General features: G+C 34.8%; 3 protein-coding genes and 1 non-coding gene across 5 annotated transcripts; 3 read left to right on the forward strand and 1 right to left on the reverse strand.

Annotated features, from left to right (window-relative positions):
* Positions 1-2,836: 2,836 nt before the first annotated feature.
* Positions 2,837-5,429, forward strand: LOC133791217 (transcription factor DIVARICATA-like). The gene is made up of 2 exons (XM_062229144.1): positions 2,837-4,096; positions 4,222-5,429. Exons 1-2 carry the CDS (start codon positions 3,678-3,680, stop codon positions 4,724-4,726), a joined length of 924 nt encoding a protein of 307 aa, XP_062085128.1. The 5' UTR covers positions 2,837-3,677; the 3' UTR covers positions 4,727-5,429.
* Positions 5,430-9,706: 4,277 nt separating this feature from the next.
* LOC133791218 (uncharacterized) lies at positions 9,707-14,471 on the reverse strand. Of its 2 annotated transcripts, XM_062229145.1 has the most exons (9): positions 14,207-14,471; positions 13,907-14,111; positions 13,113-13,203; positions 12,588-12,733; positions 12,012-12,255; positions 11,686-11,790; positions 11,401-11,583; positions 10,870-11,071; positions 9,707-10,462 (listed from the first exon to the last, which is right to left on the reverse strand). In XM_062229145.1, exons 1-9 carry the CDS (start codon positions 14,364-14,366, stop codon positions 9,987-9,989), a joined length of 1,812 nt encoding a protein of 603 aa, XP_062085129.1. In that variant the 5' UTR covers positions 14,367-14,471; the 3' UTR covers positions 9,707-9,986. The 2 variants fall into 2 exon arrangements, with proteins under 2 accessions (XP_062085129.1, XP_062085130.1); XM_062229146.1 differs by lacking the exon at positions 14,207-14,471 and having other exon boundaries at positions 13,113-13,195; positions 13,907-14,038.
* Positions 14,472-16,530: 2,059 nt separating this feature from the next.
* LOC133791620 (uncharacterized) lies at positions 16,531-17,604 on the forward strand. Its single transcript, XM_062229539.1, has 2 exons — positions 16,531-17,115; positions 17,341-17,604. Exons 1-2 carry the CDS (start codon positions 16,531-16,533, stop codon positions 17,602-17,604), a joined length of 849 nt encoding a protein of 282 aa, XP_062085523.1.
* A 40,792-nt stretch (positions 17,605-58,396) lies between these two features.
* Positions 58,397-58,503, forward strand: LOC133792970 (small nucleolar RNA R71). The gene has a single exon (XR_009874432.1). It is a non-coding gene; the product is annotated as a small nucleolar RNA R71 (small nucleolar RNA).
* Positions 58,504-72,089: the final 13,586 nt, after the last annotated feature.

Below are 72,089 nucleotides of genomic sequence, written 5' to 3' on the forward strand. Positions count from 1 at the left end.
AAAAAAAAAAATTAATTCATATAAAATAATAATAATAAAGGCTACTTTGATCAAAGGAACAATACACATCCACATTATTAACTAGTCTCTTTTGTCGCTCTAGAACAAAAACAAGCTCGAACACAGCTCGAGTAACTGCAATTCTTAACTCTTAAATCCCACAATTCATTTGAGCAAAGAATTTCAGTATTCAGTGGGAACGAAGTCAAATGCAGTCCACAACAAATCCCATATAAAAAAAAATCAGACACTCAATGTTACCTTTAGCTAAAAACAGTAACTTAATTAATTAGTTAAAACAGTAACGATATTTAAATCATCTTGCTTTTTTTTAATAACAATAATCTCAGTACTTTCTTTTGTTCACTTCACTTCTAGTCTCGATAACAAGAAAAATGAACAATATTTTTCGTCAATAATGGCTTAACAATAATATTTTTATTTTAAATTATTTATACCGTATACAATTATTATATGATTAGAAAAAGTGCATTGTAATGTATAATTCAAAGAAAAAAAATTCACTCTAATCTGATTGGTTCAATTAGGTAGGTTGACTACTCGTTTTTTTTTTAGAATTTTTTTAGTTTTTCTTTAAATTTAAAAATAATAATAAATCTAACTATATAGAGATTTCTTTTCAAGATAAGATGAATAGATAATTTATATTTATACTTAATAATGTAAATGTTAATATTCTAATTTTCGTCTATTTAAAAATATATGTCAAGTTTAGTGAAGTTGGGCGAGTTTAAACCGTTGTCCAATCCGAACATACAACTCAAGTTGTTCAAATTATTTTTTTAGTGTTTGATTGCGCAAGTTGTACGAATTGGAAAAAAAATTGTTCACCCCTATTGGTCAATCAAGAGCTACACAAATACATTAGTGATAGAGTATGATTCCATCCTTGCTATAGGCCATGACTATTGACAAACTACTTAATGAGAGCACAAAGAAAATGTGCGTGGAATTTTTACTTATCACAACTCAGTGCTAATCAATCCTAAAGTATTAGGGGTCTAATACAAGATATAATAATTATATATAATGATTTTTTTTTTAAATTGAGATATTTTTGTATAAAAAAGATACTTATTTTTCTTTTAAATTTTGATTTTTTTTCACTGAAAATCTAAGACACAGACTTGATTCGACTAATCACAAGTATCAAAGTTATGTGAGAACACATTAGATAAAGAAACTAAAAAAAATCTTTGTCAACAGTAAAAATATATTAAATAATATAACAACATAATATTATAATCTTTATTTTCATTTATATCATTCGTAATGGTCAAATAATTATACTTATAGTATTGATATCAACATAGCATGAAAGTTCAGACTAATTTTATTTTTTTTAGAACAAATTAAAGACTAGTATTGATATATAATTGTACCAACTATAAATAACCTTATAGAAAGAGAGTCAAACAAGAATAGATGGGAGAAACAAACTGAACTTCTATAACCTCTCTATTTCTTTTTCTTTTCAGATAACTACTATAATCTCTTTCTTCTTCTTCTTTTTTTTTTAATGAACTACTATAATCTTTGTTATTTCTTCATTTGATTATTGTTTTCATCACTTTTACTTTGAATATTCACTTAATTCTATGAGTACTCTTCTTTTAATTAGCACGATTTTTTGAGTGCTCACAAAATAACATTTTATTAACAAAATCCTTCTCCAACATATGGTATTATTAAATTTTAAATATTACTAATTAATTTTAAAAATATAATATTTTATGGAATCTAATGCATTCCAATATAACTAATAATATTATCAAACCATGCAAGCTAAAACTAGGCAAATGTATGTAAGTTGGTCACTATTTTCTATCCCCCCCAAAAAAATTAAAAAGAATAAATTTGATTTGGGTTTTATCACGCGCGATTAGAAGAGGGTCGAATAGTGTCACACATTCCTACTCAATTCCACTTAAAAAAAACCGATGTGAGAGGCGGTAGTTGGCGGAGCTTAAAAGGTTTACAAAGGCAAAGAGAGAGCTACAATTATGTGTTCGCTGATGGCTTACACTCGGCCCCATGATTTGAACTTCTACCAACTTACGTGGATCCAGCTAATTGGAAAGTCAGTACAGTGGGCTCTACTCCAGGCTGCATACTGTGCGGGCATTTGCCTCCAATAAAAACTCGACACGTGTAGGCATCAGATCCTTTTATGATGGACCCAGCTCCTTGAGATTGTAACCCTTTACAATTATGTGGGGAGCGCGCCCAATGAGAAGAAGCCTCACTGTGAAATGGGGCCCACACAGTCAAGTTGCAAGCGGAATTTCACCGTTGATCAGGACCGTTGCTTTTGGCGGCTACCTCTTTATCTCTGATCTCTGTGATGACGATAATACCCCCACAGATCAAAATCCAGTCAAACTGTAAAAATAACTATAGCCACATCAGACGGCTTGAATTAACTTTTTTTTGAGTGATTTTGTGACCAATTATATCAGTAGAACAGGTGAGTTTCCATCATTCATCATCTCATAAGCTGCCCCCAACCCCTATTCCTCCCCAACATATTTTTGGAATTTTCTTCCGTTTTTTTTTTATTTTGAATATTATTTTCCATTGACAAATATTTATTAAAAATTAAAAAAAAATAATTGAAACAGCACAGAAATAAGTGTGTCAATTTTAATTATAATAAGAGGGAACCTTTTTTCGTAAGTTGCAGTATCCATAGCACCGTATCCACCAATCATCGCCCGCCACCTTCAGCTCTGCTTTTCATTTCTCTCTCTATCCATCTATCTTTCTTCGTTATCAACTCTCTCTCTCAAACTAGATTTTTTTTAGTATTTAGATTCATTCCTTGAAGAGTACTAGTTTGCTTTTTCGAGTAGTGTTTTCTCTTCATTCGTAGCTCGCAATACACTCTTTTTCTTTTACGTTTCTTCTTGTATTTTCTCTTTGCTGCTCTGCCTCAAAGGTAAAGCAAGAAAGCACAGATCTTTCCCAGCTTTTTTATTTTTTTTTTGTTTGTTTGGTTTTTTTTCAATCCCTTGGATTTCAGAGCCTTTTTTACTATATATTGTGTACTCGGTTTTTTATTCAATTTGCGGTCTTTTCTTTATCTTCCATTAGTTTCTGCCACTTTCCTAATTTGGACATTGGAAGCTTTTACCATTAGAGGAGAGGTTTCCGAATATATAAGGTAGAAATCGTTTCTGGGTTTTTGTTATATTCCCTCTGTTTTTGACTTTATTCTCCTGCTATAAATGATAATAGATCTATACTGTGGTTCTACTCTTTGGGTTCCATCTTGGGGCTATTAGCTTTAAAATATTTAATTCTATTTTTATTTTTTGAATTTTATTTGGGCACATTTCTTTTTGAATTTTGGAAAGTTGGGTCTTTTATAGATTCCTCAGGCTATGCGTATACATTAAAAAAAAGAAAGTGTATTCCGATTCCCTTCAAAAAATGCTTTCTTGATTTAACACTGATATTATTGTAGTGAAATCTCTAACTCCTCCATTCCCACCTAAGGTTCTTCTCTCCTTTCTATCTTTCTTTCTATTGCTCACAATCCTTGATTCTGAAATTCCCATGTTGCTGTGAAGAGTTGAAAGGTGTGAAAATTCAATATCTTAATGTTTTGAAGTGGGAAACCAATCCAAAACAAGGGAAGAAAAAACACAATAATAATGGAAATTCTCTCTTCCCCTGCTTCTTATATTTCGAACTCGAATTGGCTTCTTCAAGATGGCAAAGGCACCAAATGGACTGCGGCGGAGAACAAAGCGTTCGAAAATGCTCTTGCCGTGTTCGATAAGGAGACGCCCGAGAGGTGGCACAATGTGGCGGCCATGATCCCCGGTAAGTCGGTGGAAGACGTGATCAAGAAGTATAAAGAGTTAGAGTTTGATGTTAGCAATATTGAAGCAGGGCTTATCCCAATTCCTGGTTATACAAGCTCAACATTCACTTTGGACTGGGTTAATAATGGTCGTGGCTATGATGGGTTTAAACAATCCTATGGTTTTGGTGGGAAGAGATCTTCATCAACTAGGCCTGCTGATCAGGAAAGGAAGAAAGGGGTTCCATGGACTGAAGAGGAGCACAAGTAAGTTCCTTCGTCTTGAATTTAACACCAAGTTCTATGCTTTAGTTGCATAATTTTTAAGCAATTGAGGTGAAAAGAAACCTGTTTGCGAATATTATGATACTATTTTATTTATTGATTAATAGGTTGTTTCTAATGGGACTTAAGAAGTATGGGAAAGGTGATTGGAGGAATATCTCCCGGAATTTCGTTGTTACTCGGACGCCAACCCAAGTGGCGAGTCATGCTCAGAAGTACTTCATTAGGCAGCTATCAGGAGGGAAAGATAAACGAAGAGCTAGCATCCATGACATAACAACAGTCAATCTCAATGACATCAGAACTCCCTCGCCGGACGAGAAGCGGCGACCGCCCTCTCCCGATCACTCTAACATGGTCCCCCAGCAGCCGAATTCAGCTGCCATGTCCAGGACTCCTTTTCAGTGGAATCAACCCAGTAATGGTGGAGTAAACATGGGGTTCCATATGACAAATGGAAATATTTTTATGTCCAATCCTTATGGGGTTAACACGTATGGACTTAAAGTGCAGGGACATAATCTTCACAGAGGTGCTGTTCATGACTCTTACTTTGGACCTCAAAGTATGGCTTTTCAGATGCAATCCACACAACACTACCCACATGGATGATATAGCAGTTGAACAAAGATAAAACTATTGTTAGTGGCTTTAGTTTGCCATATTTTCTTTCAGTTTACTAGTATAGGTCTGATTTTGCTTTTTCTTTTCTTGGTTTCATGTGAATATGTCGTCCAAAACTTTAGTCGAGTAGTTTTTGAAAATTTTGAGGGGACCGGATTGAGTGTTTCCTTAGAACTTCAAATTCTGATATATGAAACTGAGTGAAAGCTTCTCAGACAGTTGAGCTTTCAATTTGACTCTTCTCTCTCTATATATATATGTATATATATATATATGCAAGTACTGTTATGTTGTTTAAGAAGTGGTGAGATTATGCTGAAGGAATTTTAAGATGCACCAACTGCCAATGTGGTGGATACCATGGTTTTGGGGTGTAGATAATGATATTGAAGCAAAAGAGATTACACTGCATTATTGACTGATCTTTTAGCTTGATACCTTAAGAATGGGTTCTGTATAGGTTATAGAGTTGAAAGAAGAAGATAAAGCATCGGCTAGCAGACGCATGGACTTACAAGTTTACATGGAGAATGTATAAAGCATCTTCAACCATTGTTGAAAAGCTTAGCATATTTAGGCATCAATTATATATTAAATAAAATGTTTATACTCCAATGTCTGGAGTTCTTGGCATGTAAAGCCACTTGTTGTGCCTAAAACTTTATTTTGAAAGAGGGATCTTTGAGCTTTATTTTCACCTTGTGATCAATTTACTTTGTCAATTTAGTCAAAGCAACTAATTTTTTTTTATCCTCTTAACACACAGAAGGTTCAACCTGCAAAATATATTAGAATAGAGCAAAAGTTGGGATTTGGGATATTAAAATGAAATTATGAGCATCTTCCAATCCCAATTTCTGTTTTGTGTTTATTTTCTTCTATTTGGATGAAAGTTTTATCAACAAAGATTGTGCACTTTAATTTTCTTTATTGGATCAAAGTTAACAACATTCACAGTCCATTCGAGCAAAAAGGCCATATCATTGGATGCTGGTTTAGCTAGCCCTCTGTCCAAGTCACAAGGCACCAGAGTCAAAATTTGATGGTTTTTCGGCTGCCTGCCTTTTTCTTTCAACTTCCAATTCCTTCACTTTATTTTGAATTGGTATATCTTTTTTAGGCTATATTTTCTCGAACCAACTTCCACAGAACCAAAATGGTCTAGTTGACTGTGCTTGACATTCAATCCTTATTGAATGCTGACTCTGCATGCACTAGTTGAAGCATCATATGCCTAATTCACTGTACTCTTCTAGCTTTTTTTTGTTTCTTTTCTTTCATTCTTATAAATAAAAATAAATTGTTAACTTCCTTTCAAGTAAGAGCTTTCCCAAACAGATATCATAAGAAAGAAAGATGATTTCATCAAGCATGACAATCATAATGTTTATTTAAAAGAATGTATCCCACAAAGCAAGATACATATCAGATTACCCTTTTAAATTATAATTAATTTGTGGCGAAGCTTTTACAATCTAATCACTAGTTAAAAGAACAAATATGTGAGTGATTTTCTAAGCTAGATTTTGGGTTTTTGCAATGATAGCTATAGACGCCAAAGTGTAATAAATTGTAACTTGGTAGAGCACGAGGGGTTCTTATTATAAGAAGTCCATAAAGATAATGGTTTTTTTAATTCTCAAGTGTACGGCACCTACCAACTTAAATTAAATTTTATATGAGGTTTTGCTCTTCTCCAAGTTTAACCTATAACATGTGACCCGAATCGTGGAGACAAAATATCAAACTTTTCATTAGGCAGAAAGATTTTCTTTTAACTTATTCTTAATCAATTGATTTAAGAGATTATAATTTCCTAGTTTTGGATGGATTTGAGATTCTCTTTTGGTGGACAATTCATTGACCTCTTACCTTTTCCTCTCTCTCTCTCTCTTCTTTTTTCTTTCCTTGGCTTCAAGAATCTTCCTCTAAATTAAGTGCTACTTTGATTATGGTATCTCAGCAAATAAGACAAGTTAACAATTATTGCTTACCGCTTAACCCCATAAAGTTGATAAGAATTGTGAACAAACATCCTTTGTATAATTATTATGTTTGGCTATGCATTCTCTCTCTACTAAACTAGGATCTTCATATGAAAGTAAGAAGTAATGATTTTGATTAATAATATTGGTCATCCTTAATATTAATTGAATAATAATTTAATAAAACTTATCTTTTTTAATAATAATAATATTAGGAGGAATATATTTTATTAGTAGGAGATTGTTATAACTTAATAGAATTATATCTATAAAATATTATAAATATATATATATTTAAATTTTAATTAAATAATAATTGATATAACACGTTAAATTAAATATAAAATATCAATAAATGAAAATAATATAAAGATAAAACTACAATATACATATCTATATAATATTAAAAAATATATAAAATTATTTTATAATTGTAAATTGATAATTAATTTTATGCATATATATACATATTATTTAATATTAAGTCCATTATTAATCTGTGAGGACATTTTTTCTAAAAAAAAGACCAACAAAAATTATAATTTATTACAATATAAAATTTATTGGTGTTAAATTTGTTTGATGGGAATATGAGAGTTATTATGGAATAACACTTTAAGGAAATTTTACTATACCACTTTTATACAACCCCCTCTCCCTCTCTCTCTCTCTCACTCAGTGAACTTATCTATCCTCTTTCTTTTTATTATTTATCTTTTGCTATGTAATGCATAGTGATTTCTTTTCTTGATTCTCTTGGCTCCAATAGGTGAGAAGAAGCTTTAACAAAATTTAAATTTCAGTCGAAATAAGAAGCTATACAAAATGACAAAGCGAAAAAAAACAAAATTGAAGCGGTGGGTTGGGTTGCTCTGTTCATCTTTTCAATCCAAAAGTTTTGCCCTTATCTTTGTGGTTTTTGCTATATGTTGTGACGGCAAATTTCCCTATGCTTTTGTCATGAAAAGGCTAATAATAATAAAAAAGAGTATGTCACTTGGAAATGGTATTTTCATTGCCCAGTGAAGTAAGCAAAGAATTCAACGAAGACCCTTTGCTTCTACAAGTTGCAAGGGAAAGCACCTATTGCCTGCTTTATTCTTGGTTTGGTAAACACCCTAACTAGGTTTCAACCACATAAATAAAATCACAATTTATAACTTTCGGCCACATATTAATTGACTTTTCCTCTAATAATTTATTTTTGAACTATATTCTGATTCTTCTTCCTCTCAAGATGCTTATATATAATGAGTAGTAATATTTAAAGGTCTAATCTTTCTTACATAAAAAATGAAAGCAAGAAAAAAAAAGGTGTGTAATCTCTACCTCTTACTCTTAGCCACACCGAAAAAGAATTTTGAAAGGAACTTCACTAAGGTAATTAAGGGCTATTTATAGAAGTGGGTTGGATTCTCTACGCTGCTTTAGTGGCCCAGGGAGAGATCTGGGAATAATCTGTTGTGGGGTTTAATGTTAGTTAGATAGGAAGAATTTTCAAGGTCGGAAAGTAAAGATGCACCATATTCTAACCTCTCTAATCGCTAATTACAATTACTTTAATGCTTAAATATTGTGCTGAGAGACCCTTAATATTATTCGAATTTTTAGACCCTACAACCTTCCTAGTAAAAAAGAGAACCTCGAAGAATTTTTTTTATTTTCGTTTTTGACTGATAGATTTTGACCATTCATTGATTTGGACTATCCACCACAATAAACAGCCAGAATAGTTATAGCATTTTTTTTCAACTCCGAATACATCACTAGCATCAAGTCCAAGTCCAAGTTACGTGATATTTAAGACTCTCAACCAAGTCCTTGGCTTCCCATTCACATGAGAACAAATAAGATATACTTACCTATTGATGTCATAATATAAGAAAACAAAGTAAAATATAATAGAGAGCACTATCTCACATAGTTGACATAATCTCATTTAGCTAAGCTTATTTTAAACTCTTTTTAGCTTCAAAGATTAAAAAAATACTTGAAAGTGTTTAGGTAAAAAATAAAGTGTTTTTTTTTTAAATTAAATGATCTTTTTGGAGAAGGTAGGATTCTAATATTTTTTAAAAGACCATTTTGAGAATTTGCTTTTTAAATTATAATAATTTTGCCATTCATAATTTACTCATTAAGATCTTTTTTAATTAATATCACGACACTTAAAAAAAATTCATTATAAAAATAAGTTACAGCTTCTAATTATCTCATGTTTTTAGCTATAAGCAAAAATAGAAGTTTTGCCAAAGGGCCTATAGTAGCCAGATTTTATTGGGGGTATGGTGCAAAATGATCCTTAATGGTGTGAGAGAGTAAGTAAATGTCCATGTTTTTAATTTTGTAGTAAAATAGCCTAATCATATCTTTAATATCACATATTACCAAATATGACAAATTACTATTTTAATCTAAATATTTTAATATTATGGTATATGTATATTATATTTGTTTAATTAGTTTTTATTTTAAAGTTATTTTGATTTTTTCGTTTTTTATGAGTTGTTGAATGATATACCATTCCACAAAATATATATACTAAGTTGAAAAATAATATATCATCAAAACTTGCAAAATTATTACTAAAAAATATATATACTATGCTAACAAAATTATATACTACCATTAAAATGTATATACTATGATACAAAATTATATACTACTACTATGTATATAATAAAATAGAAACTAAATATCACAAAAAAAAAAATTATATACCATACCACAAAAAATATATACACTAATTGGAAAATAATATATCAACAACCTATAAAAAACTTAAAAAATCAATATAACTTTAAAATAAAAACTAATTAAACAAAACTAATATACATATACCACTATATTAAAGTCATACAGACCTAAATAAATAAATAAATTATAAAAAGGGCAATTTAAGTAATCAATAATGTAGAAGGGTCATTTCTCTACAATTTTAAAAATGAGGACATTAGCTTCTTTATGCCTTTATTTTGGGCCATTTTGTATAATTTCTCATTTTATTGCTCTGATCCAGTAAGCCATACGTCCCATATAGACTGCCATACGGAAAACAATAAATAAGTAATTACTAGGAAATAAGGGATAGGGAGGGAGATGGGGGAGGTAAGAAGAAAGGGGTAATTTTACATATCAATACAACAAAGCATGGTTTAATTTGATACTAGTAAGATAGTTCAGGCATCTGTTTCCAGTACCACAAATTCAAGAAACCAATAGGCATTTTTGTCCTTGGTTCTGAGCTAGTGCAGATATGTATGCTAAGCATAAGTCAGCCCATAGCCAAAAGGATATAGATGGTCATGTGAATTATCTTTGGTGAGCACTGGTAGGTGTTCAACCGTTTTGAACCATGTCACTGGTAGTTTGCCCATGAAGTCAAAATCACCAAAGATGACATCTGCAATGCCGCCTCCTTCACTGCCGGGCAACCAAGCAGCAACAATAGCATCTGTCTTCTCCAAGAGCTCTGGCTCTAACACTAAAGGCCTTCCAGATATGATAATTGCCAAAGTGGGAATTTTTTCAGCAACTGAGCATACGGCTTCAGTTCCGTTGAAGGGAATTTTAAGCTCTGAATTGTCACCAGTACATTCTGCATATGGTTCTTCCCCAACAACAACTATAGCAAAAGAGATATCTTGCCGTGATAATGTTTCTGTTGACGGCTTTGGCTCGTAGATTACTTCTGTATTGTCTCCCACTGCTTCTTTAATAGCTTCCAAGATGGTCGTACCTGAAATGTACATAACCCAGTTCAATGAATAAAATGAATTCTGGTCAAACACAAAAATGTAAAACGCAGATTAGTCTGAAAAGTATTCTCTCTAAAGACAGTTAATTATATGAATAAACATTACTGTAATTGTGTTTCACTGCAGACAAATAAACGAAAATTTTCATTGCTTCAAATAACATGCAACGACCAGAAGTTTTATTCAAATATCAATGTCTATATATAATACTAAAGTGAATGTTACTAGCACGGATTAGCTATATCCAAGCTTTTAATATATTACCATATGCTAAGGCGACCAAACATGCTGAAGAGGCAATATGAATGAAACTAAAATACAATTGGTAAATACAATGTAAGTGAAGCATAATTTTGATTTTTCATGATATAAAATAGAAAAAGCATACCAATTGTTATCCTGCCACTGCATCCGTCCCAAGTAATAGTCCACCCTCCACATTGATATCCAAGATCATCAGCATGACTTCCTGTTACAAAAATTCTTTTAGCTTTACTGTCTAATGGAAGTAAGGGTTTCCCTGGATTCTTCCCATTCTTCAGCAGAACCAAGGATTTGCGAACTGCTTCTCTTGCTAGATCTCTGTGTGCCTGCAAAATAACTACAAACAATCAATATGACATACTCTAGCTAGAGTTACAAACCAATTGGAATCAGATGCAAATGAGGGGTGGTAATCTAAGTGAAGATAAAATCAAATAGGCCGTTTAGTGTTTCGAACAAGTAATAATAAGAAACAAGTATGTATCAATTTTATTAAGATATTTCTTACTCTTATCAAATGCTTATCAGCATAAACACTAAATTGTTACACCATCTTACAATGTAAATTTACAAAAGGAAATTAAATAGCTCATATGAAAACAAATCAGAAACAATTTTTGTGGGATGCATGGTATGGCAAGATGCATAGATTTACCTTGCAACCCACAGTATCTAACAAAGATCTATCACTGAAGGGGTGTTCAAATAGACCAGCAACAAACTTCACTCTTAGTATTCGTTCAACGGCATCATCAATTCTGGCCATTGGTATAATCCCAGATACCACCAGGAATTTCAAAATCTCTACAAATTTTTTGTAATCAAAAGGCACCATCACCTGCATACTCAATCGATGAGACTCACAAAACCTAAAATAAAAAACATTTAAAAAAATTACATAAAGGGGTTAAGGCTTTTAAAACTTGGAATTTATCTCTACCATGTCAATTCCTGCATTAATGGCAAGGGAAACACAACCTAGATAGTCTGAGCCACGAGGATGGATAAGTCTGTCAAGTCCTTCCCAGTCAGAAATCACAAAACCCTGCAGCAATTTGTAAGAGATTTATACATCAGAGTATTCTAGTGTTACAATGTATATGATAGATAGCCAATCAAATCATAATATTTCTAATATCAGCCTTCCATGGATCCACCTATTAAGAAAAGGACAGAAACTAGGAGACTCTGGTGGAGAGAAGAGAAAACATAGTAGAAGGTCATCTTAATCATTATTATCATTACTTTTTGAGCAGGGATGTTTACCTTGAAACCTAGCTTATCCTTCAAAATATCAGTCAGGAGATAACGATCACCATGCAATTTACTTCCGTTCCAGCTGGAATAGGATGCCATAACAGTGGAAACTCCCTGAGAAATACAGTCCAAATAAGGTTCCATGTGAATCCTCTCTAACTCGTCATATGGTACCAAAGTGTTCCCCTCATTTACACCTTTGTCAGTACCCCCATCTCCAACAAAATGTTTGGCACACGCAATAACATTGTTTCTGAAGCCAAGTATGTAATGTTAGGAGATATATCCAGTATATCGTAGGTGTATGAATAGGGACTTGGAATCCAAACGAAAAATGAAAAGGAGACCACAGAAGCTGATATTTGAATTCAAACATGAATAATGGAATTATTAAGGGAATAAAAAAAGGAAATGAAAGCCTTGATGAAATAGTTCTGAGAATCAACATGACAAAAAAGGGAGACGAATGAAGAAGTACCTTTCCAAAAAGTACAGTCAACTCGAATGATTGAAACTAGGATGACTAAAGGAATACGAATAACTTAATACTATAAATTAAAACAAGGAGCCATTGTGTTATGCCACCTTCCAGCCACAAAGGGGTAGCCTTTCGGGTGTCCTTGGGGTGGCTGTCCTTGCAAACCTGTGATAATTGATGTCATCTTCCGAACAATTGCGGTGTCTTCACTGTAACTCTCATAGCATCTTCCCCATCGAGGGTCTCTGCATACCTGTCATAATAATATCCACAAGAGAAAAGTGACCCATCAAAAATAACCAGGAGAATAGTCATCTGATCCTCAATTCTCATCAGTCATCATTCTTTTACTATGAACTATATCAATTTGACACTAGAAGATTAAAAAAATCAAAATCAATATAAGAAACGTACAAGTTTGCCATAAACAGCAGCAGATAAGTAAAACCACATTGTTCTTCCGTGATAATTATATGAAATAATCTTTAAAAATTGAACCAGCCATGCATCTAACGCTATACTTGTCAAAAAAAATTCCTTAAAAAAAGATTCTTTGAAGTAAATCGTGCTCCTTCTACTCTAACGAAATAAGTTGGATAACAGTGATTATTATGTCTATAATAAAAACTTACAGCCACACAAGGAGCAAAAGTATAGTGGATGCCACTTGCTCTGACTTCCAGTGCTGTTGCGGTACCAATCTTTAATGCCAAATCTGCTTCTCTATCACCCAGTTTAAACATAAGACACAGGAAATCTAATAAAGGCTCATACTCATCATTGTATATGGTTATATACATACACACATATATATGCCCGAATGTTTAATCATATAAATAAGATAAAGTTTACTTGCGTACTTATTTTTAGTATTAGCACATAAATTTGACCTCCAATGTGGTTAATATTTATATATTCTAACTCAAAATCAATTGAGTGGAGTAATGTGTCTGGTACACTTTTTATAAATAATATGCCAGCTGTTAAAGTTTAATATATTGTCAGCGTCTTTGATGTAAATGCACAAAATTTCATAAATATTTATGTACAAAATCAGTAGTATCACTGTTATCATTTCTTTTTTCATTTATAAAAGATAGGGGAGAAAGTAACTAAAATTAAAAACTCACTTTTTCAAATTTTGTTCTCATCTTCTTCAGTGGGAGAAACATGTTTTCTTTCCCTGTAATCTAATCCTCGAAATTTGTATCATGGTTTTCTCTACTCATCCAACTATTTATAGTAAAAAAGTTTAATTCGTACAATTCTATTATATCATTAGTAGTCCGAGGAATTTGCTTTATAGAATCCCTCAATCTTCTTTTTCAGGGGGCTCAACATACCAATCATGACTAATCAGCAATCAATATAGTATAGAACAAGTAATTAAGATCAAAAGGGGACCAAAATGGAGTGTTAAACCAACCTGGTAGCTCCAAGACCAACATTATGAGGGAACACAGTGGCGCCATAAACGTTGTTGTTCCCATGAATCGCATCCGACCCATATACAATCGGCACCCCAAGCTCAGATTCCAGTGCCAACTTCTGGAACCCATCAATCATATCGGCCCAGTCCGACGATAATGCCTTTTCAAAAGGCGCACTGCCACCGGCATTAAGTATACTCCCTGAAAAAATAGTTATCCAATCACTTATTATGTACATATATTTTGTCGTAATCATTATTTCACTCAATTTCAAACACGAGGAGATGGAGATTTACCAATGGCGTAGTCTCTAATGGCCTCTGGGGTTGCCACGCTACGCTCGATCTGGGTCATCTGGCCAATTTTCTGATCCAGAGTCATCCTGGATAGAATGTCTTTGACTCGAGCTTCAATGTGTGCGCTCGGATTCTTGTATAAGCAATTCACTTCCTCCATTTTGCTAAAGTTTCTGACACAGAGTGATTCACTTGTCAAATTAGAACTTCTCCGCTATAGTTTTTTTTTTTTTTGAAACTTCCGCTACCGGTCTTTAAATTAAACGTAGCAGACTTTTCTCGTGACTTTATTTATCCGGGCCTGATTGGCTCAGTATTCAAATTTAATTTTATGTTTTTAGAATTATAATATAGTAGGACCACATAATTTTTTTTGGGAAATTTTTATATATACGGAACCTAACAAAAAAAATTTGATATGTATGGTATTCCAATTTCTTACAAATTTATCATAAAATCTAGGCCCAAGCCCAAAACTCAATACCACATATACGGTAAATCCTAACCCACAAACCTAACCCATTACAACCCAGCTCATTTTTGTAACATGTTGTCTTAATCCTTGTTTCAGAGATCTTCAAAGAATCCAAAACATCCGAAAACCAGATATTTGAGCTTACAAATTCAAGAAGTCTGGGTAAAATCATAAATTTTCTTCTGCAATCTACTGCGAAATTTTCGAATTGATGGGTCTACAAAAACAACTACACGACATCTATTATGTGGTAAATTTCTTTGTTCTTCTATTTTGTTCTTGGAACATGTTGCATCTAGAATAGATAATTAGTTGGAGTTTATAACTTTCGAAACTCACTAAGACAATCTAGCAAAAATATATATTTTAACACAGATATCCACAGAATCATAGACAAAATTTCCCATAGAAACAATTGTAAAACATGAAAACCTTTTATAAAAAAAAAATTGTTACAATATTATAATGATGTTTCTTAGAATGTCTCCAATTTATTGTAAACATTTATTAATCTTTAAGTTATTTGCTCTTGCTTGTGCGGAATTTGGTAGTTTATAACCCATAAAGTGAGGAGTTTATATGTTAAATTATCATTTTACTGGTGGATGTGTTAATGAATAGCTTGTGCAGAATTTTGTAGTTTATAACCCATAAGGTATTTGTCTTTGCTAAATCTTTGATGCTCCTATTTGGTTTTGTAATGAAAATATAAAAAATCTTTACATATTAATCTAATTTTTTCTTTTTATTCATTTGCAGACATGAATTGAATAACATCTTTGGTATATTATGATGGTCATTGGAATGAAAATAATGTGTATGAGGATTTCAAAATACTTGGAGTGTTAATACCATTAGATTGCTCATTTACAACACTAATGAATATCTTGTCTACAGAGTCGTCTACCATTCTGTCAGTAGAAAATGCAACAATTGAGTACCAGATTGTAGAAACATTGCCTCCATTGAAGATCAATAGTGATAGCTCTATACAATTCTACTTGGAGTGCAAAAGAAATGACAGAACACTCACAAAATACCCTTTGATAGTTTCTGTAACAAAGAACAATCAAACAATCACCTGTGAAGCACTTCAAAAGATGAGTTCTACTGTTGCTTCAAGTGGTAATAATATAGTGAATGATATTTCAAACACATCAACATTCTCTATAGATGAACCTCAAGAACTACCAAATTTCATTCAATTGGCAGATCAAGTTACAGATTTGATTTTGAAGAAGGAACAACATGAATCAATTCCTGAACACATCGAAACAGAAACTACAGTTATAATTCATGCAATTTCTGATGGAATAAGAGAAAAACAGGTATACAAAAACAAAGAGGTTCTTACAACAACAATTGGTCTTTATGCCATAAAAAACAATTTCCAGTTCAAGGTCCACAAATCTTGCAAAAAAGAATATCAGTTGAAGTGCCTTGATTCAGAATGTACGTGGTCATTTCGTGCTACAAGATATGGAAAGACAGATATGTTCCAAGTTAGGAAGTTCAATTGTGCCTACACATGTTCCTTGGACATTATTCTTGGAGGTCACCGCCAAGTTTCAAGTAGTATGGTTGGGAATGTTGTGAAGAGCAAGTTCACAAATCCAAAAACAAATTATAGACCTAAAGATATAGCTAATGCATGTTGGACAGATATGGAGTTTCCATGAGTTACCAAAAAGCATGGCGATCTAAGGAAAAAGCAGTTAATTTTGTACATGGTTCAAGTCAAGATTCCTACCGAGACATTCCACGATATCTGCACATTTTGAAGCACAAAAATCCAGGAACAGATTTAGAAATTGATAGTCTAAACAGATTCAAATATATTTTTATGGCTATGGGACAATCAATTCTAGGTTGGAAACATTGCATTCTAGTAATTGTTGTTGATGGAACATTCCTAAAAGCTGCATTTGGCGGTACACTTCTCACAGCTTTAACACAAGATGCAAATAGAAACATCTTCCCATTGGCTTTTGCTATAACAGATTCTGAAAACAATAATTCATGGGAGTGGTTCTTCAGAAAAATAAAACAATGTTATGGAGAAAGAGAAGAGTTGTGTATAGTTTCAGATAGACATGAAAGCATAGAGAATGCTATCAAAAATGTCTATACAAATGTAACTCATGGAGTGTGCTCCTACCATCTTTTCTGCAACATAAAGACTAAGTTTAGAACAGATGCAGAAGCAACCAATATCGCATTTCATGCTGCTGCAAAAGCTTATAACATGGAAGATTTTGAAAAATACATGAAGGACTTGGACAGTTTACATAAAGGAATCCGCAATTTTCTGCCCAATGAGGTTAAATATGAAAAGTGGGCAAGAATCTACTCCAAAAGTCGTAGATATGCAGCTATGACTTCAAACATAGCTGAATCCATTAATGTGGCACTAAAAGAAATGAGAGAGCTTCCAGTAACAACATTACTTGAGTGCCTTAGAAACCTAATTAAAAAATGGAGCTACAACAACAAAAAAGAAGCAAAAGCAACATTTACAGACTTGCCGAAGTAACAAGAGGAATACTTAAGAAAGAACTTTGTCAAGTCATTAAGAATGACTGTAAGTACAACTATTTTTATTTATAAATACTACTATATTAATATACTTCCTTGTTCATTATTTATTATTTAATTGTAGGTAGAACCAGCTAGTACACTCATTTATAGTGTACAGAGTGGTTTAACAACAAACATTGTAAACATTGCAAAGAAATCATGCACTTGTAACAAGTTTGATTTGGATGAATTACCTTGTGAACATGCCATGGCAGTCATTAGAAAGATGAACCTTCAGTATAAAAAATATTGCTCATATTATTTCACAAAACAAGCCATGTTGAACACCTATAATGCATCAATACATCCATTGGGAGATCAAAAACACATGGAGAGTTCCACCTAATGTTGAGGAAATAGAAGTACTACCTCCAAAGGGAAACAGAAAAAGTGGAAGGGCAAGGAAAAAATGTTTGTTTCAGCAAGAGAATGGTCTTATCAGCTTAAATGTGGAAGGTGTGGAGAGCTTGGGCACAACCGAAAAACTTGCACAAACTAGCCTCTATTGAGAACAAAAAAACAAAAAAATACTTAAAGCTTATAGATTGAAAATACTTATTATTTGAATTTTAAAATTTGTATGTTTCAGTACAGTGATTGGAACATTACTTATCACTATTACTTGTGATAAAGCTTTATGGAATTTTATTGAATATATGGAATATTATAAAAACTTAGTAAAAAATTTGCATCAATATATCAAAATTAATGTTCAGGGTGTTATCTGTAAATTTTTATTACATATTTGTTACAGATATGTTACAAGTTTCTAACAGACACTTCCAATATCAAATTCATGGGAAATAAGTTTTTTTATTAACTTATGTTACATGTTTGAAACATAAATATTTGATTTTCATTTATAAGTTTTCAGTCTATTCAAAATGATTAACTTTAAAAGTTTGTAATGATTTGATACACATTTGAAACTTAAGTTATCGTGACTATTAATAGACGTTAAGTAATGCTAAGCAAAAATTATTGCATAAACTTAGGTTACAAACTTTTAACAGGCGTTACCTAACCCATGAAATATAAAAAATAAAGTTGTGAACTCAAGTTACAAACTTGAGACACCTCTATACAATATTCCTAAAAAAGAGCTAATAGCAAAATTCATTGATATGCCACAATGTTCAACATATTCAAACATGATACTTGCTGAAAAGTTTACAAAACAAAAACACAAAAGTTATCTTTCCATAAGTGTGTATCATCTTTACAAGATAAAAGTCAAATGTTAACTACTTTGATCCTCTCATACTTCCTTTGCATTAATATTCAACATCTTCTTGCTCATTCTTCCTCTGAACTCCCTATCAGATACATAGCCTTCATCTTCCTTTCTTTTAGCATGGACATATAGCTCAACTGCAATTTTGTTTCTCTGAAAACTAACATTCAGAGGATTAGAGATATTTTCAATAAGTCCATGCATAAGAAACTCAACATACTTTATGAAAAATATCCCACAATCGCTACAAAAATAAAAATAAAACTAAAAAATCAGTAATACATAAATGCAAATAAACAAAATCATGCAATAAAAAAATAACAATAACAAATAAAAACCACTTACTTGTTACTCTGTTGTGGAACCTCATCATCAAACACAATGTCCAACGGGTGACACATATCAATGCCCTTGAATTCTTGTGCATTTAGATCAATATCTTCCCTTGACTCATAAAAATTATTTAAAGAAAGAAACAAGGGCAAATGCTTCAACAACTTTCAACACTTTCTTATCCATAACTCTACTCCTCATTGAGTTGTAGACTTTAAAAATCTCTGCTTGACTTTGAACTCACCAAGAATCCAATGATTACAGTCAACATTAGTTATATTAATAGGGAATAAAACAAAATCTATTAGCGACCAAGGAGTGTTACAAAGCATTTTATAACCACAAATATACTAAAAAATTGCATTGTTCTTCGATATAACAAATTAATCATAGCCACTTGACAGATACACATCATACAGAGCAGTGATAACTTGATCAAAAGAGTTATCTGTAGTAGTAACTAAACTTTATCGACTCACAATACTTGGCTTTTTTTCTAAGGTAATAAAAAGCCACATTAAGATGCTGAAAAAACAAGAAGCAAACCATAATAAGAATAATGAAAACAGTACAACTAAAACAACTTAATATTATTAAGGGAAAAAAATACATCATTGTCCAAATCCCTCCCATCTTTAACTAAATCATAAAACCATATTTTTCTCTCAATCCCAGTTACACAAAACTGAAATGACTCCTTAATAATACTATTATTATCATCAAATTTCTTATACCTATAACAAATATAAACATTAAAAAGTGAATTATGTTGTAACAGAAATTGAAATACAAAATAAATAAAAAAGAGAAGCATACTTATTATTTTTTCTCAGTCCCAGAGAAAATCACTTGTTAAAAGAGTCTTGGTCATTTTGATTAGGCATATCAAAAAGATTGTCTCCAAATGCATATCGTCCCACAATCTTCCTTTTAGACTTCACAACATTCAAATGTTTCATATCCTCAGAAGAAGATGATCCAAATTAGTTCACAAAAGGAGATTGCAAAACTGTAGTAGGCTTTGGCTTTCTTTTGCCAACAACAGGAGTAGAGACAACTACTGGATTCATCAAAGAACCAGCAATGGGTGTTGCCATAACAACTTCCTAAAAACAAAAATAATATAAAAAAACTCAATAAAATAACTACTGGATACATATTGCAAAAAGAAAAAAAAAATACAAAATTTGCCTTGTTTAGTTACATTTTTCTTTGCCAAATCATCAACAGCTGCATGAACAACTTTATCAAAAATCTCCACATTCATGTTTAAACATATGAGCCTCTTCTTCTAGATCTTTAACAACATCAGCTACATCATCATGAAGTTTGGCAACATTCTATGGAAAAGCATAATTTAAAAAATTAATAAAGAAATACACGAATACATTAACTTGAAAAAATTCATACGATGAAACAAAAATAACCTGGTCATTGTTGTCTTCATCAAATAGCATCACATGCAACATCCTAAAATTTTTAACAAATATACAAATTAAAAAATATATATAAACATAACTAACCAATGACAAACACCATAATAAAAAAAAGACAAACGGTAAAAAAAAGTTATAGATATAATAAAGAAGAATAATTGTCAAAAAAAAATTCCAAAATACATAAGTTTACAAAAACATCATAGAGTTTATAGATGCTCAGGAAAAGTCTTGTATAAAACTAACTTAGAAATTTAAAGTTTACAAATTAATAACAAAAGGTTTACAAAACAAGCATTCTAAACTTTCTCTTCCACTTCTCATAGTCCAATAGAAACAAAATTAGATTTCTATCAAAAAGGGAAAACAAAAATTAATAAAAAGAAAACATTAATTATATATATTAACAAAAATATAAACATTTATAAAATATAAAATAAAAATAACAAAACAACCAAACAATAAAATTAATATTTAGATAAGTATACATACCTTTGTTTCTTCAATATTATTCCCAATAGTCTTCTCATTCTTATTTACTGTATCATTCTTGTCATCTACAATTACCATATCTCCAGCAGCATCTTCTTGTATTGCTTGAATGTATTCATCAAAAACTTAGGTAAAACTTTCATTCTAAAAAAACTTATCATTTTCCTTTAAAACACCACCACCACCAAAAGTATCACCAACATCACCCTTCCTCCCAAAAAAACCCTTCACACCAGCCTCAATGCCACTTATTCCACCAGAACAGTCAGCTCCCACAAAACCACCATCAACATGATCAATATCATCATTAATACCACATGATTTTGGCCTCAACTCACCTAATATTTCCATGACTGCCTTGTGCCTTAAATCTTGATCATTTTTCAAATTAACCAACATCTCCATCAATGCCCCATGTCTAGATTCACTAGCAGACTTTAACATTGAAATTTCCTTAGACATATTGTTACACTTCTTTTGACAGTCATCCACAATAATTTTTAGATCAGAAAAGCCAAATGTCACACAAGGAACATAAGATGATGAAGGAGCCTCACTTGTTGGTTTCTTTGGAAGAGCAACAAAATCATCATCCTCAAATTCAGCAACATTCAAATCCTTGTTGCACTGGAAAAAACCTTCAAGCTTGAAGGCATTGTTCTCTTCATCAGTGGGCAAAACTTTAATAATTTTGGTCTGCAAATAACAAATCAGAAAAATCAGTTTATAAAATTAAAAAAATCAAATAAATTCATAAATAAAGAAAAACAAAAAAATAAAAAATTACCTTATGTAATGAAGACACATTCCTCTCAAGCTCCTTATGAGATGAGATTGTAACAGATGACCAATTTATAATCCTAGGCAGACCATAACTAACATTCTCACAATAAGTTCCCTCTAAACTAGGAATTAATTCGTAAATGAAAACTTGGAAAACAAATGACAATCCATTCAACTTACAGGTTGGGTAAGAACCTTGTCTAGTAATAACAACTTCATTTTGCCTTACAGCATCTCTCAATGATGAGAGAGTCACATTAAAAATATCCTTACCCCATGAAAAATGATTAAAACCACCACTATCACAAAGATACAAGTCAGTTTTTTCAATGTTCTTCTCTTTTTTCCAAGCATACAAAAAGTTAGTGATGGGATAAAGTACAACCATCCTAACAGCCTCATCATCATTATCAAATTTGGCAGCCTTAAACCTTTCTTCAACAATAATTCTTGAAATACCCCTTGTATGGTCACCAAAAAATTTAGAATACAATCCAATAGGATTACTATTCTTAATTCCACCTCTATCAATGTCACCAAACACATTTAACCCAGTCAATAACCCAAATTCACCCAATGAAAACCTAATCAACTTTCCACAAACTTTAAACCACATTTCATTTAAGTTTGGCTGGTTAACTTCCCTCAACAATACATGGTGAGCCACTTTAGCTTGATTAGCATAGAGTTTAATGTTTAGAAAATGACCAAAACAAGTCTTACTAAATAAATCCTTTTGAGACTCAGTCAATTTTTCAGAGATCACATTGATCTTCTCAAAACCACAGTGAAAATTGACTCTTGCTCTATAATGATCTTCATGTTTGATAAAACATTCCATAAGCTGTATAGAATAATAGACAACCAAGATTAATAAACTTGTAACCTAAATTTACAAAATAATAAAATATATCACCAAACTTGAAAAATATAATCCACATCTACATAGAATCAGATTAGAACATTAACAATGTAACATATCTTTATAAAAACATAACACAGGTTAACAAAATCAAAACAAATATAACATTCAATGAATAGAACATAACTATTATCTTACTACTTAAATAAACAAAAATTGTAACAGTTATTAAAAGAGCAATAAAACATGTAAAAATATGAAACATATTGAACCTATATTGTACATAACTCAAATCAGAGCATTAACAAAATTGAAAACATATTTCAAGAATATAGAACCTATTATCTATAAATACATAAACTACCAAATTAGGACCTGTAACATATGTTTACAAAAAATAAAAACAAGTTTACAACACGGTAATAACATTAATAACCCTGTAACATATCGTTACAAAAACTTAACAAATGCTAACAAAATTGAAAACATAACTCAGATAAGAGCATTAACAAAATTGAAAACATATTTCAAGAATATAGAACCTATTCTCTATAAATACATAAACTACCAAATTAGGACCTGTAACATATGTTTAGAAAAAATAAAAACATGTTTACAACATCGGTAATTACATTAACAACCCTGTAACATTTTGTTACAAAAACTTAACAAATGCTAAAAAAATTGAAAGCTTAACTCAGATCAGAGCATTAACAAAATTGAAAACATATTTCAAGAATATAGAACCTATTATCTATAAATACATAAACTACCAAATTAGGACCTGTAACATATGTTTACAAAAAATAAAAACATGTTTACAACATCGGTAATAACATTAACAACCCTGTAACATATCGTTACAAAAACTTAACAAATGCTAACAAAATTGAAAACATAACTCAGATCAGAGCATTAACAAAATTGAAAACATATTTCAAGAATATAGAACATATTATCTATAAATACATAAATAAATAAAATATTTACAACATCGGTAATAACATTAACAACCCTGTAACATATCGTTACAAAAACTTAACAAAATTGAAAAAATATTTCAAGAAGATATAACTTAATATCTATACCCTAAAACATATCGTTACATAAACTTAACAAATATTAACAGCATCAAAACAAACAGACCCATTATATTCCAACTAGAGAAATTAAATTAACAAAAAAAATTGAAACAGTTTTAAACAAATCAACAAAACAAGTAAATAACTCTGAAACACAATATTGCTATATTATATAAAACAATAACAATCAAAATTTGGGAAAATAATTAAAAAAAATTATAATATATATTTACATACCCATAAAAAACAGATTCAAAACAGATAAAAGATCAAAAAAAATTTAAATGAAACAACAAAAAATACCTTCGGTTTATCTAGTAAACTATCATTCGTCTTAAAAAAAATTCTATTAGCCTTGCACTTTACTTGACTAGAGCCTCCAATCGATAGTTTCTTTGCACTAACTTTGCTCTTTGACAATGGAATATGTTTTCTCTTCAACTGTTGCCCAATTAACTCAACACTCACATGCATGTCGGTCTCTTTCAACTCATCTGAACCACCAACATCACCCTCGATCACATTAGGAAGGGAAGAATCCGAGGAATACTTCAAAACAACTTTGCCTTTAGACAACAGAGAAATATTACTCTTCAAAACTTTCCCCTTCGACTCGGCAAACTCTTGATCCTCGGATTCCTTCGAGGCACCTGGGCCAGAAAACGCACCACCCTTCCGAGCAGGAGATGCAGACCCCGAGTGACAGCCATTATTTCAATAATCAATGGCAAACGATTTTGAAAAATAAAATAAGAAACCCACTTAGGTTTTCTGATGAAGAGAATGAAAAATGAGAAACAAGGGAGGATGAAAAAGATGAGAGAGAAAGAAAAATCGAGAAAAGCTTCAGGGGTTTAAATTTTGTAAAAAAAGGCTTGAATACCGTAAAGTTGGTATAAAAAAACAGTATAAAAGTAGGAAACCGTATATTTCAATTTTTTTTTGCTTTATACAGTGTATTCCGTAATTTTCTCTTCTTTTTTTTTTTCAGCAGAACCACATAAAAATCTTGATTGGTTAATTGTTTTGAAAAACTCATTCCTAAAACACACTCAAATTTATCAAAGGGTTTGGAAAACTTTTCTATTCTACTGAATACATTTGTGTTATTTTATTTATCATTTAAAAAATATATAACCAATCAAATTTTAAAAAATGCATTTTTAATACATAATTTCAGATTATATATTCCAATACAACTTTTTAAAAACATAATTTTCTAATCATAAACCAAGCAGCCTTATTACCTAAAGCAAACAATAAAGAGCGGGAAGATTTGGTAATCTTTATCTTTTTTTTTTTCCTTCTTCACATATGCCTCCATTTTCATAAAGTATAGTCCATCATTTTAATATAAGGTGTGAGATCACTCACATAGACAAAAAAAATTCAAAATAGCTTTAGGTTACTTTTTATTATTTGACCTTCCACAACTAGTTTGGTAAGTGGTTTATACACTATTATATGGAAAAAAATAGTATTGTATCAATAATAAAGAGAATTGTATTCAATAGTTTTTTTTTTTTGGTAACTTTCCCTTCATTTTTGTTTCACAGGCTTTTTTCTTTTTAAGAATAAATAATATTTTTTTCCCTGAATCATGATTGATTTAGATCATGCCTCCAAATAATTCGCGATGTTAAAAATTTCTTACAAATTATACACGTTACTAAAATGTGAGACTTTTGTTAGATTTCATCATAGGTAACTAATAGAATATAACATGATGTTTTGGCCACTGAAATGACATTGTCACATCATGCCACGTGGAGAACAATTAGTGATTTTGCCATCTGAATTTTGACAACTACCAAATCATACATATTTTATTAAAAAATTATTTTTTTCTTAAAAAAGATTATTAAAACCTTAAAAAAATCGTTTTGAAAGATTAAGAAAATTAAAAAAATAATATTAAAACATTCAATCATTTAATTCATGTTATTTGTTTCTTCTTCTCCATATGTTCTTGTAGTTCATCAAATACAAACTCATATTATAAATAATTATTTTTTTAGTAATTTCATATATAAAATTGAACAAAGGGGTGTCTTCAACTACCACAAATCTATGCATTGAGAATGAAAAATATGCACTGAAAATAAAATTGAACAAATGGATGTATTCAAAAAAATTATTTAATATTAGAAAAGAAAAGAAAAGGTAAAAAAATAGTTATTTTTCATTAGTTAGATTTTGAATTTTTTAATATTTGAAAATTTTAGTATTTTTTTTATTTTCTTAATCTTTTAAAATTTTTTTTTTTTTATTTTTTAAGATTTTAATTCTTTTTTTGAGAAAAAAATTAGATTTTTTTATAAACGGGGCACAATTTGGCCGTGATCAAAGTTTAGGGACAAAATTGCTTATTATTCTATACATGGTATTGTCACATTATTGGCCAAAATATTACGTCATCATTTTGTTATCCACTTAGGATGAAATCTAGTAGAAGACAGAAGTCTCACATTTCAGTAACGTGTATTATTCAGGGAGAATTTTTAATATCGCTAGTTATTCGGGAGGCATGATCTGAATCGGTCATAATCCAATAAGCAAAAATACTATTTATTTATTTTTTATTATCATGTGTTGAGGTTTAATCAATTTTATTTAATTTTCTTTCATATATCTTCACAAGAAAGCATGTTGAATCTAGGACAAAAAATTAAAAATAAGCATTAACAACATAACTATAATAAATGTAATATTAACCTATAAAATACAACATATTCAAAACAAAATAAGTCACAATGATTGTACATAATTGTCCATCATTTCATAGTTATGTTATACATGATATGATTTGTGAATGGTGATGATTGGCCTAAAGTAAAATTTTAAAAAATACAAATAATTTGTGCTCATTTAACCGGTTATACAGCCTTGATTAGAGGTAAAAAGTGCAACTTTATTGATCTTAAATGTCAAAATAAATTAAGTTTTGATTATTATTTTCATTTAATTAATATGATATATTTTATGAATGAAAATATTTGATAATAATTTAAGTTATTGTTATTTTGTAGGAATTAAAGATGCATTTTGTCATAAAGAAAAGAAAGAAGAAAGAAATAAATAAAGTTGAAGAAAGGAGGAAAAGTTGCCATTTTTGCAAAAATTGAAGCCCAGAAATTCGGCCCAAAGCACCCTAGGCCCGCAGCTTTCCCTTCTCTCCAGCGTGCCACTTGTCGCGCTCCTCGCATGCCACGCGTCCCAGCAGCCATCTTTGACCCACCTTTGACCCAGCCTTTGACCCATGTTAGCCTCCTTGCTTCCTTCAACGTGACCTCCAATCTGGACGCCCATCAGCCTTACACCTCACCAAACACCCCAGCGGGCCTGGCTTCCCTCCAACAGGCCCAGCTCCCCCAAGCAATCCAGCAGTCAAGCTCCCTTCAGCCAAGCCTCATCCTCCAACCTCACAGCCAGCCCAAATGGCCCATCTCCATCAGTTGACCCGTGAGCCCAGTTTACTTAGCATCCCCTGTTGACGTGGCGTGCCCTCATTGGTTGGCTGGGTCAATGGACCAGCTCCCAACCATCCACCTTTGGCCCAACCTTTCATGCACCTTGGGCCATGCACATTGCCATTTTGAGCTTTAAAGCTCATCTTTTTTGGTGTTTTTGAAAAAGAGCATTTTGACCATACACCAAAATAACTAGGTTAATATTTATAATAAGATTTGATTTTTCAAAATAATATTTTATTATTAATATTTCAGATTTATTTTGTAAACCCCAAATTGTTGTTTAATTTCTTTCTAGTCATTTTCTCCTTCTATAAATAAGGACTCTTCTTTCATATTTACCATGTAATTTTTAGGTAACAAAACTCTACCAAATTTTAGTCTCAATTCTCATATTTTCTTAAAAAAATTTCATGAGAATGTCTAGCATAATTGGCTAACCTTCTTAGGAAGGTTAGGATGATCCTATATGCACTAAGACTTTGTTTGGTATTTTTGATTCAACATGTGCTTAAAGTATATATATTTTAGTGATTTATTTTCTTTCATCTCTGCTTCTTCATCTTATTATCTATATTTATGTTTATTAATAGTATATAGATTTTGTCATGCACTTTCCATGTATTATCAAATTAGTAAAAATAATATAGATAATATCTTTATCATTTTCTCCATCTCACTCATATATATGTACTTTTGCTAAAATCTATATACAATTAGCCATGCTCTTTCTATGTATTTTATAAATAGTAAAAGTAATATTTGTGTTAGGTTTTATGTAACGCCCTACTCCCTTAGAGCTGTCACCTAGTGTGTTTAAAATTGTGCCTCAACTCGCTAATCGAGGTTTTAAATCAAAAACGTGTAGTTAAGCCATAATTAAAAGAAAACATTAGAGAAAGTAGATTTCACTGCTAATCATAAAGGTTTACACTTGGGATCCCAAAACAAAGCTTAGAAAATATTTACAACACAAAAATGATCAGAGTCGACTAGACGACAAAACCTAAGTTCCCTTACAAACATCTCCCAAAATCCCCTAGCTGTGGCAGCCAGGCTGGCCGGACATGTACACGCCGCCTCACGCCAGCTGTGCTCATGGTTGGTTGATCTTCTCTTTACCCTTACCTGCACCACAGAGCATCTGTGAGCCGAAGCCCAGCAAGAAAACCCAAAACAGATAACATATGCAAAATACAAGTCATACATATAAATAGGCCACCAATGGCTAAACACATACGGCCTAGCCACCAGGCATTTACCAAGCCCTAGGTTCGCAAACCACGCCGTGAGGATATCCCAGGTATCCTTTTAGGGACTCGCCCTGGCAACTCGCACCCCTCGTGCTCAACGCTGCTCCCGGCCCTTTGCCGTTCTCGGCCTTGCACTCAACGTGTCTGACGCGGTTCCCGGTCTACACCGTTCCCGGCTCTTGCCGAACACACATATAATATCAAACACCATATAGCAACAAGCACAAAATTCAAACATAAACAAATAAAGAGCCATGCTCTGCAATACCAACATATATATAGGGCTCGGCCCTGCATATCACTTCCGTTCAATACAATGGGCTTAGCCTTGCACACGAACTCTATGGAAACAGGGGTTTCCTTACCTGAGTTCCGAGCTTCCTGAGCACCGATGCCCCGAGCACAGTCCGCTAACGTGAGCCTTGCCGAAACCCTAGTCACAACACATAACAATATCCGACCATCAAATTCCAACCCAACAAATAACCTCGAACCGTAACCCTAACCTCCGGGATCTTGAATTCTATCACTCCGAGTGATAAAATCCATCCCGAGCCTTCCCCTTAAAGTTCCCAAGTCAAAAATATCATTAAATTTCTCACTGACGCTAAGGGCCGCGACCCCACCCCCTAGAGCCGCGGCTAGCCTCAAAACAGAGGCTAGCTCTCCACTGCCTCCCACGGCTGTGCGCTCATGCGGGCCGCGGCACACCCTTCCTAGGGCCGCGGCACTAACAGCAAACCCAGAATTTCCATCCACTTTTCATCCCTTCTTCAAGCCAATTATCACCAAAACCAAACTAAAACTCCTAAATATTCAACAAAGTTACTCCAGCACAGAAACAACATCAAAACCTCATCAAAGCATGCTCCAAAACTTAGCTAAAACACCCAAAGATTAAGCAAGCTTAACTACATGCAAACCTCTAAACCAGCATAAAATTAAAGACTAGACCTTAGTGTTTAAAGCTTACCTTGCTGAGCTTAATTCCAAAATTTTGATCCTCAATCCCAAAGCTTCAAGCCCCTAGATTTTCCCAGCAGAACCCCTTCAATTTTCCAAGCAATTCCTTTAAGTTTCTTCAAGTTTAGCCTTAGAGAGAGTGAAGGAGAGAGACAAAAAGCTATTTCTCAGTTCCAAGGAAGATATGAGTCGGTTTCCCTCAGTTTCTGTACAGTTCCATTTCATTTACTTGTTTTATATGACTTAAGTCTAAAGGTTACCTCAAGGCTCGGGGTACCAAAACGTCCCTGAGGGCAAAAATGGTAAATTCCCCAAATATTCCCGCCTAGACACTCTATCCTCAAATATATCTCCAAATATTTATTTCTATGTCCCGATAACCCCATAACTCAGCTAATACCAGAATTACCCCTCGACTCGCCCCGAGTCCGAATCTCAACCCCGTTGTGACTCCCTGGCTAACTGCTCCCCAGGATTGTCTCGGATCGTGCTGTACAGACATATCACACATATACAACATATATTTCATTTATCACATTTAACTCAATTAACATGCATCATAATCATATATACACATAGATTCACATATAAGCATATCTAAACCACTTATTGCCCTCCAGGCACACTAATCAAGGCCCTAAGCCTGATTAGCAAATCCGGGTCGTTACAACTATCCCCTCCTTACAGAAATTTTGTCCTCAAAATTACCTGAACAATTCGGGGTACCGTTCCCTCATCTCTGACTTAAGTTCCCACGTCGCCTCCTCAACTTTGCTGTTCCTCCACAGCACTTTCACTAAGGCGATGGTCTTGTTCCTCAAAACCTTATCTTTTCGGTCAAGAATCTGAACCGGCTTCTCTTCGTAGGATAAATCCTGATCAAGCTCCAAATTCTCAAAACTCAAGACATGCGTTGAATCCGACATATACTTCTGGAGCATAGATATGTGAAATACATCATGAACCCCCGATAGAGCTGGAGGCATCGCTAATCTGTAAGCTACCTCACCAACTCGTTCCAGTATCTCGAAGGGGCCAACAAACCTGGGGCTCAACTTACCCCGAACACCAAATCGTTTCACACCCCTCATGGGTGAAACCCTAAGGAACACATGATCACCCACCTGAAACTCCACGCTCCTGCGTCTTAGGTCTGAATAACTTTTCTGTTGACTCTGGGAGGCGAGCATACGTGCTCTAATCTTCTCAACTGTCTCATTGGTCCTTTGAACCATCTTTGGACCCAAATACTTTCTCTCACCTGTCTCATCCCAATGAATAGGTGATCGACACTTTCTTCCATAAAGCATCTCGTACGGAGCCACACCAATAGTCGCTTGATAACTATTGTTGTACGAGAATTCGATTAAGGGAAGATACCTACTCCACGTTCCCCCAAAGTCAAGCACACAGGCCCGCAACAGATCCTCCAATATCTGGATCGTCCTCTCAGACTGCCCATCCGTCTGAGGATGATAAGCGGTACTAAATCGTAATCGCGTGCCCATGGCCTTCTGCAAACTCTCCCAGAACTTGGAAGTGAAGGTGGGGTCTCTGTCCGATACTATTGACCTCGGAGCCCCATGAAGTCGAACAATCTCCTTTACATACAACTCAGCATACTGCTCCACAGTATAAGTTGTCCTAACAGGCAAGAAGTGGGCGGATTTGGTATACCTATCCACAATCACCCACACAGAGTCATGCTGTCCCACAGTTCTCGGTAAACCAACCACAAAATCCATAGTAATATCTTCCCACTTCCACTCCAGGACCCCTAAAGGCTGCAATAACCCCGCTGGCCTCTGGTGCTCAGTCTTAACCTGCTGACAAGTTAAGCACTTAGCCACATAATCTACCAGGTCCCTCTTCATACCCGACCACCAATATAAAACTTTCAAGTCCTAGTACATCTTCGTCGTACCCGGGTGCAAAGAATAGGGAGTGGTATGAGATTCATCCAAGATCTCTCGCCGGAGATCAGAATCCATCGGAACACAGATCTGACCCTTATACTTCAGTAATCCCGTCACTGAAATGGAGAAGTCCTTTGTCGCTCCGACTAAAGCACTCTCTCTATGACCACGCAACAGAGAATCCTTCTTCTGCGCTTCCTTGATTCTTTCAAGGAGTGTAGACTGAAGAGTGATGTTGGCTAACTGACCAACCACCAACTATATACCTGCTCTAGTCATCTCCTCAGCTAACTTACTAGATATCTTTCTCAAGTTAAACAACTGTCCTGGGCCTCTCCGACTCAAAGCATCTGCCACAACATTAGCCTTCCCAGGATGGTAAAGGATATCACAATAATAATCCTTAACTAACTCCAGCCACCGCCTCTGACGCATATTCAAGTCCTTCTAAGTAAAGAAATACTTTAGGCTCTTATGGTCAGTGTAAATCTCACACTTCTCACCATAAAGATAGTGCCTCCAAATCTTAAGTGCAAACACCACTGCTGCTAACTCTAGGTCATGTGTAGGATACCTCTGCTCATACTCCTTTAACTGCCTTGATGCATAGGCTATCACCTTGCCAGCCTGCATCAACACACACCCCAAACCCTGCCTAGACGCATCACAATAAACCACAAACTTTTCATTCTCTTTCGGCAAGCTAAGTACTGGCGCAGTGATTAATCGCCGCTTAAGTTCCTTAAAACTGTTCTCACATCTGTCCGTCCAGACATACCTGGTCTTCTTCTTTGTCAACTCTGTCAATGGTGTAGCTATTCTGGAGAACCCCTCAACAAATCGTCGGTAGTACCCTGCCAAACCCAAAAAGCTTCTCACCTCAGGAACATTACTCGGTCTAGGCCAATCTCTGACCGCCTCAATCTTGCTTGGGTCAACCAGAATCCCCTCCTTACTAACGATATGACCCAGGAATGTAACTTGTGGCAACCAAAATTCACACTTGCTGAACTTAGCGTACAACTTATGTTCCCTCAACCGTTGTAGTACCAATCGCAAATGTTGCTAATGTTCCATCTCTGTCTGAGAGTACACCAAGATATCGTCGATGAACACAATCACAAACTTGTCCAGATAGTCCTAGAAAACCCTATTCATCATGTCCATAAAAACTGCTGGGGCATTGGTTAATCCAAAGGACATAACCAGAAATTCATAGTGTCCATACCTCGTTCGGAAAGCGGTCTTTGGTATGTCCTCCTCTTTAATCCTTAGCTGATGATAACCTGATCGGAGATCTATCTTGGAGAACACTGTTCTACCTTGTAGCTGATCAAACAAATCGTCGATCCTAGGCAATGGATTCTTATTCTTGATGGTTAACTTATTCAGTTCTCTGTAATCAATACACATCCTGAGGGACCCATCCTTCTTCTTAACGAACAACACTGGAGCACCCCACGGCGAGAAACTTGGTCTAATGAATCCTAAATCACGTAACTCCTGCAACTGAATCTTCAACTCCTTTAACTCCGCTGGAGCCATTCTATAAGGTGTCCTGGATACTGGCTCCGCTCCTGGTATCAATTCTATAACAAAGTCAATCTCCCTCTGAGGCGGCAACCCTGGAAAATCAGCTGGAAACAACTCCGGAAACTCACACACCACCCTTGTCTCACCTGGTCCAACTGGCACCACCCTAGAAGTATCCACAACGCTCGCCAGGAATCCTATGCAACCTTCCTGCATCAGGTCCCTGGCCCTCAAGGCTGAAATCATTGGTACACACGGTTCACTAACTGTCCCCACAAACACAAAGGGTACCTCCCCTTCCGGTTCAAAAGTCACCATCCTGCGCCTGCAGTCTATCGTTGCCCCATACTTGGATAGCCAATCCATTCCCAAGATTATGTCAAAATCATCCATCTCCAACTCAATCAAATCGACAAACAATTCCCTACCATCTACCTCCACAGGTAATGCCCTAATCCACTTCCTAGAGACTACCAACTCCCCTGTTGGCAACAAAGTCTGGAATCCTCTAGCATACACGCCACTAGGTCTACAAAGCTGATCTATCACCCTAGCAGATACAAATGAATGGGTAGCCCCAGAATCAAACAATGTAGAATACAAAGAACCAGCACTAGAGATCTGACCTGTCACCACTGAGGGGCTAGCCTCCGCCTCAGTCTGTGTCAAAGTGAACACCCTGGCAGGAGCTAGACTATCACTCTGCTTCTGCTCCTCCTTCTTTACTTGAGGGCAATCCCTCTTCAAATGGCTGGCGCTTCCACAAACAAAGCATGCCCTGATCCTGCACTCACCCTGGTGTCGACGCCTGCACCGTGGACACATAGGAAAACTCCTCCAACTATCACTGCCACCCTGACAGCCGGTGGTTGCACCCCGCACTCTCCTATCAGAACCAGGAGAAGTAAATGAATCTGGAACTCTCCTTTTCTGCTCACTGGGGCCACTGCCCCGACTGGTCCCAACAAAAGGAGGCACTGTCCTCCTGGCATCGCGCCTAACAGCGCTGTCCTTCCATATTTGATCCTCAGCCCTCTCAGCAGTAAGGGCCTTATCCACCGCTTGGCCATAAGTGGTAGTCGCTGGATCCAAGGTAATGTTCACATCACGGGCAATCATAACATACAACCCCCGCACAAACCTATCACTCCTAGCCGCATCTGTCGGCACTAGATCTGGCGCAAACTTCGCCAATCTATCAAACTTGATTGCATACTCTGTTACTGTCAATCGATTCTGAGTTAGGTTGACAAACTCATCAACCTTCGCAGCTCGCACTGCCACACTGTAATATTTCTCATTAAAAACACTTTTAAACTCCTCCCATGTCATAACCGCAACATCCCTCCGTTGGCTCACCACATCTCACCAGATGCGAGCATCAGCCCTGAGCATATAGCTTGCACAGTCAACCCTGTCATGTCCTTCGACCCTCATAAAATCCAAGACCACAGAGATCAGGTTCATCCACTGCTCTGCCAGCAATGGGTCCGAACCACCCTCAAAAGTAGGAGGTTGCTGCTTCCTGAACCTTTCATACAATGGTTCCAACCTATTCTCCAGAGTAGACTGAACAGGCACTGGCACTGCAGCCTGCTGCATTGGCAGCCCAGTAACCTGAGGCGGGGCCTGCTGCCTCATCTCTCGCAGCTCTTCCTCTGTTCTCTGTAGTCTGGCCTCCATTTCGGCCATAATCTGTTGCCAGTTCTGTGGGGTAGGCGGAGGGTCCTGACCCTGGTTGTAATCCTCGGCCCTACTGCCGCGGAGTCTAGCTGATTGACGAGGTATCTCAACAAATATGCCGGCAACCATTGACGCCGCTCATTAGGCAAGACAACAACATCCAAAACCACCTCCCAGGCACATCAGAAATCCACACAAAGCAGCTCATAAAGCATATAACACACAACGGGCCATGCCCTAACATCATGCATATGCTAACTAATTCATCATGCTCTATACAAAACATACAGGCATACAGGGCATTTAAACACGTATTCAAGCATACCAACCAATCTTACCAACCAACCCTGAGTTAAGCCTGTCACTGACTGCTTGTGTACATGTTCGGTCAATCTCCAGAACCAATAACCTTGGCTCGCTCTGATACCAAGTTGTAATGCCCTACTCCCTTAGAGCTGTCACCTTGTGTGTTTAAAATTGTGCCTCAACTCGCTAATCGAGGTTTTAAATAAAAAACGTGTAGCTAAGCCATAATTAAAAGAAAACATTAGAGAAAGTAGATTTCACTGCTAATCATAAAGGTTTACACTTGGGATCCCAAAACAAAGTTTAGAAAATATTTACAACACAAAAATGATCAGAGTCGACTAGACGACAAAACCTAAGTTCCCTTACAAACATCTCCCAAAATCCCCTAGCTGTGGCAGCCAGGCTGGCCGGACATGTACACGTCGCCTCACGCCAGCTGTGCTCATGGTTGGTTGATCTTCTCTTTACCCTTACCTGCACCACAGAGCATCTGTGAGCCGAAGCCCAGCAAGAAAACCCAAAACAGATAACATATGCAAAATACAAGTCATACATATAAATAGGCCACCAATGGCTAAACACATACGGCCTAGCCGCCAGGCGTTTACCAAGCCCTAGGTTCGCGGACCACGCCATGAAGATATCCCAGGTATCCTTTTAGGGACTCGCCCTGACAACTCGCACCCCTCGTGCTCAACGCTGCTCCCGGCCCTTTGCCGTTCTCGGCCTTGCACTCAACGTGTCTGATGCCGTTCCCAGCCCCACGCCGTTCCCGGTCTACACCGTTCCCGGCTCTTGCCGAACACACATATAATATCCAACACCATATAGCAACAAGCACAGAATTCAAACATAAACAAATAAAGAGCCATGCTCTGCAATACCAACATATATATAGGACTCGGCCTTGCATATCACTTCCGTTCAATACAATGGGCTCAGCCCTGAACACGAACTCTATGGAAACAGGGGTTTCCTTACCTGAGTTTCGAGCTTCCTGAGCACCGATGCCCCGAGCACAGTCCGCTAACGTGAGCCTTGTCGAAACCCCAGTCACAACACATAACAATATCCAACCATCAAATTCCAACCCAACAAATAACCTCGAACCGTAACCCTAACCTCCGAGATCTTGAATTCTATCACTCCGGATGATAAAATCCATCCCAAGCCTTCCCCTTAAAGTTCCTAAGTCAAAGATATCATTAAATTCCTCACTGACGCTAAGGGCCGCGACCCCACCCCGTAGAGCCGCGGCTAGCCTCAAAACAGAGGCTACCTCTCCACTGACCAACACGCGGGCCGCGACGCGCCCTGCAAGCGCCGCGGTGCGCCCGAATTCCTTCAGCCTCCCACGACTGTGCGCGCATGCGGGCCGCGGCACACCCCTCCTAGGGCCGCGACACTAACAGCAAACCCAGAATTTCCATCAACTTTTCATCCCTTCTTCATGCCAATTATCACCAAAACCAAACTAAAACTCCTAAATATTCAACACAGTTACTCCAGCACAGAAACAACATCAAAACCTCATCAAAGCATGCTCCAAAACTTAGCTAAAACACCCAAAGATTAAGCAAGCTTAACTACATGCAAACCTCTAAACCAGCAGAAAATTAAAGACTAGACCTTAGTGTTTAAAGCTTACCTTGCTGAGCTTAATTCCAGAATTTTGATCCTCAATCCCAAAGCTTCAAGCCCCTAGAGTTTCCCAGCAGAACCCCTTCAATTTTCCAAGCAATTCCTTTAAGTTTCTTCAAGTTTAGCCTTAGAGAGAGTGAAGGAGAGAGACAAAAAGCTATTTCTCAGTTCCAAGGAAGATATGAGTCGGTTTCCCTCAGTTTCTGTATAGTTCCATTTCATTTACTTGTTTTATATGACTTAAGTCTAAAGGTTACCTCAAGGCTCGGGGTACCAAAACGTCCCCGAGGGCAAAAATGGTAAATTCCCCAAATATTCCCGCCTAGACACTCTATCCTCAAATATATCTCCAATTATTTATTTCTATGTCCCAATAACCCCATAACTCAGCTAATACCAGAATTACCCCTCGACTCGCCCCGAGTCCGAATCTCAACCCCGTTGTGACTCCCTAGCTAACTGCTCCTCAGGACTGTCTCGGATCGTGCTGTACAGACATATCACACATATACAACATATATTTCATTTATCACATTTAACTCAATTAACATGCATCATAATCATATATACACATAGATTCACATATAAGCATATCTAAACCACTTATTGCCCTCTAGGCACACTAATCAAGGCCCTAAGCCTGATTAGCAAATCCGGGTTGTTACATTTTATGTCCAATCTTTTATTGCATTATTGACAATGGTATAATGTCATTTTTATATTTCTCATAAGATTTATCTCATCTTTCCATGGTAAAGAATAATAATCACTTGAATACATTTTTGTAAAATATATTTGTGCAACAATGTTAAATCTTCCAAATAGATAGTTGGGATGTGAACTTCTCATTTGTGTAACTTTTGTGAATCAAAGATCCAAATAAATAAGTATGCATATTGGTGACTCTTGATCCTTCCTACTTGTTACCTATTGTTACATCACACTTTATTCTATCTTTATTTCTAATCATTAAATCTCCAAAAAAAAAAAAAAAATATCACTTGTTCTATTTGCCTCATATTATTTATCTCTAACATTTATTTATTGATTAACTTTATTTATTTGCCTCCTTATGGAATCGACCGTCCGATCTATACTACGACAACTGCTAAGTGGAAGTCACGTTTGGGCGTTAAACAAATTTTGGCGCCGTTGCCGGGGCAGTAATAGTGAAAAAAAAAGTTTTTCAATAAATTTTGCAAAAAGGTAAGTAATTCTATCCTTTTCTTTTTGTGTATATTTCTCTAGGATTTTTTTTTAGATTTATCTTATTTACTCTAAAAAAAAGTAAAAAAAAAAAAATCACTATCATTTTTTTTATTGTTCATTTTTATTTAGTATTTCATTTTTTTTGTCATTGTTATTTTAAAAAACAAAAAAAATTTGTTATCCTTTCTTTTTCTTAGTTTATTTTGGTGTTAGTTTGTTAGTTTTCTTGTCTCTCTTTCTATTTATTCTTGTTGCAAAAAAAAAAAAAAAATCAAAAGCTTGTTGTGTGTGTATTTAGTTTGTTAATTTATTTTTGGTAGCTTATTTTATTTTATTTATTTTTTTTAGTAGAAAAAAAAAACTTAAAAAAAAATGGTTGCTCATCTTTTGTTAGTTTAGTTTTCATTTTTTTTATTTGTGTTTAGGAGTTGTTACATTTTTTTTTTACTCTTGTGCTTTTTTTTTTGTGGTTGTATGATTAATTTAGTTTTGTTGTTTACTTAGTTTTTTCACTTTGAAAAAAAATATATTACTTTCTTATATTTTTTTTAGCCCTTTTATTCATTTGTTTTATTTTTTTTTCTATAATATTTTCTTTTAGACTTTGTGAGTATCTTATTTCTTGTGTTTAGATCATTTTATTTATTTATTATTTCTAGGTTTGTCTCTTTATTATTATTTCTAGCCCTTTATTTATTTATTTTGTTATTAGTTTTTATTTTTATTTTTTAGGTTTTAAATCTAAAAAAAAATCATAAAATACAAAATATATATATATAATAATAAAAACAAAGCTTGTTTTGTCAACATAAACAATTTTTGCTTAAAGACCAATTTGACTAAAGTTCATTCCATACTTACTTAGTAACCTCGGGGAGTTCTAGTAAGTGTTGGTTGTAAGATGACCGTTTTTATGAATTCTGACCCCTCCACAATTATCTAGTAACCTCAGAGAGTTCTAGATAAAGTGTGGGTTTTAAGTGAGACCGTTCTAAAAATCTCAAATCGACCTGGAAACAAGTAAAACAAAACAAAAATAAAAAAATTAAACAAAAAGAAAAAAAATGAATGATAAAGAGAAGAAACGTTTCGAGCTGTATTTTCCAATGTATTATCCTTCAGTTAGAAACAACCATAATTCTAGTGCTACTGAGGGTACTAGCCATTTTAGAGGTGCAAACTTAGTGTAAGAGAATACCGAGAACTTGAGATTTTAGAAACTAAGTTTGAAAGAGAAAATTATGAGGTTCCCGAGGTAGATTATGATGAACGTTATTGTGACTTTGAAAGAGTCGACCATTGGAATCATAATTCTAGATGGACCAACCCCGTAGATTTTAGTTGGAAGCCTGAGTACAACTACCATGCACCGCCTCCCATGAATTTTGAGCAAATTTTTTCTAACTTCCCACATGCACCTCCATATAATATCTGCACTAATACGACTTCTTTAGAGGACATTTTACACACATTTATAGAGGAGCAAAGAGAATTCAATAAACAATTTGTGGAAGATTTTAGGGAAACTAGTACTCAACTTTCAGAATTGACCAACACTATTATTTCACATAATTTAAGTCAATTGCCGTCCCAACCTGATGCCATAACACCATCCCCTACTCTCAGTTCTAAACCTGATAAGGATGATGCTATTACCATTTAGAGTGAAACTCTTTCCCATACCGAAATTCTTCCGACCACTCCAAAGAACAATGGAAGCTATCATACTGATGTGATAGACTTAATCGTTGAGGAAATCATAAACATATTTGCAATGAAACATTCACCTAATTTCCTCAGTGATTTTGAACCCAACCATTTTATTTATCCTGAAAATGTTACTAACGCTTCTATTTTTTAGACGCAGGATAAAAGAAAATTCATTTTTGATACAGGATAGTACGCAAATATGCAGTTGGTAGACTTACCTGAGAGCGATGCTTTTATCTACCAAAGACTGATAAGGTTTTATCTTTCTTTTTAGTATGCTTTATTTTAACTTGTGTCTTTATTTTATGTTGCGAATTTTACTTTTTGGGGTTTTGTTGTTAATTATCATATTCCCTTTTTTCTCGTACAATGAGCTTAACATTAGACATTAATGACAATGTCTCATTTAAAGTTGGGGGTAGTATGCATATTCATGCGTTGAAATATATTTTCATTACCATTTTGAAATTTTGAGTTAAATTTTTGCAAAATTCATGACAACAAAATCTTGGTGAGATAGTTTTTGCTATTTTTACTATTAGGAAGTAATTTTTTTAGAGTAATTTCATGCACAACCAAACATTAAAAAAAAATACACACATTCCATTGAGAAAAATCATAAAGTTTAAAGCTTTTAATTTTTGTGAGATATGAGAATGAGAAAACAACTTTGAAAACTTCTATTGATCATTTGAGTTGGTAAAATTAATTTTTGGGATTTAAAACATGACAATTACTAGAGGGATAAATTTTTATTTTAAAGAGCTTTTGTTGTATTTTAATTTTCCTTTTAATTTCTTGTATTTTTAGGTTGTCTCTTGTCAAAAAAAATTATAAAAAAAAAGAAAAAGAAGAAATATAAAAAAAAATGAATGAAAAAAAGAAGAAGAAAAAAAAGAACAAGAGCAACATTTTTTTGTAGTTTTGTTGAAAAAAAATGTCAAATAAAAAAAATCAACATTACCACATTTGTTTTCAATTTATATCATCAAAAACAAAACAAAAAAAACAAAAAAAAAGTTTGTGTATTCTATTTTTGTTGTTGTTTTGTTCTTTATTTTTGCTCTTAATATTATTTTGTAAAATCCCTAAGGATCTTATGTCATTTAGATTCCAATTAATTGATTATCATATCTTTTGATTAATATTTGTTAACATTGTTTGTCATAGAATGATAACATCCATTTTTGAGTGTTAATTGATAAATTTCCAACTCCAAGAGTGTCAACAATCTCTCATAAAAATACTTTCAATACCTTTGTGAGGATTTGGAGTTGAGACTTTATTCTTTGGTGATTTTTCAATATTGTTTGTGTGGTAAATTTTGGAAAGAACGATATGGTTTGTGCACACACAAAACTCTTGAATTACAACTTTGATAGTTTTAAATAACATTTTCTAAATTCTCACTAAATATTTTGTTAAATAATTTTGCATAATTTAGCTCACTAATTCATCTAGGTAAAAGAAAAGAAACAAGAAAGAAATAAATAAAGTTGAAGAAATGAGGAAAATTTGGCATTTTTGCAAAAATTGAAGCCCATAAATTCGACCCAAAGCACCCTAGGTCCGCAACTTTCCCTTCTCTCCAGCGCGCCACTTGTCGCGCTCCTCGCATGCCACGCGTCCCAGCAGCCATCTTTGACCCACCTTTGACCCATGTTAGCCTCCTTGCTTCCTTCAACGTGACCTCCAATCTGAACGCTATCAGCCTCACGCCTCACCAAACACTCCAGCGGGCCTGGCTTCCCTCCAACAGGCCCAACGAAGGTCCAGCTCCCCCAAGCAATCCAGCAGCCAAGCTCCCTTCAGCCAAGCCTCATCCTTCAACTTCACAGCCAGCCCAAATGGCCCATCTCCATCAGTTGACCCGTGAGCCTAGTTTACTTAGCATCCCCTGTTGACGTGGCGTGCCCTCATTGGTCGACTGGGTCAATGGACCAGCTCCCAACCAGCCACCTTTGGCCCAACCTTTCATGCACCTTGGGCCATGCACATTGCCATTTTGAGCTTTAAAGCTCATCTTTTTTGGTGTTTTTGAAAAAGAACATTTTGACCATACACCAAAATAACTAGGTTAATATTTATAATAAGATTTGATTTTTCAAAATCATATTTTATTATTAATATTTCAGATTTATTTTGTAAACCCCAAATTGTTGTTTAATTTCTTTTTAGTCATTTTCTCCCTCAATAAATAGGGACTCTTCTTTCATATTTACCATGTACTTTTTAGGTAGCAAAACTCTACCAAATTTTAGTCTCAATTCTCATATTTTCTCTCTAGAATTTAATGAGAATGTCTAGCATAATAAGCTAACCTTCTTAGGAAGGTTAGGATGATTCTATATACACTATGACTTTGTTTGATATTTTTAATTCACCATGTGCTTAAAGTTTATATATTTTAGTGATTTATTTTCTTTCATCTCTACTTCTTCATCTTATTATCTATATTTATGTTTACTAATAGTATATAGATTTTTTCATGCATTTTCCATGTATTATTAAATTAGTAAAAATAATATAGATAATATCTTTATCATTTTCTCCATCTCACTCATATATATGTACTTTTGCTAAAATCTATATAGAATTAGTCATGCTCTTTCTATGTATTTTATAAATAGTAAAAGTAATATTTGTGTTAGGTTTTATGTCCAATCTTTTATTGCATTATTGCCAATGGTATAATGTCATTTTTAGATTTCTCATAAGATTTATCTCATCCTTCCACGGTAAAGAATAATAATCACTTGAATACATTTTTGTAAAATATATTTGTGCATCAATGTTAAATCTTCCAAATGAATAGTTGGGATGTGAACTTCTTATTTGTGTAACTTTTGTGAATCAAAGATCCAAATAAATAAGTATGCATATTGGTGACTCTTGATCATTCCTACTTGTTACCTATTGTTACATCACACTTTATTCTATCTTTATTTCTAATATTTAAATCTCCAAAACAAAAAAAAAAATATCACTTGTTTTATTTGCCTCATATTATTTATCTCTAACATTTATTTATTGATTAAATTTATTTATTTGTCTCCTTGTGGAATCGACCGCGCGATCTATACTACGACAACCGCTAAGTGGAAGTCACGTTTGAGCGTTAAACAAGCCTACATCTCTTCAATCAGCTCAATCAATTATATTTTTATTTTAATAATCACTTTTTTCATTGACCCAATTACCTTAATTCATTATTATTATTATTATTATTTTCAGATTTTGAATTAAATCTTATAAACTCAAACATAACATACATAACTCAAATTTAGTTAAATATATATGTACAAATCTTTTTATACTATTGGTATTGGTATGTTTATTTGTGAAATTATCATTAAATAATTAAAACTTTAATTAAAATTTAGCAACAAAAAAATATCAAAATTTGTTTCATATCAATTGTTTCGGCCAATTTACTAAATATCTAAATTAAGATCATTTACTAAAAAATAGTAGTCATAAAAAATTTCGATCTTTAACTCAAAACCAAAAATAATAATTTCAACAAAAAATTATAGCTAAAATCCAAAATCCAAAAGAACCAACTAATAAAGTTCAAATATAATATGAAAAACATATGTATAATTTTTAAGAAAGCTAATAAAATCTATTATTATTATTTTATTTAAGAAATTTGTTATTTGATATTGATTAATTCTCTTACGAGTATTATTTTCTTGGTAATTTTTCATTTGACAATATAGTTAATAATTATTTATTTTAATATTATTTTGATATTAATTTAATATTAATAGTATAAAAATTATTATTTGGAGAGAGAATATCCTTTAAGTTTCAATTTCGGTAAAATAGCCAAAAAGATTTAAAAATTCAATTTAATTATAATGAGTTAATTTTTTAGGAAAATCGTTTTATTAATCGTGTAAAACTTTTCAATTTTTTTAGGAGCATCGACCATATAATTAAGACATTGTGGAGAAATTATCAGCAAAATTAAGAAGATTCAAGTTTCTGCAGAAAAAAACTTAAGTACCGTAATTTAAATTCTATTAATACACGATGCACGATGAAAAGACATGAAATAATCATCTTAGATTTAGAAAGTCTCTCTAACAACTTTATAAGACTATGGACAACTTTTTTATGGGACCATATTATAAATTCTATTAATACAACGTTTAATTATTTAAAAATTACATGAACATTATATTACAATTTAATTTGTTGACCAGCAGATCTGATCAACAATATAGAGTCAATTAAACGTCGTAAAATGAAAACTTAACTTTAATAATAAATAATACAAAAAGTTATAGTGGTTCGACAGTAATAACCTACATCCATTTTAGTACCTTTATTTATGTAGAATTCTCAAAACCCTCGATCAGATGAATTGGATAAACTGAGTTTCGTGAGTCTGAGAGAGTACAAAAACTGTGTATAAAAATACTTAGAAATGTAAATTCTCTAGAAGTTTAAGAATTGCAACATAAGAAATAATGATTCACTAAGACATATATTTATAGGCTTAGGAAGTTACATGAATAGGTCGTGGGCCTTACACAATTTTGTAATAAATGTTTATAAAATAATACAAGATAACTGAACATTACATAAATATCTTGTCTTAACTAATTGCGAGGTTTCTTCGCGTATTATCCGACTGGCTCTGGTCGTTTGCACCGACCAGCCTAGTTAGCAATTATCCAAAGTACCTTTAAATCCCAGTAGCGATAAAAACAACTATTCCATTCTTGTCGAGGGTTGACGAGGTGTTTGTGGATTAGCCTGTTGTTTGACCACCACGTGTCAGAATTTCGCACCATGTCATCGTGCTACTTTTAAGGTAAAATATTTGCCCCCAAGTTTATTATGATGCGGCCAACATCAAATAAATGTATTCTATCAATAATGTCTAACATGTCCTTTCAACTATATTTTTATTACCTTGGAAAAGTAAATAATCATGATTTCACAGTTTTCAAGAGGAAAACTGACGGCTTGACACTTCTCAATGCTTCAAAAATCACCTTTTTGATCATGCATTTTTACCTACTTTACTCGAGTATATAAAGCCTTCCATTCTTCTTTTTTACTTCGCCCTTGCTTTCTCTCTCTTCAAGAACACTAAATTTTTCAGAGCAGAAACTCAACCAGTTCATGATCAACCCAAGGCTTTGCCAAGTAGTTTTCAAAGAATCCTTCTGCCAATCTTTTCTTCAAGAAAGTTCTCATACTCAAACCTTCTATTTGTTGCCATTATTATGCTCATTTTGGTGTGATTGCTTGAAAAGGTAAAAATTGTCAAAAGACCGTGGTATGTTCTTAAAGCATTTTAAGAAATTTTGTTGAATGGAATAGGTAATCCGAGGATTAGGTAAGCCAAGATAGTTTATAAACCATATAAAAACATTAGGCAAGCTTGAATATGGTGTCATAAAGGTTTTTAGGCCTAAAATTGAAATAAAATTTTTATTTTGGAGTATTTTGAAAAATCAGGGTTTTTCTCGCCTGTTATGAAGATAAAAATTTTTCTTGAAAAAACTTTTCATTTTCACCTTTTGATCTGAAATCTTTGCTGCTCGCATATTGAGATTTGTTTGCCTTTAAATGTTGCTAGCTGGATAAACTCTTGAGTTTATCTATGAGCAACCTTTATTTTCTCCTTTGTTTAATTCTTTTGATTGGTCATAGATTCTCACTTCCTCTTCTTCTTCTCAGAAATTCATGTATGCTTGCTGGGGAAGTGAGAGACCAATAGATGAAGTCCTCTTAGCATTGTTGTTCAAGGATACCACGCATTCTATGCTTCCTATTTCCCAAGTTCCTCTTCCTACACCAAACCCTTCGACCACTCCACTTAAGCGCAAAACAAAAAAGTGCAAGACATCAATGGCCTGAGTAAAACAAGTGGTCCAGAAAAAGTAGAAGACTCAAGATCCTCACGTTGGTTAGCATGTGGCCAACATTGAAGCCTCAACAACTAATCCTCAACTAGGAACCACAAAACAGGCTTTCGGGTTGCTTCTTACCCACACCATCTCCAAGGTCGGCGTTCACAAAGAAACTGTACCTTGGTATATTGCCCCACCAAGTTTGATATTGAACAAGATGGTGGCAAAATATCCCAAGAAGTATGGGCTTCATGGGATAACCTTATACAAGCCCTCAACTGATCAAAGGGCTAATGTGCCTAGAGGTGCTTATAGTGCCTAGTCAAGGTACAACATCGAGGATGGGGCAACCTTGCCTTTTCATGATTACTTTAGGGGGGTCGGCAACTACTTTGACATCGCCCCTTTTCAAATAACTCTGAACGAGTATATATTATTATCATCACTCTATATCCTTTATTACCACATGCGATGGCCCGAACCTACACCTCATGAGATCAACTATAATGGACCCAAGATGAGTATGTTTTAAATATTTATATCGCAAGCGCACAAATTGTTCGTATAGAATAGTGATCATGTAAGCAAGGATGTCGAACTCAAAGGAGTTGTTTAAAATAAAAAAGAAAATTATTTTAAACCAAAATTAATAAATTCTAACCTAGCTCCAAAGATTGATGAGATTTAATGTCATGAACATAAATTAAAAGATTTAAAATAAAGCTATTTAAGAGAATAAAAATAAACCAATTATGATTTGAAAATAAGTTGTAAAAGAAAGATTATTAAGATACTTGAATCCACAAAATGTAAGTTTAATAATACTTATTAGTATATTGATTCCCAAGTTTTAGTGATAGTAAAAATAAGTCAAACTATCATTTTTCAAATAGATTTATAATTTTAAGCACAAATTATTTCTAAAAAGATAGGATTTTTCTTCACTTTTAAAAAAAATATAATTTCAAAGTATTTAATGTGAATTAACCTAATGAAACAAAAAAAAAAAAAAATCAAATAACATTATTTATAAGGCAAAACATAATATTTTTGTTATAAGCATTGGATGTGTACAATTTAATGACACATCTTACACAAAGAATATTATGTTTTACAAAATGAAGAACAAAGTGCAATATTATCTAACAATCCAAAATATAAGATATTAAAGATGAAAGACATGTATGAAAAAGAAAAATCCATAAACTTTGTTGCATTATAAGGGAAATCAACATACATCATAAATACTATCTAGTTACAAGTTGCTTCATCATGATCTTAATAATCTCATGAAAAAGATTAGAAGCACATAACTAGAATAGAAATTACAAACTAAAAAGAAGACATACTTGAAAAATGCTCTTGAAAAATACTAAAATGGAAGAGAGAATGGTAGAGAGAAATTGTAGAAAAGAAGATGGTAACAAAAAATTAAGCACCCAAAAATGGTCTTGAAATTACATATTTATAGCCAAAATGAGATTATTAAAATAATCAATTTAAATGAATTAAATTGATTAAATTAACTAAATAAAGTAAATATGGCATGTAGAAGTAAATTCTGGGGGTAATGATGATTTTGGGGTAAAATTTGTAGAAAAGTTTGGTAAAAAAATTGACATTTTTGGACAAAGGGACAAGGGGACAATTGATGGGCTCAAGGAAGGGGCAAGGAAACATGGTGGCTGCTGGCAGGGAAATTGACTCAGGCTGGTGCAATTGGGCGCATGCCCAAGTGGCTGGGGCAGGCGTGTGGGCCGAATGGGGCAAGCTGCCCAGGAGGCTGCTGGTGGCTGGGCAAGTGCGTGGTGGGCCAGGCGGGCCTGGGCTGGTGTGGAGGTAGCTGGGCAGACAGGCCCAGGTGGAGAGCAGTTGGTTTGGTGGGCGGGTTGGCAGGTGTGGGCCTGGGCAGCTTCTTTTCCCTCTCAAAAATACCATATTTTGCTTTATTTGTTCTAGTTTTACTTCTTTTTCTTTTCCTTCATTGCTCTTGTTTTTCAAGAGCCAAAACATACAAAATATTCCCTATAAAATAAACATAAATTAAATTAAAACTAAACATTTTCAATGATAAAATATACAACATAAGTTCCATGAAAATACTAATTAAAACTTAATTTACTTTAACATTTAAGCTCAATAAAAGTGCAATTTTTTTTACTTCTAACTTAACAATACTAATTTCAAATAATTAAACTACAACATATTACAATAAAGTATCTATAAAAACATATAAAAATCTAAAAAATTACAATAAGACTAATAAATTCAAAATTACTTAAAAACTTAATAAATCAATTAAAAACTCAAGAACTAAGCAACGATTGGCTTACAAAATGTGATAAAATAACTCTATTTTGTAGAGTTATCAAACTACTTATTTGATCTTAAGTCAAACTCTAACTAGAATAACACAGGGTTCTTCCACTTATACCACCAAGAAAACTCTCACACCTTCCACACTGATACCGCCTATAAATCCAATGTAGGGAAATACTATTAAGAGTATTTTCTTACAACTGATCTAGTCGAGGATAATTTATCCTTTACCTAGGAAGGTAATTTCTTCTTATCCTAATCCTTGTTTTTGCTGGTCATTTCTTTCTTTCTATGTCTTAATTTTCTTCTTTAATTTAGGCCCATGGTACTGACTTGAGCCTACTAAGGCTATGGTGGAGAGGGTCGACCTCTTGGCTAGTTAGACACATGAGGAGAAAAGTGTCAAGCATCTGGTCATGTTGTCGAACCTAAGGCTGGTCAAACTTTTGCAACCTTACCAGGATGCAAAAGAATCTATTGCTGGGAGTACCATAAGCAAGGGCACGGAAGAACAAACTCCCACGAACCAGCCCCAAGATGTCTCCCAGCCCCCCAGGCCTCGGACTACTAGGGTCAACATCAGGGATCCCGGTGAGATTCCCAGACCAGCTCCAATTCCTCCCACTCATGGCAAGGGAAAACAAAAATTGCCTGAAGTAGAGTATTCCTCATCAGAGGATGAGAATGGTAGGAATTTTTCTTTACTTCTTGCATCGTTGCCCATTCCAAATAACTTGTTCGATAGGGATGGAAACTTTATTTCTTCGACTAGTAGCTTTGATTCAGACTTCTTCAAGACAGAAAATGCCTATTTTAGCAGTAACAGTAGTTTAGATAATGTCACAACCGGTATTCATAGTTCAGGTATTCATACTAGAATTTTTCTTCTCTATATTCCTAATTTCGTTTGCATATTCCTGACTAACTTGTTTAATTGTAGTCATGCAACCCTCAAAGGCCTTCGACATCTATGCTTCAGGTGGTGCTGCTGCTGGCACCAAAAAGTCAAGTAGAAGAGAGGCTGGTGGCACTAGTAAGGATCCTCCAGCCAAGAGACCTAAATTAGCAGATGTCACCCCAACAAAGGAAACTACTCCTCTGGCATCCAAGACAACTACTCCTCCACCATCTCCTCATCCAGAGTATGCATCCGAGCAAACTGATTTACCCTTAGTGGCCGAATTGTTGAATAATGCAACCAGCTCCACCATCGACAAGCTCAACAAAATAGCCAGACATCAGTTGAACAAATAGGTGTTTGCCTCACTCTTAACTCTAAGGTCCGACCATGTCCTTAGCCAGAGCTTTGACGAGTTTCTTGGTGTAAGTTTCTGCTATCATTTTTTTTCACTTACAATTTTTTATACATATGATTTTATCTAAACGCCTACTTTGATTTTGTGCTGATTGCATGCGCTTCTGACCTTTAACAATGGTTGGAGGTGTGTTGAGGAGGAGAACAACCAATGTGCTGAGGAGCAGAAATGACAGGCCACTGAAAAGAAAACTGCGACTGACATCATTAAAGCTTTGATTGAGGAGCTAAAGAAGTCGAAGGAGGAGGCGAAAAAGGCCAAGGAGGATCTGGAAAAGGGGGCTAAGTTGGTGGAGAAACACAAAGATGCTGCTCAGGCCAATCCCGATGAGGTTGTAAAGCTAGAGAAAGATCTGATTGAGAGCAGGAAATAGTCGAATGACCTCAAGGAGAAGGTGAAACAACTCAAGCAGACAAACCAAAGCAACTTGGAGCGGTTCCAAGATGCAATGTTTAACTGTTTTCATATGTTTGGAAGAATAATCGAAACACAAACTTTGATTATCTTCCTGAGCAGATAAAGTCGAAAGAGCTTGAGAAGTGTGATGTTCGATTAACTGAAGAGAATAATCCGACTACTTCTCAAGATATTTATTTGGCCATCGGCATCGATGGAGAGGAAGATGCTGGAACTACCGTCGACCAGCAACCCTAGTAAACCCCTTTTGCCCAGTAGTTTTTGTGTAATAACTTAGTTTCAGTTTTCTTTTGTAACACCTGAAATACCAGCTCGCAATGTTAAGACAATATACTGCCTAAGGCATTTTTTTGACCCTCAAATTAGCCAACGACATGGAGTCAAATATACGACAGGAAATAGAACGACGCTTGAAAAGATAATCTAATGGAAAGGAAAAAACACCAAGAATTATAGTGGTTCGGCCCTAGTGATTGGTGATGACCTACGTCCACTTTGTGATATTGTTATTATAGAATCCTAAAGTTGTGATAAAAGAAATAGGGTTCTTGAGTTGCTCAAACCTTAGGCGTAATACAATTAGATGGTAACAACTCACCTTAGCTCGTTTTCTCTCAATCTTAAGCAAAAAAGCTAAATCAATCAAAAAGTCCTTTCCTTGAGCTATTTCATGTGTATTTATAGGCTCAAGGAGGGTCACATATGATAATGTGTCATATCTTATCTTTAATGACCGCGTATCTAGAATAATTATGAAGAGATAATAAAATGCAGTTAATATTAGATTACAACCTAAGAAGGAAATAAATCGGGCTTCACGACCAGCCTGGTCGTGACAAACATTAACACCGACAAGGAGGCACGCCTCTGGTCGATAGTCGAACAACACCTCTGCCTTTTAATTCTGCCACATGTCAATATATGACCTTTTTTGGGTAAACACATTTCATCTCTTATTTTTCTAATTACATCTGAGCTGTACTGCTTGCAGTGTTACAAAAATCTATTAGTATTATATCTTTTATGATTATAACACTAGCTCGTTTGAACGAACCTAACATAACTCTTTATATTTTCTTACAAAATGCGTAAACTTTTGAAAAATATTCTAAGTGTTTTTGCATGGTTTCTCTTATTTTTCTCATGTGTTTACATATTTTCATATGCTTTGCTTAACCTTAGTGTCTTATGTGCCCCCCAAGTGATCGAGGGGCTTAAGATGCTCGGTCGCTTGCTATAGACCGTACATGTTCGAACAAAACTGCTTGTGTAACTTATAAATTCTTATAAATACAGCAAAACAACACATTAAAGAGTAAATACATGTAAAGAATACAATAATTGGCCAGAATAGTTAGTTTCGCACAGTTCCTCTAATTTCTCATAAAAAATGGACAAAATTCGTGTTTATATGAGTGACCATAATGGCCATACACTTATAAGCGACCAGACAAAATATGACTAGCCCTTGTTCCAAACTTGTAAAAAAATGCCTAAATACAAGCCACCCCTTGAAAAAGGGATATTTTACAGATAATACTTGTGTAGGTGTTCTTTATTCCAATAGCGAGGAATGAGATCTCTGTTTAATCGAGCAAGTTTGTATGTTCCTGGCTGGAGGATTTCTTCGACTTGATAAGGGCCTTCTCAATTTGGTCCAAGAAACCCAACAACTTGGTCACGAGTGTTGATGAAAACTCTTCTAAGTACTAAGTTTTCCACAACAAATTTCCTTTCGTGTACTTTAGAGTTAAAGTATCAAGTGACTTTTTGTTGATATGCTGCCACTCGTAGTTGGGCTTTCTCTTGATGTTCTTAGATCAAGTCCAACGATTCCATAACCAATTGTTGATTTGCATTCTATTTGTATGTTAACCTCCCATATGATGGTGAGTCTGATTCAACTGGTAGCATGGTTGATATCGCCCAATAACTCGTAAGCGGTCGCAGTAGTAATCGGGCTATGTCGTATCCACAGAGATGTAAAATACAAATAAAAAGAAAGATTATTAAATTAGAAATAGTAAACTTTGAAATAATGTAACTTTGAAAAAGAATATATATATATTTTTAATATTAAATAAACAAAATCGAGGAATTAGAATCAGAAAGAAAATATGGAAGGCATAAGTTTCATTCATGCAAACATATATATATTTTAATAAAATTCATTCATTATACTCAACTATAATTCTACACCATTAATTATAGTTGGAAAATATATATAATAAAACTCACCTCAAAATATGTTCTTTAATTAAATTATACTAACTTTTAATTTTAAAAACCTATCATATTATATACCTTAGAGCGACAAAATACCAATGGCAGAATGCAGTAAAAATCATATAATATAACAAATATCCTAAATTAAATTAAGATCCTAAATTACATAAGAAGAGCATGACTAGACTTATGTAAAAGACACTAATAAATTTAGAATAAAAATTAGAAGAAAATAAATTTAATTGTAACAAAGATATAGAAATGAAGAACAAAATAAAGAATCAATATATTAAAAAGATAATGTAAAACATGAACTTCACTCTAGTCTTTTCACAAGAGAATTTAGCCTAAAACAGGGATTGTTTTCACTCAAAGTAATGTAAAAGAAAAATAGGAAAATTCAGAAATAAGTGTTTTTCTCTCCAACAATACTCTCTACACTTCCTTCCAAAATCTGATACTTTTTTTACTCCATTTGGTCCTCTATTTATAGTGAAAAAATGACCCAAAATATGTTAAAATCGTGTACTAAAGAGTGGGAAAAATGGATGCAAAATAGGTGCAAAGTGAGACAAGTGGGGACAAGTGCAGCAGACACGTTGGCCATGTGTCAAGCACCGATTGGCTCAGCTTGGAGTATGTCAGGTGCGTGGGAGATAGAGGCTGACGTGTGGGACAGGTGGCGGGCTTGGGTTGGCTCGGTAGCTGGCGCGTCAGGCGTGGCAGCGTGTCAGGCGGCTCCGGCTTGGCTTTTCGGCGTGGCTCTGCTTCGACGGTGCGGCTGGAGGCTGGAAGGACACGTGGGCACAGCTGAAACTTGGGTCTGGGTTCCATTTTGGGCCTAATCTTGTCAAAAATACCACTTTATCATCATTCTTTTCAATTATATTTCTTTCTTTCTTCTTTCTTTTTGTTTGCGCCAAAAGTACATTTTATTTCCTGAAAATTAAACACAAATTAAATCAAAATTAATATTTTAAAATATAAAACATATGTCAATAATTCCATGAAAATATTAATTAAAACTCAATTAATTTTAAACTTTTAAGACTAATAAAATGATACTTTTGAACACTAATCACAACCCCCAACCAGCTTATTGCTAGTCTCTAGCAATTCAAGCGAAATAATAAATGTCAACATGATATATTTCAGGTAAAAAATTATAAAAGAACTTAAGTATTAACACAAAATGTTAGTAACAAGTCAACAAGAGTTATCAAAATTACTTTGAATAAATCTAGAGTTGTGAGTGTGTGCACCAAACTTGAACCTTCTTACTGCAGACCATAGCACATAAAGCCTTCAAAATTATGCCAAGTGAAAGTCTCAACTCCATTAACCTCTCATGTAATTGAAAATATTTAAAGTTAAGGGTTTCGCTCATGGAGTTGGAAATAAAAAGTAAGCACTAATCAAATGGATATATATTTAGGACAAACTCTTAAATAATTATTGAAACGAAGATAGGAAATAAACTATTTGGACAACCACCATAAAGAGTACCACAAAACAAGTTTTTCGGGAATTCTAAGTTAAATAGACAATCTTTACATTTATTCTAAGAGCCATAAAATAAAACATGAAATTAATAAACACATTCCTTTTTTTTTAACACAAGAGACAACATAATTGAAAATGATAGAACTATTGCTATTGTGTTTTTTTTTTCTTCTTTTTTTTTCTTTTTTTTTTCTTTTTTTTTTTCATGAAGAACATAATAAAAGGCTCTCTAATAAGATTTGTCTATAGAAAATATTATCCCTAAAATGTCATCCATTCATACCACAATACCTTGTCCAAATAATTATAACCATTTCTAAGAATCAGTAAAAATTTTAAAGTTGTTTTCTCAAGTCTCACCTCTCACAGAAAATAATGAATTCTTAAACAAGGAAAATTTCTAAGCAAATTTGGAACCATCTTACCACAATGTTTGGCATGTGCATTAGGCAACTCTAGAGAAACTCTTAGTAATACAGATAACAAAAATTGACTCAAAAGTAACATTTTGCAAAAATAAATAAGTAATTTTTAAAAAATTTGACCGTGAAAATATTAATATGACAAAAATCAACATGAACGTGCATGAATATGCTCACCACCCCCAACCAAAATCTGACAGTGTCCACAATGTCTCAAAAGATAATAAATGTAAAAGAGCAGGGAAAGAGAACACCTGGATAGCGAGCGTCGAGTGATAGAGTGAATATTGATTCTCTAAAACATGAAAAACTGAAAACACAAAATGATAACAAATAAAATAAAATGACAAAAGGGAAATAAACAGAAAACAAACCTATGTACAAACAATTTGGAACACTACTCAGACTTGGTAAACCGGTTCCACGAGAGTGACTTCTTCAGGCTGGGTCACCCTCTCTATGTTGTGTTTCAGTCGTTGGCCATTTACTTTGAATTCTCTCCCATCAGTTGGGTCTATGACCTCAACAGCACCGTTGGGAAAGACAAATTTCACAACATATGGGCCAGTCCACCTTGATCTCAGATTGCCAGGGTGGATATGCAGACCAGAGTCATAAAGATGCACTCGTTGGTTTGGCTCAAATTCTTTTCTTAGGATCTGCTTGTCATGGGCCGCTTTCATTTTAGCCTTGTAGATCCTAGAGTTTTCATAAGCATCGTTTCTTAACTCTTCAATTTCTGACAACTGAAGCTTACGATTGAGTCCTGCTGTCTTGAGATCAAAATTTAGGCTTTTAACTGCCCAATAAGCTTTGTGTTCTAGTTCAACAGGAAGGAGGCAGGCTTTTCCATAGACTAGCCTATAAGGAGACATACTAAGCTGAGTTTTGTAAACAGTGCAGTATGCCCAGAGAGCATCGAGAAGTCGTGAGGACCAATCTTTGCAGTTAGGATTAACCGTCTTTTCTAAGATTTGCTTAATTTCTCGGTTGGCTAACTCAGCTTGGCCATTTGTCTGTGGGTGATAAGGCAATGCAACCTTATGAATTACACCATATTTTTGCATTAAGGTCTTGAAAGAATAGTTGCAAAAATGGGTGCCTTGATCACTTATGATAGCTCGTGGTGTGCCAAACCTAGATAACACATTTTCCTTTAAGAATTTCACAACAGTTGTGTTATCATTATTTCGACAAGGCACAGCTTCCACCCATTTTGAGACATAGTCTATGGCGAGGAGAATGTAAAGGTAGCCAGAAGAAGGTGGAAATGGTCCCATAAAGTCTATCCCTCAACAATCGAATATTTCTATTACAAGAATTGGGTTTAATGGCATCATATGTCGCCAAGACAAAGCACCTAATTTCTGACACCTTTCACATGATCGACAGAAATTGTTAGTGTCTTTGAATAAAGTGGGCCAATAAAGACCACATTGTAAGATTTTTGCAGCAGTCTTTTTCATAGAAAAATGACCACCACAAGCTTCATTATGACAAAATTTCAGAACACTAAAAATTTCATCATCTGGAATGCAACGTCTCATAATTTGGTTGGGGCAACACTTAAATAGATATGGATCGTCCCAATAGAAGTTACGAACCTCGGCCAAAAATTTACGTTTATCTTGTGCACTCCATGTAGTTGGAAGTTTGCCAGTCACTAAGTAATTAACAATATGAGCGTACCATGGCAACTTAGTGACTGCGAAGAGATGTTCATCAAGGAAGTCATCTCGAATGGCTGGGCAATCAGCGGAATCAGAAAATTCAAGACGAGATAAGTGGTTCGCTACCACGTTTTCAACTCCTTTCTTGTCTTTTATGGTCAGATCAAATTCCTGTAGCAGAAGGATCCACCTAATTAAACGCGCCTTAGCATCCTTTTTGGAAATGAGGTATTTTAAGGCGGAATGATCCGTAAAGACTGTGATAGGTGAACCAATCAGGTAGGGACGAAACTTGTCAAGTGCAAATACTACAACAAGTAACTCTTTTTCAGTAGTAGAATAGTTCATCTGAGCACTGTTAAGAGTTCTACTTGCGTAATAAACAACGAAGGGCTTCCCTTCCCTTCTTTGACCTAAGACGGCCCCTATAGCATAGTTTCTAGCATCACACATGACTTCGAACGGTAAGTTCCAATCTGGTGGCTGAATGATAGGGGCGGAAGTGAGTTTTGCAACGAGCGTTCGGAAAGATTCCTCACACTCAGGTGTCCAATTGAACACAACATCTTTTGCTAGGAGGTTTGACAAAGGGCGAGTAATTGTCGAGAAATTTTGTATGAACCTCCTATAGAATCCTGCATGCCCAAGAAAAGATCGAATGTCTTTAACAATCTTGGGGGTGGGCAGCTTTGATATGAGTTCAATCTTTGATTGATCAACCTCAATTCCTCGTTTCGACACGACATGCCCCAAGACTATGCCTGATGGCACCATGAAATGACACTTTTCCCAGTTGAGTACCATGCCCTTCTCATTGCAAAGTTTAAGCACAAACTCTAAATTGAGAAGGCTTGACTCAAAGGAATCTCCAAAGACTGTCAAATCATCCATGAATACTTCCATACATTTCTCGATCATATCACTAAATATTCTCATCATGCATCGCTGGAAAGTGGCTAGAGCATTGCACAGGACAAATGGCATGCGCTGAAAGGCAAAAGTACCAAAAGGACAAGTGAATGTGGTCTTATCCTGATCTTCTAAGGCAATCTCGATTTGGTAGTACCCTGAATAACCATCGAGAAAACTATAGAAAGGATGACCTGCCACGCGTTCCAATATTTGATCGATGAATGGAAGTGGAAAATGGTCTTTGCGGGTGGATGCATTTAATTTTCTATAATCAATGCACATGCGCCATCCAGTTGTGACCTTGGTAGGAACAAGTTCCCCTTTTTCATTTTGTACCACTGTTACCCCAAATTTCTTGGGAACAACCTGAGTTGGGCTGACCCATTTACTGTCAGCAACAGGATAGATTATGCCAGAATCAAGAAGTCTTAAGACTTCAGCCTTTACTACTTCCTTCATCGTTGGGTTCAATCTTCTTTGAGGGTCACGACGTGGTATAGACCCGTCTTCCAATTGAATGTGATGGGAGCAAATTAAAGGACTAATACCTTTGATGTCAGCTATCGTCCATCCTAATGCATCTCTTTGTTCTTGCAACACATTGATTAGTTGGCGCTCTTGTGTGGCATTGATCTTAGAGGATATTATGACAAGAAAAGTGTTGTCAGCTCCCAGGAAAACATGCTTAAGACCATCGGGAAGTTGTGACAACTTTGGTTGAGGAGCTTGTTCAATGGATGGTTTTGGTGTTTCTCGATCTTGAGGGAGTTCCTCAAAGATTGGATTCCAAAACATGGTTCTTCTAGCCTGTGAGTGTTTGACGATTTCAGGGTTAATTTTAGACTCATCGGGCTTAGAAATTTCTGAAAGTTGGAAGAGGTGATTAAAATGATTAGACGTGTATTTCACTTCGACCTCTTTCGAAATAAGTGTATCGATCAGATATGATTGGAAACACTCATCGTTATCAGGTGGTTGTTTGCTGATATGGAAAACATTCACTTCTAGAGTCATGTTCCCGAAAGAGATTTTTATGAGACCATTCCTACAGTTAATGAGTGCATTTGCTGTTGCGAGGAAAGGTCTACCGAGAATGATGGGAATTTTGGACTCTATACTCACTTCAGATTAAGTGTCGAAGATGAGAAAATCAACAGGGTAAAAGAATTTTTCAATTTGAATCAGAATGTCTTCTACTATTCCCCGAGGTTTCTTAATTGATCGATCGACCAATTTTAGCACCACAGATGTGGGCTTGAGTTCTAGACCTAATTGCAAGTATATTGAATATGGCATGAGATTTACACTTGCTCCTAAGTCTAGAAGGGCTTGACCAAATTCCTGCTCCCCAATTTGGCATGAGATGGTGGGACAACCATGATCTTTGTACTTAGGCGGTGTCTTGCAGTCAATTACCGCACTAGCTTGTTCTACCAAGAATGCAGTTTTCTTGACATGGTGCTTTCTTTTAATGGTACACAAATCCTTGATAACCTTGGCATAAGCCGGCACTTGTTTGATCACATGCAACAATGGCAAGTTGATCTTCACTTGTGTTAAAAGGTCTAGGATTTCACCATGATTTTCCAGTATCTTTCTAGTGGATTTCAAAGCTTGAGGAAAGGGTGCCTTTACTGGAATGCTTATTGGCACATCATCATCTGGAGTGGGCATTGACGTACTCGTTTTCTTAGTTAACGGTGAAACCGTACTTTGACCACTTCGAGTAAAGATGGCATTAACCTCTTTGAAATTTGTATCTGGAGAGGAGGAGGTTTGTGCCGTGTGTTGCCCCTTTTGATAAATTAGAGGTTGAGCGGGAAGTCTACCATGCTCTTGAATTTCCAAAGTAGTGTTTAGCTTTGTCATTTGGATTTTCATGTCTTTCATTTCCTCGACATTTGTGTGAAACAAGATTTGAGCTCTTGAGTTGAGGCTATTTGAGTTTGCGCAAGCATCTGCAAAGTATTCTCTAGAGAATTACTTGACTGCATGTTATTTTGAGGAGCAATGTATGGTTTTGGTGGTTGTTGCTGCTTAGGCCTCCATTGGCTCCAAAATGCTTGGTTTGAATCCTTCCAGCTGAAATTTGGATGGTTGCGCCAACCGGGATTGTAAGTGTTTGAGAAAGGGTTATAAGGCTTCTTGTAATCCCTTAAAGCATTGCAGTGTTCCTCATTTCCTTCTCTTAACTCACCAAGAGTTGGACACTCTTGCGGTTGATGTTCCACCCCTCCACAGATGAAGCATGGATCTCGTGTCTCTACCTTTGCAGCCATATGGATTCCTCTACCTTCTTGAGATTTGAAAGCCTCGAATTGTTGTCTCAATGATTCAATTTGGCTTTTGACGTTGTCCTCTTCCCTCAATTGGTAGATTCCAGTTGATCGTGGCTTGTCCATAAGACTCGGTCCATTCCATGTGTAGGATTTTTCAGCAAGATCGTCGAGGTACTCGAAAGCATCATCGGGATCTTTTTGAAGGAATTCGCCATTGCACATCATTTGTACGAATTGTCTTTATCCAGTTGTGAGACTGTCATAGAAATAGTTGATCAGATGCCAGCTTTCGTATCCATGATGTGGGCATTGATTTATCAAATCTCTAAACCTCTCCCATACCTGATGGAAAGTTTCATGGTCTTTCTGGATGAAGGTAGAGATTTGCCTCTTAAGGCTGCTAGTCTTATGGGGCAGGAAATATTTGGCAACGAATGCTTTTGTCATTTCGTCCCATGTTCCGATAGATCTAGGCCTTAAGGAATACAACCAGCTTTTTGCTTTGTCTTTGAGAGAGAAAGGAAAAAATTTCAATCTCACAATATTGGTGACATTAGCTCGGTTGTTGAATGTAGCCACCACCTCTTCGAATTCCCGTATATGCACGTATGGACTCTCATTTTCCAACCCATGGAAGGTTGGTAAGAGGTTAATCATGCCGGGTTTGAAATCAAAATTTGGCATATTTTTGGGATACATTATGCATGAAGGTGTGGCTGTACGCGTAGGATGTAAATAATCCTGTAGCGTTCTTGGTTGGACTTCATCTTGATGAGCCATCGTGGGTGGTTCAGGAAGTCTCGGTGAATCGGGAGTGTTTGAACGAATGGAAGAAAACAACGAACTAGGAGAGTTTTCTAAAGTTTCTACTTTTTGTCTCACGAATCTCCTTAGTGCGTCTCTGTTTTGTGGCATAAATATTTTTTTTATTTTGTAAGTATTATAAGTGCAAGTGTGTAATAGTGTAATAAGTATACACCAAAATGTTCCTAGGCCAATTGGGAAGGCTGCCAAGGTACCACTTTATGCCCAAGAGCTTTTCTAGAACTCCCCGAGGATCTTAGAAAAAGTTGGAGGGTAACGCTAACACAGACCTTATTTAAGAACCAATTTTTCTAAGACAGAACAAGTTTGGTTTTTACTAATTTCCACAATTACACAAATGTTCTCAATACTTTTATTTTTATTTTTATTTATGCTTTAAAATTTTATGTTTTTTTTTTGAAAAAAAAACGTAAATCTAGAAAATAAATTCTAAACCTAAAAGTAAAATAAATAAAAGAAATGAATAAATAAAAAAAAAGAAAAAGAAAAATTACTAAGGAAAAATAAAATAAAAGAGAAATTAAAAATTATACTACTTTTTTTAAATAGAAAAAAAAATAATTTACTATGCAAACCTTTAATTGTAGAATTACCTCCTCAACAACGGTGCCAAAAACTGATATCGCCCAATAACTCGTAAGCGATCGCAGTAGTAATCGAACTATGTCGTATCCACAGAGAGGTAAAATACAAATAAAAAGAAAGATTAGTAAATTAGAAATAGTAAACTTTGAAATAATGTAACTTTGAAAAAGAATATATATATATATGTTAATATTAAATAAACAAAATCGAGAAATTATAATCAGAAAGAAAATATGGAAGGCATAAGTTTCATTCATTCAAACATATATATATATTTTAATAATATTGATTCATTATACTCAACTATAATTCTACACCATTAATTATAGTTGGAAAATACATATAATAAAGCTCACCTTAAAATATGTTCTTTAATTAAATTATACTAACTTCTAATTTTAAAAACCTATCATATTATATACTTTAGAGCAACAAAATACCAATGGTAGAATGCAGTAAAAAGCATATAATATAACAAGTATCCTAAACTAAATTAAGAGCCTAAATTACATAAGAAGAGCATGACTAGACTTATGTAAAAGACACTAATAAATTTAGAATAAAAATTAGAAGAAAATAAATTTAATTGTAACAGAGATAAGAAATGAAGAACAAAATAAAGAATCAATATATTAAAAAGATAATGTAAAACATGAACTTCACTCTAGCCTTTCCACAAGAGAATTTAGCCTAAAATAGGCATTGTTTTTACTCAAAGTAATGTAAAAGAAAAATAGGAAAATTAAGAAATAAGTGTTTTTCTCTCCAACAATACTCTCTACACTTCCTTCCAAAATCAGATACTTTTTTTACTCCATTTGGTCCTCTATTTAAAGTGAAAAAAATGACCCAAAATATGTTAAAATTGTGTACTAAAGAGTTGGAAAAATGGCTGCAAAATAGGTGCAAAGTGGGACAAGTGGGGACAAGTGCAGCAGACACGTTGGCCACGTGTCAAGCCCCGATTGGCTCAGCTTGGAGTACGTCAGGCACATGGGAGACAGTAGTCAGATCGTGGCAGCTGACTGGTCGGGCGCATGGGAGACAGAGGCTGACGTGTGGGACAGGTGGCAGGCTCGGGTTGGCTCGGCAGCTGGCGCATCAGGCATGGCAGATGTGGCAGCGTGTCAGGCGGCTCTGGCTCGGCTTTTCGCTGCGACTCGACTTCGGCGGCGCAGCTGGAGGCTGGAAGGACACGTGGGTACAGCTGAAACTTGGGTCTGGGCTCCATTTTGGGCCTAATCTTGTCAAAAATACCACTTTATCATCATTATTTTCAATTATATTTCTTTCCTTCTTCTTTCTTTTTGTTTGTGCCAAAAGTACATTTTATTTCTTGAAAATTAAACAAAAATTAATATTTTTAAATATAAAACATATGGCAATAAATCCATGAAAATATTAATTAAAACTCAATTAATTTTAAACTTTTAAGACTAATAAAATGATACTTTTGAACACTAATCAATGGCCCATACGCATATGCTAGGGAAAATGGTCTGTGGCCAGTTGTTGTTCAGTGTGTTGTTCTATACGACCAGAGTACTTTGCGTAGTTATTCTGGCCAAGCTCCTTTTGCTAGCTCGAGTCTTTTATTTAGGGTGTCTTTCAATATTTTGTTTACAACTTCGACTTTCCCATTCGACTACGAATGAGCAACGAATGAGATGCTTTTTGTGATTCCATGTCGCTCGTAGAAGTCAGTAAAAAGGTCGCTATCAAATTGTGTGTCGTTATCTGACACTATTTTCTTCGGTAATCCATAAAGACAAATAATGTTTTTGAACACAAAGTCAAAAACTTTCTTTGATGTAATTGCTGGGAGTGGTTCATCTCAATCCATTTAGTGAAATAGTCGACAACTACAACCGCATAATTTACAATACCTTTTCCAGTAGGTAAAGACCCGATCAAGTCTATTCCCCAGAGTGTGAACGACCAAGGGCTATGCATATGTTTTTGCTCATTAGGAGCTGCTCAAGGTATTTTGGAGAATCGTTAGCATTTATCACATTTTCATACATACTCCATGGCATCCTCATTCATGGTTGGCCAGAAGTACCCTTGTCATAGTATCTTTTTTGAAAGACTTTTCCCTAATGTGATCACCACAAAACCCTTCGTGTACTTCTTGCAAAAGTTCTTTGCATTTTTCTCTCGTGATACACCATAATAATGGTAGTGAGTACCCTCATCGGTATAAGATTCCATCGATTAGTATAAACTGAGCAGATTACCTTTATAGTCTTTTTGATTCGTTTCGTTCAGTAGGCAATATCCCTTGCCCAAGATATCGTATGATTGAAGTCATCCAGGTATTGACTGTGTTAATAACCATGGTAGAGTCTTTTTCTTGTATACTAGGAGCTGCTAGATGTTCGACTGGAACAATGTTTAGTGTATCAGCATCCTTTGCACTAGCCAACTTTGCTAGTGTATCAGCACTGGAATTCCGCCAGAGAGGTACTTGTTGTAAAGTATATTTTTCAAACTGTCCCAACAAGTCTTTATCTTTGTTCAAATAGTCAACCATATTCAATCCTCGAGCTTGATATTCTCCTAGTATTTGATTCACCACCAGTTGATAATCACTATAGACTTCTAGTGATTGTGAATTGACGTCCTTTGCTAGCCTTAATCCTGCGAGCAATGCTTCGTATTTAGCTTCATTGTTTGATGCATTAAAGCCAAATCTAAGCGTACAATGAAAATGATGCCCTTTTGGTGTGATAAGAATTAATCCTGCTCTACAGTTGTCTTTGTTAGAGGAACCAATAATGAACAACTTCCAGAATGGGATTTCTTCTTCGTACTCTCGTGTTATGGACATCTGCTCGGTAACTGAAAGTCCAGTAAACTCGACTACAAATTTTTTCAATGCTTGCCCTTTTATCACTGCTTAAGGTTGGTAGGTAATCTTGAATTGCCCTAATTCTATGACCCACTTAAGTAGTCGATCAACAACTTTTGGCTTTTATAGCACTTATCGCAAAGGCTAGTCGGTGAGTACTGTTATTTGTTGAGCTTTAAAATAGGGTCGTAGTTTTCGTGATGCGAAAACTAGGCAATAAGATAGCTTCTCGATAGTAGGATACCTTGATTATGATCCTACCAACTATTTACTTATGAGTAATGATATGTGTAACGTCTCAATTTTGCTAATAAGGCTTAGTGCCTTGATTACTGGGCCAGGAGGGCATAATTGGATGTTTACGTGTTAATATGATCAAATTGTGATTATATATGTGAATTATATGAGTTATATCATACTATGGCTGATTATGCATGTTTAAGTGTATAAAATGTGCTTATAGGCCCGATTCTGTTAAAAATAATATTTTTCGTAATTTTGACCCGCTGAGGGTATATTTGTAATTATACATGTTATGTGATTGAGACCACAGTATTATATGGATATATTTGAGTTTTTTGGCAGGAAACGACCCTTTTGAGCAATTTAGCAGAAATGTCACAATGGGGTCTAATACCCAGCTCGGGGTAAGCCTAGAGATATTTTAGTAACTTAGTACAATACCGGGGTTTACCGAGGATTTGGAATTTATTTGGTGATTATTTGGGTATTTCAGGGTTAATTGGGAATTTGTAGTGTTATTTGAGGCTTAGTGGGAAAATAGTGGCAAAAGACGATTTTACCCTTGGGGGCATTAGAGAACCAAGGTAAAGGCTAGGGGTATTTCGTCTTTTCCCTAGCCTTGGATTACCTTAGTACTAGAATTCTGTAGAAGCTAAGGAAACAAAATCAGAACAAAACACCTCACTCAATCCATACTCTCTCTCTCGTTAGCTCTTTCTCTCTCTCATAACTTTGGATTGAAACTCTTGAATCTTTGAGTTTTGGAGCAAGGTTTGTTAGGGATTGAAGTTTAGTGGGAAATTGGAAGCATAAAACTTAAAGAGGCAGCTAGGAAACAACTTAATCAAAGGTAAACTCAAGTTTTAAAGTTGCGAGTTTTAGTTTCTTTTGAGTTTTAGAGTTTGCTTGGAATTTTGAGTTTGGGTGATATTTTGTTAGGTTTATGGGCTAGGTTTGGTTGATTATGAGATGGTGAGACCACTTTTCTGGTCTAATTGTATTAAAATAATGTTTGGGACGATTTTTGGGGAGTTTAGAAATCTGAAAATGTTGGAAGTTTTGGGTTCGTGGGGTTGCGCCACTACGCTATTCTTGGTGCATCGCGGCCCACATGAACTCAGAGGCCAGGGTGGTTCCTTGAATCGTCTTGGTGCTACGACGCCTGGTGGGCTGCGCAGCGGTGCGTGTGTCCAGAGAGATATCTTGGGGGCTCTCTGACCTGTAGAGTGCCGCGACCCTTAGTGAGGGGCGTCCAATCTCAAATGGGGAAAAGTGGCCAAATAGGGTTTTTGAGTATGGGAATGATGGTCCAAAAACGGGTATGTTTAAAAATTTATAAATCGCAAGTGCACGAATCGTTCATATAGAATAGTGATCGTGTAAGCAAGGATGTCGAACCCAAAGGAGGTGTCTAAAATCGAAAAGAGAAAACTATTTTAAATCAAAAGTAATAAATTCTAATCTAGCTCCAAAGATTGATGAGTTTTAATATTATGAACATAAAATAAAAGATTGAAAAATAAAGCTATTTAAGAGAATAAAAATAAAGCAATAATGAGTTGAAAATAAGTGTTAAAAGAAAAGATTATTAAGATACTAGAATCCACAAAATGTAAGTTTAATAATATTTATTAGTATATTGATTCCCAAGTTTTAGTGATAGTTAAAATAATTTAAACTATCATTTTCTCAATAGATTTATAATTTTAAGCACAAATTACTTCTAAAAAGATAGGATTTTTCTTCACTTTTCAAAATTATAATCTCAAAGCATTTAGTGTAAATCAATCTAATGAAATAACAAATAAATCAATAAACATTATTTATAAGGCAAAACATAATATTTTTGTTCTAAGCATGGATGTGTACAATTTACTGACACATCTTACACAAAGAATATTATGTTTTTGCAAAATGAAGGACAAAGTGCATATTATCTAACAATCCAAAATATGAGATATTAAAGATGAAAGACATATATGAAGAAGAAAAATCCATAAACTTGTTGCATTACAAGGGAAATCAACATACAACATAAATATTACCTAGTTACAAGTTGCTTCATCATGATCTTAATAATCTTATGAAAAAGATTAGAAGCACATAACTAGAGTAGAAATTACAAAATAAATGACATACATACTTGCAAAATGCTCTTGACAAACCCAAAATGGAAGAGAGAATGGTAGAGAGAAAATGGGAGAAAAGAAGATAGTAACCAAAAATTAAGCACCACTAAATGGTCTTGAAATACCATATTTATAGCCAAAATGAGATTGTTAAAATAATCAATTTAAATTAATTAAATTGATTAGATTAATTAAATAAAATAAATATGGTAAGTAGAGGTAAATTATAGGGTGTAATGATGATGTTGTGGTGAAAATTTGTAGGAAAAAGGGTAAAAAGTTGGCATTTTGGACATAGGGGACAAATGGTACACTTGAGCTATTTATGGGCTCAAGAAAAATGGCAGCTGGCTGCTGCTTTGGGCGTGAGGTGATGATGAGAAGCTGGGCCGTACGGATGGGCTGGGCAGGAGGCCCATGGTGAGGAGAAGAGATGCTGAAGTACTGAAGTGATGAGGAGAAAATGGATGTAGCTGGGCGTATGCTGGCCGAACAAGAGCTGTGTGGAGACTTGCTGCTGGGTCACGTGGAAAGTAGCTGGAACATTGTTGAAGGCAGCAGGCGTGAGGGGCAAACTGGGCCAGGCGGGTGGGCCGAATGGGTTACAAAAATGCCACAATTTTCTTCACCTTTTCAGTTTTAATTCTTTTTATTTATCTTCTTTTCAAGCACAAAAATGCAACAAATTACCTACACAAAATAATATAAATTAAGTCATGATAAAATATTTTCAATTATAAGATAAACCATATTAATTATTTGAAAATATTAATTACAACTTAATTTAATTTAACATTTAGTTTCAATAAAACACACATTTTTTTACTTCCCTAAACACAACAACTTAAATAATTAACTAAAACATTTTACAACAAAATAACTATAAAAACACACAAAAATATATAAAATCAAAATAAACCTAATAAATTCAAAATTACTTAAAAAATTAATAAATCAATTAAAAACTCAAGAATTAAGCAACAATTAGCACATAAAAAATGGTAAAATAACTCTATTTTGTAGAGTTATCAAGGAATTCAAACCTAAAGGCTCGGGAAGGATTCTACTGCCCGGTTTAGTAGAATCGAGGTCCTGGAGGCTAGGAATTAATCTTGAAGCTTTTAAGTTGGTTTATTTATTGATGATTATTCGTTAATATGTTGTGACTAGGTTATACCGTTAGGCTCGGGAGTATGGATCGCGCTCGGGGCCGCCATACACTATCTCCTCAGGATGTGAGGTAAGAAAACTAGCACATGCACTGAGTGTAGGGCTTGAACCTTTGATTATAGGCCATGAGAAGGACCATGTCATGAATTCATTTATAGTTGAATGTCTGTTGTGTTTGAATCTATGTTGATATAGTTTATTGTACTGATTGTTTGATCGAGAGACCGTTATCGGCCTGGAGGTCGTTATCGGCACTACATGTGTAATGTAGGCCGTAGTGGTGGGGCCATGCCATAGTGGTGGGATCATTACGTGGATGCAATGTGCATCTATTAGGCATGAGTCGTTATACTTGTTGAATTATCCACGTATATATGGTTATGATTTATAAAGCATGTATTTGATTAGAGTGCGTATCTGAATTATTGTCTTGATTAAGTTTTCTTGTTGGGCCTTGACTCACGAATGATTTGTGGTGCAGGTAAGGGCAAAGGGTAACTGACCACCCATGAGTTGGAGAGTTTCAGGGGCGGCACGTTCATACTAAGCCTGCTCGGCCACCACGGTCCAGATATTTTTTAGGAACGTAGGATAATAGCTTGATTTTGCCGCTTAGGTCGGCTAATTCTGTAGCATCTCGAAATTTTACTTAGCTAGATAGTAGTAGTATAGTAGTAGCTTAGTATGTTAGTTTTCATGGTTACTGGTTCATGCCGAGAGTTATTTGGAAACTCATAGAAATAGTTATGGATTTTACAAGTTTAACCTATAGTTTAGAAACATTAATTTTAACATAAGGTTTGATTAATATAGCTGGTCCTAGAAATGATATTTATTATAGCCTAAGGATTAGATAGAATAATTAAGAACGTGACACTTGTCACATGAATGTTTATTAAGGATTTTGGATGAATAATTTAATAAAGGATAAATCTAGAAGCATTAGAACCTTCCAGTAGCTGTTAGGATCACGTTTTACTCAGTCAAACTGTTTAACAAATTCAAAATATGCTGAAAGAGTGCAAAAATGTGTTTGATATATCAGCGTATGGCGATATATTGCAGCTATAGGGGTCGATATATCGCCTATGGATGATACAGAAAACAAGTCGACTTTGCACGAACGAAACTACGGAGGCTCGGGAATATATGGGAGGCGATATATCGCCTATAGGGGCGATATATCGGCTCCACACACATATTTTGAAACTTTGTGGAATCCGAATTAGAAATAGCCCTCAACAACTTAGATTTGCTCCTGAACACTTTTGACCAAGTTCTAGGCATCTATTGAACCAAAAATTCAAAATTATTCATTTATTTATTCTTTTTAAAAGGGGTTAGTTTCACTCCTTGAACTCTATAAAGAGGACCTTGCACTCAGCCATTTCACTCATCATTCAAGCATTCTTTAGAGCCTCCAAGCTGCTAAGTTTATTCTAGAGAGAAAACACCAGTGTTTTGGGATTAAACACTTTTCAATCTAAGCTTTTCTAAACACTTGGGAAGTGAGATAGAGTGACATTTTGGTATTGAGGTGTAGATTAAAGTTATAGTCTATCCAAGGTATTCTTATCCCCAGGTTTAGTTCATTATAGTTCTTTTATTTTCTTTCAGATCCTAACTTGTTATTTTGGCTTTTGGTAAGGTGATTAAGTTTCTTGAAACTTAAGGTTTTTCAGTAAGTTTCTATCTTGATGGTTTATAGCTCTTTTTCATCTCCATTTCTTTAGAAACTCAGGATTCTTATTGTTGATTTTAGGAGTTTTCCAGTCCCGTTCTTGTCTCCAATATCCCAGTTTTCGGTAAGGAAAATAGGTTAGCTTGTATGTGTTATGATATGTTATATGTATATGTATATGTATATGTATATGTATATGTTTTATGTTATAGTTGCTTGGGAATTATAGTTGCCTAGATAGCAAATCAATCCCAAGATTTTTTATCATTATTGTAGATTAGACATATGATTAAACCTACCTCGATTAGTAGACAGAGGACCTAGATGGTTTATCATATACTATTTTTGTGATCTAACCTACCTTGATTAGTAGACAGAGGACCTAGATGGTTTTATCACATGCTACAATAATGAGTTAATGGCCAGCCGCTTATCTCTTGTCCCCGTGGCATGATACCACCTCATGACATTTATACAATTATAGGGAACTCTTAGTCCCAACATATTCACATAACAATACATTCAAATATAGGGAATACATAGTCCCATCCTATCCACCTACATAGGTGCAGTTTTCTTACCTTGATTCCAAGTGCTTTAATTAGAAAGGATGACCCCCGAGCACGATCCATTTCCCGAGCCCTAGCTTATCACCTAGTCACAACCAAGATAAAGGATTCCATTAATATTAAAATATAGGCTTTTGGGTACAAAACTAGCTTCCAGGAAATCGAATCCCACCAAGCACGGTGGTGGAATTGATCCCGAGCATCCTAGGCTCGATCCCCGCACCTTTAAACCTTGAACGCTCAAGTATGCATCTAAGGGCTGCGTCCCTTAAGGTTTAGCCGCGACCTTGCCCTCGAAATAGAACCAAGGCCCTCCCTGAAAGAAGACACGCGCCGCGGCCCTTGCTTGGGCGCTGCGGTGCTTGCCCCTGGCCGATCCTCCCTGGCTCATCTTCAAGCTAGGGCCACAACGCTCTAGAACAGAGCCGCGACCCTTCCCTTCGAACCCAGAATTTTCCCCATTTATAACATCCAAAACTTCATCCAAACCCATTTTAAACAATCCCATTAACTCAACCCAATTATCCCAACACTCTAGCATGCATCCAACAGTAAAACCCAGCAGAAATCTGGGCTAAAAACTCCTGAACACATAATTTTAATTTATGAAACTCTCACACCCAAGAGCTACAAAACCAGTCAGAAAATCTCAGAAATTCAAACATTAAAACCTTAATTTCAAACTCACTTTTGTTGCAGAGTCAATTCCCCCAAGTGAAACTGAGCTAACTCCCAAGCTCCAAGCCTCAATTCAACCCTTAAATGTCAAAATCCACAATCTCTTCAAAACCCAGCATAATCACAGAATTTAACCATCATGAACAGACTTAGAGCTTACCTTTACTCTTGCTAGAAATCCTCAGCTAATCCCTGAGTTAAGCTCCTAAATCATAGCTTCAAATTCTCTGAATTCCAATCAATTCCCCATAATTTTCTGTAGTTCTTCTTGAGAGAAAGAGAAAAGGAAGAAGACTAGAGGGAAGGCCGAGGCTAAGTCAGTTTCTCTAAGTTTCTAAATAATTCCTTTGTTTTGTTTTATTAATTTAAGCTTTAAGGTTACCTCAAGGCTCAAGGTGCCAAAAATGTCCCCGAGGAAAAAATGGTAAAATCCACCAGTATTCCCACCTAGACTTCCTAGCCTCAAATATATCTCCATATATTTATTTTCATAACCCGATAGTCTAAATAACTACCCGATACCTAAAACACCCCTGACTTATCCAAAGTCGAGTATCGGGTCCCGTTGTGACTTTTCCCGCTACCTGCTCCCTAGGATCGCCTCGTGCCGAAAGTTACAAATGCACACACATGAACACGCATATATATTTATCTATCTGTCCACATAATAATGTGGTCTCAACAACTTATCACACACAATCACGTTTATGCCTTAGCGGGCCAAAATTACAATTATGCCCTTTACCAGCCAAACAGGGCCCACATACTTATCCAATACCCTTATTCATGCTTTCTTACCATTAATTCTCTTAACCTCCAATTATGCCCTCCCGGCACACTGATCAAGGCCCTTAAGCCTTAATAGTAATTTTGGGTCGTTACAACTATCCCGTCCTTATAATAATTTCGTCCTCGAAATTTACTTGAACACATTAGACGGTAAACCTCGTACCTCTGACGACAATTCCCAAAGTCCAATGCCTTTTACTCTTAATCTTTGATAATACTCAAACTTGAGTAACCATATTGTTTCATAAAACCTTGACTGATATTTGTACTTCCTTTAACTTTTACTTGCACACCAGATCCGCTGTAATTCCAGAGTCTGTTAGTTCCCAATGATCTCTTCGTTGATTTATTCTCAATGCCAGAAATACTTATGAATCATCACCCTTATCAGGGTGAATTAGCTTATAGGCCCTCGGCCAAACCTTCGTTACGACCCTAAAACTCTTGTCGAATCGGGAGTTAAGACTCCCCTTTTCTTTCCCAACTATCATACTCTTTCTCCATGTCTAACTTGGAGAGATACAAATCTCTCATCCTGGAACCCTGTACTCCAAAGTTAACAGTTTACAAGTTCCTATATACTTTTAGATAGGCAGACATCCCTACCTTAAGAATTCCAACATCCTCTTTGGAGCTTGGAATTATAGGTCCATAGGTCCCCATAGCGGCTCTATCAACACTATTCGAGGTAAGAGTTGATATGAAGGGAAAAATAGTTTAAAGACATATTTAAGAAGAAATTTGTTCTTCAGGCCAAATATACAATTATATGATAATAGTGATTAATTAATTAATTACAAATTAGTTGTAGTTAACAAAATTAATTATTGTATAATTTTCAAAATTATATTAAATAATTAAATGAATTTTGAAATTTAATTACATAATTAATTAATTATAATTTTTGAAATTATAATAAATTAAATATTTATTTTCGAAAATATTAGATTTAATTAATTGGTAGAATTAATTAAATATCTTTATTTGAGTGGAAGATAATAATCTGATAAGTTCAATTTGAATTTGAATTTAAAAGATAAATATTTATTCAGATAATTAATTATATTTGATAATTAGTTAAAAATATATTTAATTTAAATTTGAATTCAAATTTAAATTAGTTATCAGGTTGTTAGATCTTATCTGACAAAGAAGTTTGAATAAATAATTAAATAAAAATTGAAAAAACCAACATCCCTAAAAATAGGGATGCTACATGTGCACACACAGTCCATGGACTGTGTGTGGCATGTACTGCTATTTTCAGGGATAGGATTTTTATTTTTATTTATTTAATTAATAGATAATTCAAAAAAATAGATTTAGGATTTTTTTATTAATAAAATAATTAATTAGTTAAAAGGTAAATTGTAAGTTGGTTACAAATTTATTTATTTTTTGAATATTTTCTTTTAAGTATGACTAATCAGAAAATATAAAAAAATAACTAATCTCAGAAAACTAAGTCTAAGATTCGCTCTGTGAAAAATAGAACGATAATTTTTTCTCCCTGAAAAATAAAGAACCAATTCTTAGGCCTATTCTCTTGATCTCATGTGTTGAGTACATCAAGTAGAATCACAAATAAACTATCCTTCATTCTCTAAGTGCCTACACACTTCTTGAGGTGTAGAGAATGCTTTGGAAGTTCTTGGTGTGAGTACTTGGGAGTGGCTTGGATAGGAAGATCGTTCTAAATACGAAAAGATAGTAAGGACACTTGATAGGTTTCAAGAGGTATCAATTCTATTCTTAACTTGCTTATGGTTAGTGTATGTGTATTAATGGATCCACATATTTAAAGGTACTTTAAATATGTTACAAAATTTTTGTTGTACACTGAGCCAACCCCACCACCATTCCGCTGCGTATTAGGAAACTCGTTCCTAACAATTGGTACTAGAGCGGTCATTAATCTCTGCATACATTTATTACTGTGTGGGCATAATATGCATTCTTATGTTATTGTAATATATGTGAATGAATGGATGTATGTATGATTATAGTTTATTCTTAAGGGTCGTTAATTATATGGTGTTTTGGGTTTAGGAAATGTTCTTAAAATTCTAGATGAAAAATGTAAGCCATTTTGGGGCATAGGAATTTTTGTAATTTTAATTTTCTGCGTTAAAATTATTTGAAAAAATTCTGTAAGGCCCGAGCCCCGGGTTCCATGCCCCGAAGCACCGAGCCTCACTCAGCCGCACAGCTGTGCACCCAGCACCTGCGTGCTGCCTGCCCAGCGCGCCATGCGCACCTCGCCCAGCCGAGTGGCCGTGCCCCTACACACCTCGCCTGTGCGCCCCTGCTCCTCACCCAGCCGCACGTAAGCGAGCCCCTGCGCCTCGCTCAGCCGCACGCATGCGAGCCCCTGCGCCTACTGCTGCTGCACCCAGCCGCGCGCCTTTGCGTGCTGCACCCAGCAACCACCGTGCGCCCCAGCTGTGCCCCATGCCGAGCCACCA

The sequence above is a fragment of the Humulus lupulus genome, chromosome 7 (assembly GCF_963169125.1).
Source record: "Humulus lupulus chromosome 7, drHumLupu1.1, whole genome shotgun sequence".
Lineage (NCBI taxonomy): Eukaryota > Viridiplantae > Streptophyta > Magnoliopsida > Rosales > Cannabaceae > Humulus > Humulus lupulus.

Excerpts from the sequence above, each read along its gene's own strand:
- LOC133791217 (XM_062229144.1), top strand. The coding sequence starts at position 3,678 with ATGGAAATTCTCTCTTCCCCTGCTTCTTATATTTCGAACTCGAATTGG. Across the intron at positions 4,097-4,221 it reads TGGACTGAAGAGGAGCACAA|GTTGTTTCTAATGGGACTTA; the intron begins GTAAGTTCCTTC and ends ATTGATTAATAG.
- LOC133791218 (XM_062229145.1), bottom strand. The coding sequence starts at position 14,366 with ATGGAGGAAGTGAATTGCTTATACAAGAATCCGAGCGCACACATTGAA. Across the intron at positions 11,584-11,685 it reads TTAATGCAGGAATTGACATG|GTGATGGTGCCTTTTGATTA; the intron begins GTAGAGATAAAT and ends TTGAGTATGCAG. Across the intron at positions 10,463-10,869 it reads CAGTGGCAGGATAACAATTG|GTACGACCATCTTGGAAGCT; the intron begins GTATGCTTTTTC and ends TGTACATTTCAG.
- LOC133791620 (XM_062229539.1), top strand. The coding sequence starts at position 16,531 with ATGGGACAATCAATTCTAGGTTGGAAACATTGCATTCTAGTAATTGTT. Across the intron at positions 17,116-17,340 it reads AAGAAATGAGAGAGCTTCCA|GTAGAACCAGCTAGTACACT; the intron begins GTAACAACATTA and ends ATTTAATTGTAG.